This window comes from Fukomys damarensis, unplaced genomic scaffold, assembly GCF_012274545.1.
Source record: "Fukomys damarensis isolate Sample0158 unplaced genomic scaffold, DMR_v1.0_HiC HiC_scaffold_24, whole genome shotgun sequence".
NCBI classification, from domain to species: Eukaryota; Metazoa; Chordata; class Mammalia; order Rodentia; family Bathyergidae; genus Fukomys; species Fukomys damarensis.
Genome location: NW_022900936.1, coordinates 59,474,498 through 59,546,586, shown reverse-complemented (window position 1 = coordinate 59,546,586; position 72,089 = coordinate 59,474,498). Strand labels below are relative to the sequence as shown.

Genomic DNA, 72,089 nt, shown 5'->3' with positions numbered 1-72,089 from the left:
TATTATTTATAAACCATTAGCAGCCAAGTGGTAGCTGGGAGATGGTTGCCTTGGACCTAAAGAGGGGATCCAAGTGCTATATTACAGCACCAATATAGGCTACTCCTTGTATTCCTTGGATAAATAAGACTCATAAGGTAAATTTACCTTATCTGGGAAAAATCTCCTTCAAGTTGCCGGTTGGTCTTTTTTTGTGTGAGAAGCATAACAGAGGAAGATTAGTAGGAGGAATTCTAGCCTTTGCCAACATGTCTAGTCTTAAGACTGAATCAGACATCCGTTGTCTACTTATCTAGAACCTAGCCCAGAGTTCTGTCATGCTACTTTAGCCTCTCTGCTGGTTCAAAGTATTACCTGTCAGGGTTACCGTGTCATCCCTTAGTACCTAATCTGGTAACCACACCATACCATGGCAGCAGCACCTGTTCATTTCTTGACAAAACAAGAGAACATCAAGTGATAGTTGAACAGATGATCACCCTACAATCAAACATAGTTTTCTTGGACCTCGCCATGTAATATCAGTATGCTGTCTTTTCACTGTGCCTCCCCCACCAACCATACTGCCAAAAGCAAGTGTTAGAAACAATCTCCAGTGCAACAGTGTTGAGAGATGGGACCTACTGGGAGGTATGGATCATGAGGCTTCCACCCCCACAAGTGGTTCAAAATTAACTATAACAGGGCCTGTAAGTGTGAATTCAATAATTTTCTTGTTCTCTCACCTATACTCTTTTGCCTTCTGTTTTCTGCCATTAGGTGATGATACTACAAGTCTCTTGTCAAATGCCAGTTCCTTTATATTAGATATCTTAGACTTATACTATAAGTGTGAGAAATAAAATTGTTTTCTTTATAAATTACCCAATCTGTGGTATTCTATCACAGCAACACAAAATGGACTAATAAACAGCTGTACTTCAGAATCAATTACACCTGCCAATATTGTGTTTTCTTTCCTTGCTTGCTGGACTCTTGGCATGAAGAAACACAAGTTACCATGTATCTAGTACCCATAGCTTAAAGTTTAATGGGACTCTACTGGACCTTCTCGTAAAATAATTCTCTCTTTACAACCCGGTTTAAAACCCATAGAGCCTAATCATGCCAAGTACAAAATCCTAAAATGAATTCCCACTGAGGAACAGAACCACGAAGTGGTCTTTAATTTAGGGCATATACCAGATCCTGAAAAACAGTGACCCTCACACACAAGATATCCTCTGCAAGCCACCATCATAGCTGTTCTTCCAAAAGTCAGTTCCATTATCTCTTAGGCCTACAACTTCCAAGTACTGCAAAACTTAATAGACCCAGTGGTTACACGGCTATGTATGTACTGCTGCAATATCATTTAGTCTGATGATATTATATAATATATGGTGTGAGTAAATATTCTGTGATATTTCTGACAATCTTCTGATGGTAGCTTAAACCCTGCAGCAAGGAAAAGGAAATTGTTATATGAATATGTGCCTTTCCCACTCAAGGTGAATCACTACCATCTCTAGGATAAAAAGGTTCCTATTTTTTCAGTGTCCCACCAAGTGGCTGATTGGTATATTTCAGGGACCAAGCTGTATATGACTCGGTAATAATCTCTGTTGCTGGTAAGTTGCAGAGTTAACAGCTAACTGGAACTAGAGTAGCTAAAGTAACCTTAGTAACCCTTGGCAATTACTTAATATCATGCATCCATTATGCCAACACTGAGGTGGCCATTGCCAGAGCTGTATGACATCAACTGGATAAATCATTTTGTGTATGTGATAGTTTAATGCTTCTTCCTCGGTGGATATTCTGTAAGGTATTTCCCAATTACAACTGCAATTCACAATTTGCCAACTTTAACTTCTACCTTTTGGCACTGTTCATTCTCAAACCAGATAAACCACCTCCATTTTACAGTGAATTGCTATTGGTGCAGGTCAATCTTATTACTTGATAGATCAAATGGTTTATGATAAATAATTCTGGCTTTGGGGTCAACTGATACCACCCCTTGCATTCTATCTACCAACTCCTAGTAGCACGGCTATAGGTATCATAGATACCTACCTACTCTTAGTGCTCCTAGATCCGTGGTGGTGAACATATGGCACACCATAACAAGCTGTTTGTATCATATAAAGCTCTAAAAAGTTCATAAAAATAAATAAATAAATGAAAAGGTCACCATCACTGGCCTAGATCATATGGGTCATTCTTCAGAGCCCTATAGTGAGAATTAGCCTCTGAATCCTAGCTACAGTAACTCCTTCTTTAATAGGTTGCTGTTTAGTTGTCCAGTGGACCCCCTCCAAGTTCAGAGGCTGTGTGCCTAATGGCAGCACAACACATTTGCCTGCCACTGTGGCTAGACCATGCTTTCTGAGACTGGGGGGATTTTCTGATAAGGCTGGGACAGGGTTGGAATACACACAGCTTTTCTCAAGGCCCATTTGTTTTTTATCATGATTTTGCTGTTTTATTTAATAGACTATAAAACCAGCAAAAGGGGTTGGTTGGCAATTTCGGTAGTACTGCAATTCACAGTTTATCCACCACACTGCGAGAATACATAACAAACTCATTTACTACCCAAACTGAACTCATCTGAGTCATTATTTGGGTTGTCAATATCTATCAATTAGGAGGCCAACATTTCCTTTATATGTCTGTGGAAAATATGCACCATAAGTTTTTTCTTGCTCTGAACTTCAACGAAATTCAGTAGTCTTTTTTGTCACTTAGTGAAATAGTGTTTCAAGGCCAACAAGGCCTCTTCTGAGAGGTGGATGGATACTACACATGCATTAATCTGCCTTTTCTTTGGAAGGAATATCTTGCTATGTCACAAATGACTGTACTACTAAGAGGAGATATCTCAGATCTGCTGAATTTTTATGAGATTTATCTCCTGTCCTTTGGTATGCATACATCTTACTTACTAAGGCTTCCAAAGTACTTGCCACTTAGTCCTTATCCAGGTTAATTAATATGATATCCTTGAAAGAATAAATTGAGATAATGTTTTATAGAAGAGTCTATCTCCTTTGGTCCATATGACAGAGAGAAGGAAAGTTGACATAGCTCAGGGCAAGAACATAATATATTGCTGTTCATTCCACATGAATGCACTCTGCTTCTGATTCTTTTTCCTGAAAAGGATGGAAAATACTATCTAATTTTACAGATTGATGGCCACATATTGTGGATCTAAGGCTGTGTTAATCGGCTCTAGCAAAAACATCATGGCATAGCAGTTATGATTAGGGATACAAGTTGATTGATTTTGTAGCAGTCCACTGGCATCTGCAAAGATATACCCATTCATTATAGAAACCAGACTGCTGACTGGAGAGACTATAATACCTCTAGTGAACCGATAAGGTAGCTCCTACATACAATAGTAGTCTTGTTAGTTAGTAGAGGGAGGTTCCTGTCCAAAGTCAAAGAGCCAACTACCAAACATGAACATTTCAATTTTATATTTGAGAACCTAGAAAATTATCACCTAATGAGTCCATGGACCTAAAAGCTCACTATGAGATAGAACTGAGCCAGACCTTGATGTATTGTTTGGCCTATATATGATCCCACTGCAACTGAAGCCACAGTGATATACTAGATCCTCAGTGGTTTACTTAACCAATTACTTAACCAATCATGGGCACCTTGAGGAAGGACTGATGGAATCACTATCACATAGCTTAACATAGAGTTGCAAGTCTCTTTTTTAGATACTTTTCTCCATCATACAGTAAAATCTAAGGCTGAGAATGGATATTCCATTTCCTGAAACTGGACAATGGATTTTAACCTTGAGGCAAGTCCCCTCAACTAGCTGAATATCCATTATTGGTTCATTCAAATGCACTCATTCAACACATCTTTGTTGGTTACCCATAGGCACACAGTATTCCTTTAACCATCTCCATAGACCAATGTAGGTCAGACCTCTCTGGTCAGAATGGCTATTACAATCATTGTGACTATTTTACATCTAACAGTTAAGTGCCAGCACTGTGCCTCTCTCATTGTGGCATCAATTCACGTTTATCAACATTTCCAGATCTATGACAGCACATCTACTGGCATCCCTTGCCTACAGAGGATAGTCACCCTTAGTCTTCTTATTTATTCAGTTTCCTCTTTCACCAGTGTACTGTTTATCACTCTGGTAGCCTTTAACTGGAACATGGTCAGCAGATGGGTTTTCTGTTTCACATCTTTACATAGTATATTTGCACTAGTATGATGATTTCTCTTGAAATTTTGATTCCAAGTTTTAATCACGTGCTATGGAAGTTCTGACCATTCTAGTTAATGTGAGCCACAGATTTTTCCAAACTTCTATAAGCCATTCTAACAATACTTGAGCACTGTTCACCGGATCCTTTAGAAGATATTTAGCCTTATATCAATAGAAAGTATTTCTCTATCATAAATTCCTTCTTATCCAAATTTAAGTTTTAACCTCCAACCCCAAATATATTCTGTACTTGATCGAGCTGATACGTGTTGGCTAGGACCTGCAGCTTGTAGTATAGTTCCTTTCTTCCCCTAGTACATAAACCAAACACTTTCCTATCCAGTTATATTGTGATTTGACCCTAGTTAGTAGTCTGGTGAAGGAGAGAAGGAAGAATAAATATAAGGTGCGGGAAAGGTAAAGAGAAGTGAAGTGCATGCTAAGTTGTAGTATTCTAAGCAAAAAGGAAATAGGGAACTTTTATGGATTTGGAGAAAATTAAGGCTTTGAGATTTTCAATGCATCAACCCAGACCATTCTGCACCAAGTGTCACAGTCTCATGCCTTTCCAGTTAGGCTCAGACTGTGTGAAGTAAATTTGCAAGGGTTGACATGTCTATCTTCTCTGGAAAGATGCTACACTTAAAAAATTATGGATTCAGTCCTCAGCTTTTCTATCCCTGGGCTCTCAGGTCCTAAAATACAGAATTATCAATCATCCTTCACTGTCTTTCTCCAATGCATTAATAGCACATGGTCAAATCTGCTAGAACCCATAGGCTTTAACATTTCTAACTGCCTAGAACATTTTCTAGAATCTCTCAAATATATGAGAGTCTGCACTTCTCTATATGTTCTTTTCAATATTACATTCCCAGTGTACTACTAGGAAAATGGAAGATATAACTTTGGCCTTGCTGCACTATTTCAAGGGCCATCAAAATTTTTGGAAGACCTGTGAGGACTCCCCAATTGCACAGGTGCCTCTGCAGCCCCCCCATACTCTTGGACCTCCTGGTTGTGCTGGTAACTGGATCCACACTGCAGAGGCACAGGTGGTCATAAAGTACTGAGCTCCATAAGATAGAACAGAAATGAACAATGGCAATAAAGGTACACCAGACCTCCAGAGTTGGTAAGGTGAAGGGATCACCACCTTCCATCAGAACTTGGACTATCTTCAGGGGAAGGGCAGCTGGAACCTGCCATAGAACCTTGCAGAGTTAAATCCTGCAGGAGGTCAGGAAGCTCAACTTGAGCCTTGCAACCAGAATTCAGCCTGAATCTCAGGTATCTGCCATGAGCTAGCTGAGACTAATTGACTTAGTTATGCATATTGCTGCCCACATTGTCTATTGTGAAAGCAGATATATACCCTGAAAGAGGCTCTTCAAATTTTTTTTCTTTATTTTCCTCTTATTTTTAATTTTAATTTTTAAAATTTTATTTTTTCCATTCTTTAAATTCTTCCCTTTTCTTTCTTCTTTTTCTCAGTCTCTTGCTCCCCCACATTAGTCTTCATATCCCTTTTTATCCTGTTCCTGCCCTAATTCAGATTTCTTCTTTCTTTTTCTTTTCTTCTCTCTTTCATTTGCTCCATTATCATTAGTTTCAAAGGAAAGAGAGTACAATGCATATCTCCCTATTACTGTTAAGCGGTTCTATTCTTATCTTTGTTCTTGCTCTCTGTCTTCCCCTCTTGTCTTCAACAGTTTCCTAGAGTTTGTGTGATCATTCTGTGTGATCTGGCTTCACTTGAAACCTTCTCATATTCTTCTACCTAGTTTTTCTCTCCTTTCAACTGCTTCTAAGTCCCCATCCTGAAGGGTAAAGTTGCTATATTGAAGAGTTTATTCACTATGTACATATTTTGGGCTGGTCCTCGATATTGATTTAATTCACATGGTTGAAGGTGATAGATTAATAACAACCACAAATTGTCAATTCTAAATTGTGTTTAATGCTATTATGTTGCTGATGGTATCAATTGGGCTAAAGGTTTGTGACTAATCAGTTGTCCTTTCTGATATTATGAAAATCAGAATGTCTCTGAGTCATTAAAGACTCAAAACCTAAAGAGCAGGGTATCAGGAAGATCAAAGTACTAACCCAGGAATTAACCAATGACAGCATGAACAACAAAAAGAAAAATGAGAAAACACTTAAGCAAGGCACAAATAGACTTCCAGTTCACCAACAGCAAATTCTAAGGAAACAAGGTGCAAAAGCCTGACAATCAACCACCAGGACACCCTAAACTCATAACATAGGAAGTAACAAAACAGATGAATGAGTCTCTAGAAAAATTCAAAACAGAAATAATTTCCCAGACAACTACAGAGATGATGAGCACAATGAAAGACATGATTAGAGACACTAGAATAGAAACAGACAAAACAAAAAGATTAAGTTCAGGACCACGAGAGAAGCCAGGACTGCCCAGCATAGGAAAGAAATGGAAACCATGGAACAGATTCAAACAGATATCCAGGAGATTAAAAACTCTACTGAAAGTTTTCACAGCAGGATAAATGAATGTGAAGATAGAATTTTAGATATAGACAATAAGATTGCAGACTGTGACCATGAAAAGAGAGATCTCTTTAAAACAGTGAGGGATCATGATAAATCGATCCAACAACTCCTAGATGATACAAAGAGAATAATTTAAGACTGATAGGAATCAATGAAGTAGCAGGAAAAAGCACAAAGGACTTTAAAGAAACTGTTCACAGAATTAATGACACAAAATTCCCATAGGGGAAGAATTTGACATACACAGAAGTGAGGCATATAGGACTCCAAATGGCCATGATCAAACTAAATCTACACCTAGACATATAATAGTCACTATCCCAGAAACCCAACAGAAGAATAAAATACTGCAAGCAGTTAGAGAAAAGAAACAAATTACATGCAAAGGAACCCTATCAGAATCACAGCAGTATTTTCAGCACAAACCCTCAGGTTAGGAGAGCATGGAGTGAGGTATTTCAAGTCCTAAAATAAAACAACCTCCAACCTAGACTGATGTATCCTGCAAAATAGTTTTAAAATGGATGAGGAAATAAGATACTTTCATGACAAACAACACCTGAGAAACTCCATGAATACCAAACCAACAGCACTACAAGGAATTCTAAACAATATCCTAGAAAAAGCCAATGAAAGTCACAACACCATGAGGCCCAACAGAGCAAGTCATGACAAAAAACTAAAGGAAGGGGGTGGGGAGTAAAAAGAGCCAAGGACAAGACAATAACATGACAATGATAAGTCAACACATGTCAGTTATAACCATCAATGTTAATGGCCTCAGTTCACCAATCAAAAGAAATATACTGGCAGAATGGACTGAGAAGCAAAATCCAACAATATCCTGTGTACAAGAAACATGCCTAGTTCAAAAAGAAACTCATAGACTCAAAGTAAAAGGATGGAAGACAGTTCTCCATGTGACAAGAACCCTGAAAAAAGCAGGGGTAGCTATCTTACTTGAAGACAGAATAAATTTCAAACCAAAACTAATTAAGACAGACAAAGAAGGCCACTACCTCCTTGTAAAGGGAACAATCCAAGAGGAAGAGATGACAATCATAAACATATATGCACCAAATATAAATGGTCCCAACAATATAAAACAAATAATATATAATATGAAAAAACAAATAAGCACTAATACAATTTTTGTGGGGAATCTAAATACCCTACTATCACAAATAGACAGATCATCTAGGCAAAAAACCAACAATGAAATACTAGAACTAAACTGAGCTTTTGAACGCATGGACTTATTAGACATCTATAGAGTGTTCCACCCCACAAAATCAGAATATACATTCTTTTTGGCTGCACATGGGTTATTCTCCAAAATAGACCACATACTAGCTGATAGAACATGTTTAAATAAATGCAAAGGAACTGAAGTTATCCCATATATATTATTAGACCATAGAGCCATTAAACTTAAGATTAACAGCACAAGAAACCTTAAGAACTTCACAAACACATGGAAATTGAACAACACTCTTCTGAACAATCAATGGGTGACATAGGAAATTAAAGAAGAAATTAGACAGTTTTTACAAATAAGTGATAATGCTAATACAACATATAGGAATCTATGGGACACAATGAAAACAGTTCTATGTGGAAAATTCATAGCAGTGAATGCTCACACAAGGAAAACAGAGCGAGCTCAGATAAACAACCTAAAGATGAATCTTAAGCCCTTAGAAAAAGAAGAGCAAGAAAAACCCAAAGCTCATACAAGGAATCAAATGATAAAGAGCAGAGCAGAAATCAATGCAATGGAAACTAAGAGAATGATAAAAAAAAAAATCAATGAATTCAATAGTTGGTTGATTGAAAGAATACATAAAATTGTTAAACCCTTATCCAACCTGGTCAGAAAAAAGAAAAGGTTCAGAACCATGCAATTGGGAACAAAAAAGTGAAGTCACAACAGCAGAAATGCAGAGGATCATCAATAACTACTTTGAGAACTTATACTCAAATAAAATGGAAAACAAATAAAAAATGGAGAGATTTATAGATGCTTATTTATTACCAAAGTTGAACAAAGAAGATAAAAAATGCTAAACATCCCAATTACAAAAAATGAAATTGAAAACATAACTAAAAATTTACCAACAAAGAAAAGCGCAGGTACTGATGGCTTCACTGCTTAATTCTCAAAGACATTTAGAGAAGAACTACTGCACCTACTTTTAAATTTTTCAATGAAATGGAAAGGGAAGAAATACTTCCAAATTCACTCCTGAAAGCAAGTGTTACTTGGATTCCAAAACCAGGAAAAGACCCAACCAAAAAAGAGAAAAACAGGCCAATCTCTCTAAAGAATTTATAAAAATCCTCAACAAGATATTGGCAAACGTAATACAGAATATCATCAAGAAGATCATATAACCTGACCAAGTCAGATTTATTCCAGGGATGCAAGGATGGTTCAACATACATAAATCAATAAATGTAATATCTTATGTTAACAGAGTCAAGGACAAAAAGCAGATGATCATCTCAATAGATGCAGAAAAATCATTTAAAAAAATTCAACACACATTCATGATAAAAATCATGCAAAAATTGTAAAAGATGCTCTTTATCTCAAGTTGATAAAGGCTATCTATGAAAAATCAACAGCTAACATCATATTAAATGGCAAAAACTGAAAACCTTCATGATAATATCAAGAACAAGACAAGGATTTCCACTAGAAACCACTCCTCCTGTTCAATATAATTGTAAAAACATTAACCACAGCAATTAGATGAGAGAAATAAAGTAAAGCAATAAAAATAGGAAAGAAAGAAGTTAAACTGTCATTATTTGCTGACAATATGATACTCTACATAGAACATCCAAAAACCTCTGCCAAAACACTTCTAGATTTAATTGACACTTTCAGCAGAGTACCCGGATATAAGGACAACACTCATAAATCAGTAGCCTTCTTGTACACAAATAGCATACTCACTGAGAGAGAAATTAGGGAAACAAATTCTTTCACAATAGCATCCAAAGAAATGAAATATCTAGGAATCAATTCAATGGAGGAAGCAAAAGACCTCTACACTGAAAACTACAGCATTCTAAAAAAAATAGAGATCAAAGAGAATATAAGAAAATGTAAAGACATCCCTTGCTCCTGGATAGGAAGAATCAAAATAGTGAAAATGTCATACTATCAAAACTCCTACACAGATTCAATGCAATCCCAATTGAAATTCCAACAGTATATTTCACAGAACTAGAGAAAATAATCCAAAAATTCATTTGGAACCAGAAGAGACCAAGAATAGCAAAAGCAGTTCTAGGCAACAGAGACATGGCAGAGACATGGTATCACAATCCCCATCTTGAAACTATACTACAAAGCTAATGTGATAAAAACATCATGGTACGGGCAATGAAAAAGACCCATGGATCAGTGCAATAGACTGGAAGATACAGAAACAATTTCAGATATACTCAGCCACCTCATCTTTGAGGAAAGATAGAGGAAATATAGCCTCTTTAATAAATGGTGTTGGAAAAACTGGATTTCAACCTGCCAAAGATTAAAACTAGACCCTTATCTTTCACCATGCACTAAATTAAAATCCAAGTGGATTAAAGATCTAAATATTCAAACAGAAACACTAAACTTGCTGGAAGATAAATTACACAGAACTCTTAAAGACATTGACATACAAAAAGACTTTATGAACAAATTTTCAGTAGCATAGGATCTAGCACAAAGAATCAACAAGTGGGATCTCATCTTATTAAAAAACTTCTTCATTGAAAGACAAATCACCAACAGAGTTATGAGACAACCTACAATGTGGGAAAAAAATTTTACCAGCTGATCCTCAGACAAAGGACTATTATCGAGAATAAATAAAGAACTAAAAAAAAGTCAGACCCCCAAAATATAAAGACCCGGTTCAAAAAATGGGCATATGAAATCAATAGACATTTCTCAAAGAATAAAAGCAGCAAATAAATATCTGAAAAAATGTTCAACATCACTGGTCATTTGAGAGATGCAGATGAAAACAACACTGAGATTCCACCTCACCCCAGAAAGAATGGCTGCTATCAAGAAATCAACCAGGAACAAATGTTGGCAGGGCAATGGGGAGAAAGAAACCCTTCTTCATTGTTGGTGGGAGTGTAGACTGGTTCAACCACTATGGAAATCAATATGGAGATACCTCAAAGAAGTAGGATTAGAGGTTTCATTTGACCTAGCTATCCCTCTGCTGGGTATCTTTTCAAAAGAATGAAAAGAATCATATCCCAGCAATATATGCATACCCATGTTTATAGAGGCATAGTTTGTAATATCTAAAACTTGGAAACAGCCCAATTGCCCATCAACTGGAGATTAGGTAAAGAACATGTGTTTTTTCTATAAAATGAAGTACTATTCAGCCATAAAGAATGAGAAACTAGAGACATTTATAGCTACGTGGATACATATTAAGGCTGTACTCTTAAGTGAACTAAATAGGACACACATGTATAAATACCAAATAGTTTCTCTGGTGTGAAAAACTAAAAGAGTAACTTAAGATCTGAATTTTATAACTGATAATGTGAATTAGGAAGAAAAGGGATAAAGATGTAGGGGAAGTGGAAGGGTAGGAGAAAGGAAATAAGGGAAAAGAAAAAAATATGAGAAAAGCAAAAAAATGGAAACAAAGTCTTTGTAAATAGGGGAGGGTGAAGGGGTGAAGGAACAGCAGGAGTAGAGGGAAAAATGAGAACGAAGATCTATCATTAAAGGTACAAGAACCCAATGAGGAATGTAACTGTACTGTATACTTAAAAAGTACCAATAAGCTCAATGAAAAAAAATATTTGCCATACACTGTATACTTATCAAACTTTAGTGGTTCTTTTTTTCACTTCCTTTAGACTATGAGTCCCTGGTGAGCAGAATTTGTTTTGTCCACTTGTGTATCTGGAGCATATTTCAGTAAATACATAAACAATGAAAAATGAATTAAAAAGCAATGACTATACTGCAAGAATATAATGTAATTATAACTCAATCATATATAAAATATTTTATTTTACTCATGTGAAGATAATCCCCAATTTTGTGTGTTATGATTATGACCCCTTTCTTCATCAAAGAATAGTGGTCCTCTTATGCATTGTCTTAGTTACTTTTTGTGGAAAAAACAAGATCTCCAATACCCAAAATTTAAGAAGAAAAGGCTTAAATAACCCACAGTTTGTAGAGGTTTCAGTTTATAATTGGCTGGCTCCAACATAGGGTGGCATGGCAGAGGGAAAACTGAAAAACTGTTCATGGTGGGCAGAAGGCAGCAAAACAACAAAGTAGTTAAGAAGCAAGTGACAACAGCATCCTTCTTTCTGTTCTTTGTATCCTATCTTTATCCCTTATGGAAGATAACCTTCATGTCCAGAGATTGTCTTCCTTTTGTCTATTCCCAGAACTATATCAAACCAACCAGTGGACTGATTTAGAAATCACAAAATCTTGATCTCAGGATCACACACACTCTAGATTCAGCCAGCTGTGAAAAGGTTCACCTATGAGTGCATGAGGCTTTGAGGGGACATCTAGACACAAGTCATAACAAGCATATTGCTAAAATCTATAAGTATAGGTATCACTACTGGCCTGGTAGTTGTCTGATAAAAAACAGCAACTTAGTGGAAAATAAATTGATGCTAAACTGAAAAGCAATGTATATCATTGTGCATTTGAAATGAACAATGGCATGAAATTAGGATAAAAGTAATTCCATTGAGATTTGGGTTCCTATAGAGATGTAAACATGAAAAATAAAGTCCCAATCAAATCCTGGAGAGAGCAATTAAAAAGATAAGGCTTGGGTGGTAGACAAATAAATTGACATTTAAATAGGAAATCAAGAACCTGTATCCAGAACGTATAAAGGACAATTTACCAATAACCTGGCACTATGACTTCCATGCCTACCTCAGAGCCTGGAACTTAGTGGGTGTTACAGGACTATTCACTGCTTAATGAATATATCACTAGGGGCCTGGGACTTAGCTCAGGGGTTCCACCACCTGCCTCGCAAGTGCAATGTCCCAAGTTTGATCCCCAGTACCAAAAATAATAATAATAGTAATAAAAATCACTACGTGACTGCATATTCCTCTTTAGAAAAGACTATTTTGAACAGTTTTAAGTTTACATCAAAATTAGATGAAGGTACAGTATAGGGATATTCCATCTATCCTCTGCCTCTACTCATGCACAGCTCCCATGAATATCAGCCAACATGAATATTATTTTCCTCACTTCTTTATTTGGCATAGATTAAGCCCACAGTTTCCTAACTATGTGGTAAAGTTCTCTAGGGAACATAGCAAATTCACATTAGCATTGAGGAATATGTTATCTTTTCAAAATTATAGCTGTGCAAACCTAGGTTAAGAAAATCAAGTTTCATTTGAAAAACATTAACAACTTGACAAATGAACAACCTAGCAAATGAACAACATGAATTCCAGGACTGCAAACTATCCCAATGTCCAACAGAGTTGCACTTCCCATTGGTAAGTAATTGTGATTATTTAAATATGAAATAAAAATCTTTCTTTCCATTTATGTATATTACATTTTTAAATAGCCATTGAGTTCTCAGTAAAGAAATGCTTTTTAAGTTGTTTGTATCTAGTCACTAACTAAACACAACTATTTCTTTTGATAAAGGGGATCATGAAAAATGTACTGAGACACAAGAGAATTTGAGAACTCTGGATTAAGTTATTTATCTGACACTATATTCAAAACAAAGCTCCTCAATAAATAAGGCTATAAAGGCAATTTGAAAGGATTTTAATGGAGAGATACCTTATTGATTAATGTTTCTAGTAAAAAGTACAAAAAAGAGGATCTTCATTTTACCTCTTTATAGCCAGATCTCCAAACTGGAATTAACTGTTTTCCCTCTTGGCAATCATCTTTATCTTTTCATAATTTTCTACTCTATATTGAAACTATTTTGGGGACTATATTGTTATTCTCATGGTTAGAATTTTGTTTTATTCACCTGAACATTTACTTGTCACTCAGCAAATGGGGAAAAACCAAGAGATAGCAACAATGATCTGTGGCCTATGAGGTAGATATTTATTCCAGCAATTGTGAACAACTGACCTTCCTTCATTATGAGCACAGACCAAGAGAACTGATGTAAAGTGGTTGACTAAAAGACTGGTCAAGATAAAACAATTTTCTTTCTGCTAGATTTGTTTACTAGGGAAGATTTGATAGTCTTCTTTTCTAGAAACTTTTGAAAAATGCATGAATCCTAGGCTGTTTTGAATGGTTTCAAGAGGGCACTGCCTCCTACTGGTAACAAGAAGATCAGATGTGCATAAGATCTGCACTTTGAAAATTTTAAACCTTTCTATAACATACTAAGTAATTCCAGCAGTGTTCTCAGGTCTGAACCAAATTAGTTCAGAACAGACAAAACTAATACCCCTATTTATCCTTTACAAATACCCATGAGATAAAAGTGTGTGTGTTGAGAAGGAGTTTTTATTATGTTACTGTTTGTCTTTCATTGCTAAAAAATTTGAAGGCAGAACTATTAAGATTCTCAGCAGAGACCCCACAGCAACATGAGTCTGCTCATTGAATTCAGACACTTCAATTGTTTATGCCACTGGGCTCTGTAGCCACCAAACTCATTACTTACTGGGAAAAGAAAAAGATCCTGATGTAATAAGAATAATCCTGTAACAGATAAAGGGAACGTCAGCATCATCTTTCAGAGAGCACTGCTCAGGGATCAGGCCCCAGGTGTTGAGAAGAGTAGACATTACAAGGTTTATGGAGAAGAATCTGACAGGATTCCATATTAGGTAGCAAGTTGATAGGACTGCGCCTGGGGTCTGAGGTCAGCCTTGGGGTTAAGGTGTTTGAGTCTATGCTGGGGGTGGAGAATTTTTAGTCACTTCTCAATAAGAGCTAATGAGCTTCCCATCACATGTAGCAGGCTCCTTCTCTTAGATCTGATCAGTTCCTTAAATTTTCTTCCTGTGTTTGGCCCATTTTATATAAATGTCATTCAAGAAGGATGGGGAAGCAGCTCTGCAAATCCCAGCTGTTAGTCATGTTCAAAATGAAGCTACAGCTCTGACACAGATGAGAAAGAGGATATTTAACTAGTACAGTGGGTAAAGGGATAGATATACCAAAAAAGCCATAGTTTTGCTGGAGGAAGAAAGGCAGAAGAAGGGAAAAAGGAGAGGTATGATTGGCAGCAAACAACAAACAGGAAGATTCAGTCTGTGTAGTCAGAATGGAGAAAGGATACAAAATGAAAACTGAAGAAAGGGCATGGATAAGGGGAAAAAATGAGAACCAAGACCTGTCATGTAAAGGTACAAGATCCAATGATGAATGTAACTGTACTGTATACCTACAATGTACCAATAAACTCAATGAGGAAAAAAAAAAAAAGAAAGAAAACTGAGCCTGTTAAATATAAGTGCTGGCTGCAAGCTTGAACTACAAAGCAGTGAAAATACTCCTTAATAAAAAACAGGATAATAGCCATCAAATTCTCCTTTACCACCATCAGGGACTCTCTCTCTCTCTCTCCCTCCCTCCCTTTCTTTCTCCCTCTCTCTCCCTCTCTCTCTCTCTCTCTCCTCTCTCCTCTTTCTCTCCCTCCCTCCTCCCCCCACTCTTAATTTCTCTATCTAGAGTAAAGGAGGAGAGTTGATAAACACTGCTAGTCAAGGCTTCCCTACTCTCTACTAAAGTCCTGGCGGTTGAATACTTAGAAACATACTGCTAAAAATCCTCTAGATTGGTTACTGAATGTTCAGATCTAATTCAATAGGCCCATAGAAGGATCTGGGAATAAACATTTTCAGCTCACTTCCTGTATGTTGCTATGTGAGTGCTCTGGTGATTGCACTCAGAGAAGCACCATTCTTTACAGGAATTGTTCATCTTGACTTTAACCTAGCATTTAGGAGGCATCCAGAATAAATGGAATTCTTTTCGCTGATCCAAATAAGAAACAGGATAATAGAGTATTCTCAGTACAGACACTTTCTTTCTCTTGATGGTTTCTTCTAAATAGGAATCTACAAAGGACAGCAAAGGAATCAAAAAGAAAATTCACACATTATAGAGTTGATGAAAAAACTTACTGGCTATAAGTTTAAACATCAATAACAACTAAGATAGGAGGTACAGCTATAATATAGCCCATATGCCCACTGCATGCATACTACTTGAGAATTCTTGAATTTTTAAAAGAAGGTATTTGGGGGCAGTGAGACAGGGCTTTGCTATGTAATCCAGGCTGGTATCAAACTCACACTGTTCCTGACATAGTCTTCCAAACTTTGACAAAACCATACTGTGCACCATTAGCATAAAAAAGGTTTCTATTTGCTGATAGAGATAAACATGAAGAGTGCTAATGTAAGGGAACCAAGTTCAGGACTGGGCGAGATAGGCAAAATGTGGACTGAGAATGGAAGAAGCTGATCTAAAGCCAGCTCTCATCTGGGTGCTTACAAAAACTACTCAGCACTTTCTCAGCTTTGCCTTTGTTCCTCACAGTCCATTTTCTATTCCTTGACCAGTTATCCTTTTAAAATGCCAGATAGATTATGTCGCTGCAGCTGGAAACACTCTTCCATCTTATCTGAAAAAACACTCAAGATTTTTATAACCTAAAGATCTCCTCACTTGGCCAATCTCCTGTCTTGCAGCCTTTCTTTTATTGATTGTACTCTTGTTTTCTTGGACTTGTGACTGTTCCTCAAGCATAATGCTATAGTTGAAATGAGCGTGCCCTTCAAAGATCCATGTGTTGGAACTTAAATCACAATATGACAATATTAAAAGGTGGTGCAATAGAGAGCTTACTACGTCAGGATATATGAGTGGCATTATAGGCTTTCCACAAAACTAGCTAGATCTTTGTGCTCTTCTACCCCTCCTACCATGCTCAGACACAGTGCTCCTCTCATCAGCAGGATACAGCAACAGGTTACCAGCTTGGGAGCAGAGACAAGAATCTCTTAGACACTGAGGTTGCCAGCATCTTTATCTTACACTTTTAGCCTCCAGAATTGTGAGAAATAAATTTCCATTAAATTTCTAATTAAGTTCTATTTCTGTGGTATTTTGTTACAGCAGCACAAACTAAGATACACAGTGAGAGCACTTCTACTTTAGGGCCTTATCAATTGCTGCTCTCTCTTCCAGGAATGTTCTCTGTAGAGAGCTACATGACTTCTTCCTTCCTTCCCTCTAGAACTCTGCTTTACAATCATCTTTTCAAAGCTGTGCACAATATCCAAGCACTCTCTGGTCCCCTACTCTAATTTTTTTCACAGTACTCATGGAATATGTAATCTGACATAGAGAGATATTTAATAAAATGAGCAAATGAATAAGTAAACAAATAAATGATATGCAGTGTGATGATAGGGAATGTGCCAGTGTGATTTATTTCCAGTGCATCATGAATATGGCTCAAACAGCAGATAATGTATGATTTTAAATAAAGAAACAAACAATAACTTCCCTCTCCTGCATCCTACCATCCTTTTTCCTAAAGCATGGCTGAGACCAGGTTGTAATTTTTAACAACACTTGGCTGAAGGCCTATGGTTAATGAAGAGCCCATGCACTTGGCCACGGAAGTTGCTAGATTTAGTGCCACACACGCAGAAGTTCGGGGTTCCTTCTGTCCAATTCCCAGTTAATCTGTATGCAATTTAACCCAGTTGACTATCTCCCAGGTATTTTCATCTCTCAAGCTTATGGCCAAATGGCTCCCTAAAAAAGAGAGGAAGTTGTCTTATCACACTATTCCAAGTCTTTTCTAAATCCTAATTCCAGTTTTAGATTAGCTTTTCCTCAGGATGTCTGAAAAAGTACATACTGATTAATTTCAGAGAACTCTTTTCTTTTAATCTAGAGATAGAATAAAACTCCATATTCACCAAAAGAAAAAAGAGAATCTGAAGAGTCCAACAACATACCTTGGTCTGGATCATTTAGTCATAGATAAAAATCATAGTTGAAGGACCAATATTATAGCCCAAATTTTATATGCCAAACACAATCCACTTTTTTCACAGTGTTCTCTCGGCGAAGGGATGACTATTCAAGTTAAGTATTGCTCTCATTTTCTTACTCTTTCAAGCAACTGTTGAGGGCATAGCACAGTTCTGTGAGAATATGAAATAACAGGCACCAGGAAGTCTGAATTTCAATTTAGAAAAGCACTAAAAATATTACTGTAAGGAAAATTATCCACAGGAATGAGTTCACTTAAATATGTTCTTACCACCTTCAATGAGTATAATCTTTATATCACAAACATGAATTGATGATGATGGCAATAATAATAATAATAAATGAAAATTCAGAAAGGGGATCTAGAAACAGTGGAAGGTAGGGTGATAGGGAGTGGAAGGGGAATAGAAAGAATCAAGTTATGTTCAATGCACTTTCTATCTAAGATGAATGTAAGCATCATGTACTCCACACACATTAATAAAAAAGGGAAAGAATTTCATTGGTTCCCAACTTTATCAGAAACTATTGATTATCTGCTTCCCTTTGTGGACTCATATTTTGAAAGGCATCTATCAAACAAAAATTTATTCCTTTTTCCTCCCTCTCATCCGGACTGTCTTGGTTGTATTATAAAATGACATGGTTCCATTTAAAATCAGTAAATAAATGATAAACAGATTATGCTGGGTGAAGCCAGTGCTTCAGTTCTCATGCACTGAATCCATATGCTTGTGACCATTACATGCTCGTGCTGCACACTGGTAGTTCTACATTTCTTGGTCACAACTGTGGCCCCAGTACCACAGCTCTGAATGCAGTTTCTGAGAAACTGTTTTTATGAGATTTTCTTTAGAAATATAGGAAGGCTGATAAAAGCTGGATTCACTTGTATAGTAAGAGTGCTGCTGTTGACTCATTATTAGCTCTGTTACATTCTGTTTAACTTTTGTTTTTGTAAAGAGCAAAATAAAATATAGGTTATAGGAAATGGGAAGATAGATCTTTTACAAATGGAAAAAGGAAGAAGAAATGGAGAGAATAGGTAGTAAGGGAAAAGAAAAAGCAGGAAAAAGAGTTAAGATGTGTTATACACAATTTCCTCACTACTACCAACTCCTGACTATCAATGCAAACATGTACTGTAGACGTATTCTGATAACATTTTTTAAAATGTTCTTCTTTGAAAAAGATGCTCATTTACTATTCTCAGAACACTTACCATCTCAATCTGACACATCTACACTCAGCTTTACCTCAGTTACACGAAATACTCACATTTGCATAAACAGAAAAGCTCTTCACAAAACAAAAGATAATCTACCTCAAAGTAATCCTCATTTTACTCTTTTTTTTTTTTTTTTTTTTTCCAGGGATCGAACTCGGGTCCTTGGACTTGCGAAGCAGGTAGGAGAACCACTGAGCTAAATCCCCAGCCCTCTCATTTCTGCTTTAAAGGCTGAAATGGCTGATGAGTTTTTTTTTTCAATACAATGTTTTATTTTCTTTACCATCAAAAATTTTTCAATTTAGTGTATACCAACTATATTAGGTCTCACCGCAGACCAATATTTGCGTTTTCTAAATTTACCTGTAGTGGCCATATCATTTTCCAAAAGAATGGAAAAAGGAAAGGATAACATAAACAGATTATTTCAGAAGAGATTGCTTATTTTGTCATCTTTTTTTTATATTTTATTTTTCTACTAAATAATAATAATGATAAGATAAACTTATTAGTGTTTAACATAATCATCCAAGGAAATTCTTCTTTTATTTGGTCACTAAAACTAATATTGCATTAGCAGTTTGGTAGGGAAAAATTGATTCAGAGTTGACCTCTTTGTAACCCAGATTTGCACGATTTAGGTAATAGCAGACCAAACATAAATATCTACTGGAGCATTCTATTGAGACTTGGATCTTTGTCTACAGTGGTTCTCAGAGAGTCCTTGTCTTTATACAGACAAGCTTTTCAAATCTGGGGCAGGCTTTCATAGGCTCATGTTAAATCATTTTATTTCATATTCAAACATGCTCCAGGATCACCTTTGGAAGAAAGGAAATCTCTTACATTGATCCCTTTTCAAATACTACAGTATTTTTTTTTCTTTCTTTTACAGCAAAGCTTTTTGAAAGAATTATCCTTCTTTCCTGTCTTTCCTTACTGTTACCTATTTAGCCTTCACCTCAATCCATCTTTTTTTATTATCATTAGTTTTCATTTGGTACCGGGGATTGAACTTGGGACCTTGTGCTTGCGAGGCAGGAAGTGGCCCCACTGAGCTAGATCCCCGGCCCCCACCTCAATCCATCTTATTTTTCAACCCCGGCCCCTTTGGATCTCCTCTTGCTAAAGTCAACAGAATGGTCAAATCCAGCATTTGCAGCTCTGCATTCATCTGATTTGACCTTTCAGCAACACTGCACAGATTATTACCCTCTTCTGTTTCACATCATACTCTGGTTTTTCTCCCAATGTATGGCTTCTCTTTATCAGATTTGTATTTGTTGGCCCCTTCTCCATTTGTGTTTCTTTAAATGTGAAGATTCTTTGGTACTCTGAACTTCTCTATCTACATTATCTCCACAAGATTCCATCCAGTCCTTTAATTACAGACCACTATAGCCTAAACTTCATAGCTGTAGCCCAGTTCCTTCCCCTACATCATAACCTAAAATATTTAAATTCTTACTTTAACATAATGTATCAGACCGACAGCCTCTCCAAATATATACCCACATTGTGTCTCAGTACGATTCCCCAATTCACCTAGCTTCTTAACTCTAACAGCTAATTCATATCTTCCACTCTGAGCTAATTTAATTCAGATCCTCCATTCTTCTCCCTTTTATCACTTCCCATATCCAGTTGTTCAACCCTTCTGCTACCCCTAATTCAAGCTACCTGTGCCTCTCAACTCTGCTCCTGCAATAACTTTTCACTAGATCACTTTGCTTATAACCATTCCTTATAAACCATTCTCCATTAGTGAAGTGACTATTTAAAATTAGGTGGTGATCTCTTTATTTGCACTGAATTCCGAGCTCCTTTTCATAATCTCCAAGGCACTGTGTTATTTTTGTCCTTTCAATATCCCTGTCCTTCCTTTGCTTTAGTCACAATGGTTCTTTTAATTTTCCCTTCTCAAGCTCATTCACTATCTTAAGATTTTTTTTTTTTTTTTTTTTTTTTTTGGTACCAGAGATTGAACTTGGGTCCTTGCACTTGCAAGGCAGGCCACGGAACCACTGAGCTAAATCCCCGGCCCTCATTCACTATCTTAAGGTTTTGAAACTTTGTTTATTCTGTACAAAATAACCTCCACCTATCCCTTTACATAATTGGCTTCTTCTCGTCATTTGGATTTTAGTTCTGTTGTGACTTCCTCCTAAGATAGAGGTTAGACATCCTAGATACTCTCTGCCATATCATTCTGCTTTGTTTTCTGTGTAGCATGCATCATGATCTAAAATCTTTTTTATGATCTATCTACTTTTTCCCTATTAGTTTTAAGCTTCATAAATGTAGAAAGCAGTATTTACTTACATAATTGCTGGTAGATAATAAAGGCATAAGATATTGTTATGAATTTTAGGATGGCTATGCAAAGCACATAGTAGAATCAAAGCCAAAGAATGTTAGCAAGCAATGATTCCTTTAGAACTTCTTTTATTTTACCAGTAGTGGTGGATCATGGTTGACCGCTACCTGAAACTCACCTACATCTGAATGACTACAGTATGTTGAGGGATGGAGTGCATCTCGGTTTCTGTTTCTTGATTTGTTTTGTTTCTTGAAGGCAGTTTTTGAAATGAGAGTTTGTGAGAAAATCTGAAGAATTTAAGAGCAGATAGAGAGTGGAAAGTAACACTGTGAAATATTTAACATTGTTTCTTAGTCTAATCCCAAGCACAAGGAAAAAGTCTATATGGAAGGAAGAAGCAACCATTAAAGCCATGCCCACATAGAACAGTGACACACCATTGGAAAAGAGGCATTTCAGAACTTCTATATACCTCTGGCTCCAGTACAGTGCAGAGTACATGTAAGGATAGTCCCCACTATATCTTAAGGGTCTGCAGCTTTGAAGGACCTTGGAAATAGTTTTTTGGGTAGAAGATCAGTGCTTTGGGCTCTATTACTTAGGATCAGCTCTTGCCTCAGGCCACAATGCTCACAAATAGCTATAGCAGAACCAAAGACACTCTCTCTCATTCACATCCAATGGGAAGAGAGGGAGAAAGTGAGTTTCTTGTTGGGAATCTTAAAAAACATTCCCACTCTACTTCACTGTCTCTGACTCAATCATAGACCACCCTTGAATTAATCACCATGGTGAAGGGAGGTGCTCTGATAATAAACTGTGTCCTGGGTGCTCCATGCCTAGAGGTCAGAGCTGGGCACCCCAAACTAAGGTCGAAAACAGTGGGGGGCTGGGGATTTACCTAAGTGGTGTGCTGCCTGCCTCAAAAGCAAAGGGTCAGAGTTCGATCCCTGGTACCCAAAAAAAAGAAGAAGAAAAAGAAAACAGTGGGATGACTATTGTCCAATTGCCCAGAAAGTTGAAGTGTTTTTGTTTTTATAAATTCATTCGTCCACACTTGCTGAGCAGCCACCATATTTGTGGTGCTCTTCTAAGTGCTAGAGATAGCACAGTGAACAAACATACATTATCCCTCAAATTTGGCAAAATGCCCAAAATTTCAAAGCTACATAATTGTTTTATTGCTCAATCTTGGATAACATATCTGTTTCCTGGGCATAGATGCAACCAGACTCACTCTTTCACACCACAAAAGAGAGAAGCCATTCAGCAGAGCTGCCAGTTCCCTTTATTTGTTATTCCTGCATGATATGTCTTTCCTGACACAAGAGATACAACCACCCAGAGCAATCGTAACCTTTTCCTGAACCAAGAGGATGTCATCTGCTTAAACTGTTCATCTTCGTCCAATATCCAAGCGTATACATGGAAACCGTGAGGGCAGTGGTGTGGATGACAGGGTCATGGCTTCCCCTAGACACCAGAGAAACTTCTCCCTTGCCTTCCTGACAGAAGAGGATTCACTGCATTTTAATATAGTGTTTTTCTTTGCATAATTTTTTTTAGGCTACAGTAGAAAAATAAGGCATAACAAAAAGAACACTGATGGGAATTGGGAGAGAGAAAGAGCTAATAAACATTTTCCTTCCAGGGCAAGATGAAAACAGCCACATTAAAGATAAGTAGCTTGCTCGAGAAAACTCAAAATCAAAATGGAGTATGAATTTTTTTATTTTAGCAAGTCAGAAATTAACATTCTAACTTTAACTTTAGTGCTATCTAAATTTTATGATAACTCAATATCCTCTTTCGTGATGGTCTGCCCTTCAGATGTCAGCCAGTACTTTCCTTTTGTATGCCTTTCTCTTTCTCACACACTCCCTTTTTATTTTCTCTCCTTGACTTTCATTCTTTCCTTCCTGTTCTTATTCTTTTACTCTCTTGCCTCATTTTTTCCCTCCTTTTTGTGTTAGTTTGTATCCTAGCAACAACCATTTCAATTAGAAGAGATTGGAAGGGCTACCAGTGTTGCCAAGGTTACCAGTATTTCTTGCTGCCAGTGGAGAAAGTAACCTAAGAGTTGATCATAATGTAATCATATGTTATCACAGATATTTTTCTAGGCTGTGCATTAAGTACCCAACTTATGAACATGTGCATTGTGGACTTTCACAGATACCAATGAACTTCTCATTATGAACATTCATAGATGTGAAAAAATGTCAGAAGGAGCTCATGTATCTACTGGACAGGTATCTATTGTCACAGTTGTGCTGCTGTGTGCTTACTGTACAGTGTGATAGGGTACAGTAGTACAGTGCTCAGTCAGAGCCAAGATGCCTAGAACCAAGAGGAAAAGCAGTGGTAATGTGGAGGGACTGCTGGAAAGCACAAAGCAATTCACTTCGTTGGACTTACCAATGAATCTTACTTATGAACCTTCTCTTGGAACAGAGCTCATTCATAATGGAGGACTCACTGTACTACCTTACTCCTAACCATCCAGAGATAATAGGTCTTCCACAACAAAAGGTTTACTAAATTGTCTCATGGTGCTGTAGATGTTACGGATAAGTAAGAAATTATTCCATACCCAGATATTTATGGAAAAAATGAGAGACATACAAAATGGCGATAATGACAACAATTCAATTCTGACATCACTTCAGAGAGCTACGCTTCTATGCTTTTTGAGATATGGTGGATTTCAAATAACAATAGATAACAGTGATAATATTTGGCCAACGGAACCCACACTGTCATACTTGTCTTTCCTTACTTCATTCCCACATTGGCTTTGTAAGCATGTATTTCCCACATTTTACAGATACTCTAAAAACCAGGGGGTTGAGTGACACGCAGCAGAGGGCTGACTCCTCTTCATTCCTAGCTTATTGCGTGTCAGTTTCCTTCCATCAGGAGCAGATGTAAGGTTATCTCACTGTGGCTTCTTTCCATTCCCTGCTTCCCTCACTTCCGTGCCTGAGAGCGTGTCCTAAGTTAGACCATCTACACATGAATGTTTCTCTCAGCCTTCGTGTCTGGACCTATGAGGGACTATAGCTCCTGTCAGGGTGCTCTTTCTCCCTGGCTCCAGATTTCACTATTTCTTTCCTTAACCTTCCATGCCTGCTATTGGTGCCAACTCCTATTGTTCTAGCTTTCCATGCTTTAGTAGTAACCCTGCTCACGCTTACTTGGTACGCCATTTTCCCCCCTCCTTGAGTTTACTGGTACATTTTAGGTATAAGTACAGTTACATTCATCATTGGGATCTTGTACCTTACATGACAGGTATGCCATCTTTAATTAAAGTTTTGAGTCTATTTCTCTTTCGCATAGATGTCATGACTGACAGAGCCTGATCAGAGATGTGCTTAACTTCACCCTTACTTCCCTTCCATCCATTCTGCATACAGTGGCTGATGTGATATTTTGAAAAATCAAAATTAAATCAAATCATTCCCCAAAGGAAGATAAACACAGATAATGTCTGTATTCTCTGATATAAGTCTTGCCTGCCCCAGTATCAATTCTGACCAATTCCCAACACACTTATACTTCAGCAATAGTAAACTATATGAAATTCCCAATACTGACCAGACTGCATTTTACCCCTCTGCTTTAGCTCACTTCACCCTGCTCCCCAAACGTAGCATCCACACTGGCCCTCCCACATGGGACTAAATAAACCATCTTCCAATTCAAAGGAATGTCAAGTCTGCAGGAAGACTGTGAGTTCCTGGGGGCTTGTTCACTTTTAATTGTTACATTCTCAGTTTCAGCCTCACACAGAACAGAAAACTTGTTGAATGAATGACCTCTCAAGGAGTGAAAGTAGCCACTATTATGTGGAAAACATTTTGACAAACACTACTTATTGTTGACAGTCTCTTTGAAAAGTAAACCAGTTGTGTTAATAACCGTGTTTTACTTGTGCCAATTCTGTTCCAGATACTTAATGCTTATTAGAGGTGATTATTTAATATTTGCAATAAAACAGTAATTATTATATTTTTAAGGGATGAGGAAAAATAAGTTAAAAAAATTTTAAAATGTCCAAGGGACAGACAGTTAATAAAAGGTACATATGGAATTTGAAGAGAGTCACATTGAGTTCACATTACATTCACAAAAACTCAGCAGCATAATCAGTATTTTATTTGCACATTATTTCCAGCTCTTTAAGGAAAAGGCATGTGGTTTGGGGTACCTAATCTGAAGAGATGGTAAAACTAGAGACTGTCAGGTACTTACACAAGGCAAATACAGTCTTAATATATACTAAGGTATATACAATAAAATACTCATGGACCACTGGCTCCCTGTAAGAGCTGCTACTACAGTCTGCATTCCTGTGAGTGTCTTCACCAGTTCTCTTTAGAACTCAGCAAGGCTCTGATCTCATGCGGATCACACACACAGAGCCAGATTCAGATAATTAACATCATGATTTGTTTTTCTACCACCAGAACTTGGTAACTCAATGGTAGCAATAGTTAATGTGGCATTTTATAAGCAACAATGAATTACCCAGGATTAGTGACTAATAATAAATTGGTACAGTTATACCCACTACAAAAAAATAAAAAGGTCTACACAAATAGGAATTCCTCCACAGAATGAAAAGAGAAAGTTTGAAGAAGGTTATACAAAACAATGGAATGGAATGGACCAATCAGGAAGACAGATCTTTCTTTTTTTCACTCTTCCTCAGCTCTGTAGCTTGGTTCCAGAGTCTCTTTTCCCACTGGACAATGTGGCTTCCATTGCAGCAATATAGCTCTCTTCTGTACCCTCCCACTCCAATTAAAGGAGCAACTTGTCCTGATTCTGCCTTATCTTTCCTGATTTTAGTACCAAAAAGCCTGCATCCTGCACTTAGGCTTCCCTTTATTCTAATTTTGCTGAGCAACATAAAGGGTCTCCTAAGGTCTGCATCCCTAGCCCCAGAATCTGTGAATATTTTACCTTAAGTAGCAAAAGAGACTTTGCAAACACAATTGAGTTAAGGATCCTGAGATGAGTTAAAGATCTTTATGTCGCGAGCCGGCGACGCAGAGCACTGTCCAGCAGTGTCTCAAACCTGAAAGAGCAGCGGGGTGGAGATGGGGCAGAGAGAAAGGAAGGACGCCAAGACAAGAGTCTGATCAAGGCGGCGTTTATTGCCGGCAAGCACCGGCCTTTTAAAGCAAAAAACCACAAACTATTATGGGATGGGTTTACCATAGTAACTGAAAGGTCACACAGGAAAAGAGCAAGCAGGTTCACCAAAACAACCCACTGTGAGTAGTAGTAACCCGGACAACCACACATCTAAAGGTCAGAGACAAGAAACTGTAACTTTTAGGAATTCCACAAAGGAAACACTCTACCTGCTAAACTGGAGAAACTTAACACATATGGGGTTACTAGAGTTAACAATACTTACAACCAATACTCATGATCCCCACATCTTTAGGTATAACCTAAAGATTAAACTGGATTTTCCAGGTGCACCCTATCAAATTACACAGTTTCTTATAATTGGAGAGCCTTTCCTGGCTGTGGTCAGAGGGACATGGGCCTATGAAAGACAGTCCACAGAGATGTTGCCACTGCTCGCTTTAAAGATGGAGGATAATGGCCTTCAGAAACTGGAAAGGCAAAGAAATAGGTACTCTCCTATAGTATGCAGAAAGCACCACATTCTCACTGACCCTTTAATTTTAGCTTAGGGAGATCTGAATTGGATTTTTGACCTATAGAACTGTAAGATCACAAATACTGCATGTTGTTTTGATCTATGCAATTTATGGCAATTTACCATTATACCAATAGAAAACTAGTCCAATAACTAACTCATTCTGATTTTTTTTTCCAGGACTGTTCTAACCCTTAAACTGTACACTCATATCTGGCCAAACACTGTAGACAGGTCAGGACTATTGGTCACCCTACCCCTAGTTCTTATTTTCTAGCATGGGCTGTAGAATTTTCCATTGGTATCCAGCTATACGTCAGCTGAAACAACTTGGCTACTCAATTTCCTAAAGGTTGGTTCTCTAGGCTTTGGAATCATCTGAATCCCCTGGAAGTCTTGTTAAAATATTGGTAGGTCTACTCCAAAACTTCTGATTCAAAAGATCAGAAAATAACCCTGAAAGCTGGTCTAGGAACCATACTTTTGAACTGAGATAAAAACCTCTGGCACCTTGAATAGAATTGTATTTGTCCATATACATCCCGAGCATAGATAGAAATAAGGTGGGTTTTGGGCCAAGTGACAATTATGAGACCTTATGTATTAACACAACTCTGAAGTTTTCATCCTGATGTACTAGAGCACTTGAAAGAAAACACTGTGAGGTACCAGTAAATGTTCTGATTCCATTCCTGCCTTTTATAAACTTCTGGACCTTGAGTAAGCAACTTATTATTTCAAGTCTCAGAACTGAAGCTAATGCATATAAAATAGCATGGTGTTTGGCATATGACATATGCTCAATAAGTGATAGCTATGCAAGAAGAGTTTCTACAATATCATTCACAGAGCTCATACAACCTGAGAATATAGATGGGAAAGGTGAACATCTGCCTTCCAACCTTGGTATAAGAATTAAAGTCTTGGTTATATTACTCAAGATCAGCTCTAGTCCCACCATATTTCAACAGTATTGATTTCTTGAATTGCCTTGATGTTTTAAAAATATAAACAATTTTTAAGCATATCTCTTGTACAAATGGTAACAAATTCTATAGTTCCTTCTATTTTGTATTCATTCATTCAATTATTTATTCAACAAATGCATATTAAGGTCCTACACAGTGATCTAGACATCATTATATGATTTGGCATTAGAGCAGAAAAGAAAACAGAAAAGATCCTTGTTTTCATAAAATTTACATTCTAGAGAAGAAGATGAAAAGAGGAAAGAGGAAACTGAAAAATTTAGTAGTTATAAGCATTAAGACAAAACACTGATGGGGGTTGCTTTATAATGCATATGTGGTCAGAGATATACTCTCTAATAAATTGAGATGAGTTAAGATCTAAATAACCAGGGAAAGTAGAATGTCCAAGGCCCTGGATTTGACACAGGGCCACAAACTACCACCACCACCTCCACCACCACCACCACCATCACCATCATCATCATCATCATCATCATCAAAAAACGAATTGAAAATTCTTCCCAGGATTTTTCTCTTTGAAATTTATAGGAAAGACCTCATGTTTTTCACAAGTGATAAAACTTTAAAGATGAAATTCTAAAGCAGCCTCATAAAAAGAGTAAGACTCAATTAGAGGGAAAAAGGAAGAAGTGCGATGAGAAGAAATCAAGGGTGGAGAGGCAAATAGATACTTGAGACTCTAGTTTCCCTAGATCAAGGACTTGTGGATCAACTCTGTGTCAACATTTTCATTCACCGAACAACAAAACCCACATGGTTGACATAGCTTTAGCTGGACTTTTGTCATTTCACACAGAGTTCTGTTACATGACCCATGGCTCCATCTGAAACCTGGGTGTTTCCCCATTTCTTAGCTTCCTTTTTGGTTCTTGCCTACAGTCTCCTCAGACAGCTAACTCTGGAGTCTACTATTAGGAGCAATGACAAGATAATATATACAAAGCATTTGATTTCCTTGGAAGACAGGTAGGAGCAAAATACAAAGTAGGATTAATTATTGATTATCTGTGGAAATGAGAAATGGAGAAGCAAAGATGCATAGTTTTCCTCTGGCACATTTTACATCTGCCTCATATTATAGTAATTTTCTCAATCAGACTATAACCTCCTCACAAAGACGGGGTTTGCCTTGTGAACTATTACAGCACCAGTAATCCCTGGCAAACAGGAGGCTTTCAAAAGATGTTGAGTAAGTGAATGTTAAATGAATTATTGGAATCCATGGCTAATTACAGATCAACATTTACCTCTGTGTGGAATAAAGAATGAGGAAGAATGCAGACAGTGTGATTTTATGAAATGAGAATAGGATTTGGGCTCCAATATGAGTACTTCCATCAATTAGTTTTGTAAACTTAGGTCGAGACTAATGTATTCGATACACTTTTTAGTATAAATAACAGGAACCTCCATATCCACTTGATACTGTTGTGTCAAGAATTTAGTGTAATAATGCCTGGAGCTGCTGAACAAGTGAAAATACAGTTATTAGTAGAATACTAAAGCTTGAAGTCATGCCCTCGGTAACTCTGTTTGTTTCCCCGTAGTGGATCGGGTTACTTCTCTGAACTGTCTGGATCAAATACTTCCCCTTAAGCATTTTGGAATAAACTGCCTTAAAAGCAGAAAATATATTGCTTCATACAGTGTTTTCCTTTATTTTTAAAAAACTACCATTAAAGAAACATAGTAGGCCAAATAAGAAAAAAAGACTTCACACTTACTGTACTGCAAGTGGGCATATCTCCTGTCTGATCAGGCATTGAAGATGCCTGCTGCTTTCCTTCGCTATTCTTTGCAAGGAATTTTTCTGAAAATAAGTTGGTGTTATTGTGGTTGCTGTTTTCCATCAAAGACCCTTGATGCAACATGGCAAACATTTTTAAAATATATTGCTCAGATAAAAAAATGCATAGGAACAAATTAATTTGTAGGTCTAACTAAAAAAATGGGAGTGACAGCACGAATAATTTAGCCATAAATTCCTCACTATGCCCAGCAAATTTCAAGCCATCCAGCTTTTTGCTTCCCTCTGTCTTCAGTGATGAATGCTCCTTACAACTGTCAAATCACATAAATTTTTACCTGGTTTAATTTCTAGGAACTCTTGATAGTTCTTAGGTGGAAACTTCATGACCTCGGTAGGTAAGTGGGTAAGGGATGGAGGGCTTCCAGTAGCCAGGTATGGAGGGATAGCTCCTGAAAAATAATCATGTGTCAGTGGAAGTTAGCATTTCCAACAAAGCATTTTTCCTCTACCCCATTATGGTAAAAAGAATTCACTGTTGTGGTACATAAGATCCTAATGGCATAATTGACAATGCGAAATAGGAAGAAAAGGACTAAAGGTGTAGGGAAAGTGGGAAGGGTAGAGGAAAGGAAATAAGAGAAAAGAAAAAAAAATGAGAAAATGAAAAAATGGAAACGAAGTGTTTGTAAAGGGGGAGAGGAGGAGGGGGTGAAGGGAGGGCAGGGACAAGGGGAAAAATGAGAACCGAGACCTGTCATGTAAAGGTACAAAATCCCAACAATGAATGCAACTGTACTGTATACCTAAAATGTACCAATAAACTCAATGAGAGAAAAAAAAAAGAATTTACTGTTTTCAGCCTTGAATTGGCACAGAAAGCCTCCTAATACACTCTTAGTGCCCCAGTACTAGTAGGCTTCAGGAGAGGAAGGAACAAACACTTTCATAGATTTATTCCGGATGAAATTGGAAAGAAGTCTTTGGTTCCTACTTCTAGGTCAAGTCTCCAAAAGTCCATGTCCCATGAATGAACAAAAACAGTTTCCTTGCTGCCTAGTTTTCCTTTTGTCTTCATAACAATTTTTTATGAAATGTGCCATTTATCTCAAGCCTAGTTCCCTTCCGTGCTGCAGATACAGACATAATTACTTGAAAGAGTTTATGAGCTACAGCAGTGAAGAAGAGCCTTTCTCACAGTAGGCAGTTTTATGACCCAAGCCACCATTTGGCGCAAGGATTATGGCACAAGTGGTTCAATCTTACCAAAAGGGGCTTATCCATAGTGCAGTGGGTGGACACCATTCCCTTGCAGTTTTGTGGCTTACACTTCACAGGCTCCCACAGCTCTATTGCTGTCTTCTGGATACCCAGTCACCAAGTGTCTACTTGCCTGCTATAATCTGCCCACTTGCTTAGGTTACTTACCCCTTCAAATCCTTTTTCTTATTTCTTCTGTTCCCTGGGCCCCACTATTTTCTAAGATAAAGGCAATTGAACTTATAAATCAAGGCTATTACTCCTCTAGAGGGGGCATATTCATATTTTAATGAGTAGATTATGGGGAATTAGCTTCTGAATACAAAATTATAAATAGTTCCTTTTTTAACAAGTTTGCACTACATCATGTTTACATTTCTTGTGTGGAGTTTGTACATGTACATAACATCTCAATTTATTCTTTCATCTCCTTTCCCTTTGAAAAAAGAAGAGGATCAAGAGATGGGGGGAGAATAGGGAAGGGAGGGAAATGAGATGAAAAAAGAAAATGAGATGTCTTATGTACATATCCCAAAAGTAATAAAAACAGTATGTACTACACATATGTACTAATAAAATAAAAAATTTAAATTATAAATAGTGCATTTAATAGACACTAGGTACAAGAGCACTTTATAGTCTTTATTTCTATTCTATATTATAATCATATAAAGGATGTATCATATTTGTCATTTTACAGGATGGGAAAAGTGTAGCAATTTTCCTAAGGTCCTACATCTGTTAATAACAAACCTAGAATATGACTCTGGGTTTATCTGCTTCAATCTGACTGTTTTTAATGTCTTTATAAAAACTCAACAATTTGATCTCCTATAAATAACAAATAACAATCATAGAGTACTTTCAATGCTCTAAAGAAAAGCCACTTATGGGTGTTAGAAAAACTGGATCTCAACCTGCCAAAGATTAAAACTAGACCCTTATCTTTCACCATGCACTAAATTAAAATCCAAGTGGATTAAAAATCTAAATATTAAAACAGAAACACTAAACTTGCTGGAAGATAAGTTAAGCAGAACTCTTGAAGACACTGGCATAGGAAAAGATTTTATGAACAAATCCTCAGTAGCATGGAAACTAGCAGAAAAAATCAACAACTGGGATCTCTTCTTATTAAAAAAGCTTCTGCACTGCAAAAGAAACCATCAACAGAACTAAGAGACAACCTACAATGTGGGAAAAAATTTTTACCAGCTGCTCTTCAGACAAAGGACTATTATCTAGAATATATAAAGAATTCAAAACAATCAGCTCCCCCAAATATAAAGACCCGATTCAAAAATGGGCATCTGAAATGAACACACATTTCTCAGATAAAGAAGTAAAAACAGCAAGTAAATATATGAAAAAATGTTCCACATCACTGGTCATTCGAGAGATGCAGATGAAAACAACACTGAGATTCCACCTCACCCCACAAAGAATGGCTTCTATCAAGAAATCACACAATAACAAATGTTGGTGGGGTTGTGGGGAGAAAGGAACCCTTCTCCATTGTTGGTGGGAGTGCAGACTGGTGCAACTACTATGGATATCAATATGGAGATACCTCAAGGAGCTGGGACTAGAGGTTCCATTGACCCAGGCATCCCTCTGCTAGGTATCTTTCCAAAGGAATTAAAAGAATCATATCACAGTGATATATGTGCACCTATGTTTATAGCAGCACAGTTTGTAATAGCTAAAACTTGGAAACAGCCCATTTGCGTATCATTGGAAACTGGATAAAGAAGATGTGATTTTTCTATAAAATGGAATACTACTCAGCCATAAAGAATGAGAAATTAGATTCATTTGTAGGAAAATGGATACATATTGAGGATATACTCCTAAGTGAAATAAATAAGTCACACATGTGTAAATACCAAATAGTTTCTCTGGTGTGAATAAACTAAAATAGTACATAAGATCCTAATGATTTATTGGACTATGTGAAATAGGAAGAAAGGGGCTAAAGGTGTAGGGAAAGTGGGAAGGGTAGGGGAAAGCAAATAAGGGAAAAGAAAAAAATATGAGAAAATGAAAAAATGGAAAGGAAGTGTTTGTAAAGGGGGAGGGAGGTGGGGTGAGGGAGGGCAGGAACAAGGGGAAATAATGAGAACCAAGACCTGTCATGTAAAAGATACAAGATCCCAATAATGAATGAAACTGTACTGTATGCCTAAAATGTACCAAACTCAATGAGGAAAAAAAATGCCATTTATGGACAACAGGACTCAATATCCTTCACACAACACCAGGTCACATTTTCCCTTCTTTCAATCCTCGGATAGGCAGATCTAAAGGGGCCTCTTGATTTTAGTTCTTTTCAGATCTTCAACCTAAGGTTTTTCTGCTTTCTCCAGTTCAGGAGTAGGTATCTGAAAGGACAATTCATAAAAACAAAAAAGTGCCCTGGGAAGGAGATAAGGAGAGTTCCATTAAAGCTGATGGGCCAAAGGTATATGACCATAGTAATGGCTATGGAGCCCCCCCAAAATCCCAACTTGTTCTACTAAGAAAAGCAGGATAAGACTCTTAGAATATAGACTCAGTAAATAATCAGGAGAATGGGGTGAACCAAGGAAAGTAGGGCAGTGTTTTCAGAAATGATTAGTCTTTAAGTCATGATTAAAGCTGAACAAAGTTGGAAGTTGTCTATTTGGGCAACTGTATATCTTTTTATTGTGAACGTAGATTCTTATTTTCCTAGTAAAATGGAGTTTATTTTACCCCATATAACAAATACAAAGGTTGATAATATATTCTGAAGACAATATTATCCAGAAAAATTATAGGGTAAGAAGAGGATTGTATCCCAAAGGCAAAGCTATACAAAAACCCCAAATACCTTGGATCGTTATATTAATATGGTTAAATAAGAGGCACATCCTGACTAGTCCCCTTCTATCTTCTCATCCTACATACACACACACACACACACACACACACACACACACACACACACACTCCTCTTAATCTCACCCTCAAGTGGAATTCCTTTTCCATGTAAATTCCTTTGTTTGATAGCCATAAGGATACCCTAAAAAACACAGCCTTTGTTCTTTAAGAGGCTTTGGCTGGCCAAATTTCCTAGTCCTGCAGAATCGGAGAGCTGAAAGTAAAAAAGACTTTCAGTTGAACTGCATTTAAATTATTTTGAATTCTTGCAAGTCTTTCAAAATCAAATCTTTTAAAATCCTGGGTCCCCTAGCAATCTGTGCAGCTAAAATTAGTCACTAACATTCTGGGACCAGATGTACTATTGACCATCTAAAATATAGTATATAGTTTAAACAGTGAGTCTCACAGAGAGATATTATTATTCTTGTTTTAGAATGGGTCAACTGTGGCCTTGAAAAATTAACCCATGGGAAGGGTGGTATAAAGTCTGGCTTCAAACTCAATACCAATATCCATTCCTTTTTATTGCTTTACATGAGAATCTGGTATCTGAATTAGCTTTGTACCACAGTACAAAGCAAACACCCTGTACTTCCCCTAAAACAACAGAGGGTAGAAGCATGACATAGCAACTTGTGTCTTTTCTATACCATCTCTCAATCAACCTGGGAGATTCTGGTCTTTGATAAGTCAAATAAAATGATAACAAGAAGGGCATGAGTGGATGGGGCCTATTTTCTATGGACAATTATAAAAATAGATCTCTGACGCAGGTAGAGATGTCACGTGGAAGATAGTAGCAGATCACTTTTGGAGAGCGAGCACAGTGTTATGGGAGGCAAAAGAAAACCATCTATTGAGTCTTAATTTTGCAATTGATTAAATGTGTGACCTTAGATAAACCATACTCTCTGGTCTCAGCATGTCATCTTTGAAATTGCCCTTGCAGTGCCTAGCTCAAGCCTTATTGTAGGAGTCAATCGAATAACAAATGCAAATCAGTCAGAAAGCCACAAGTGCTCTTGCAAAACGGGCTAATCTAAATCTTAAATTATTCCTAGTTTCATGGAGATGTCCTTTAAGTGAAATTACACATCCCTGTTCTGTCTTCCTTGTTTCACACACTGTGCCATTTTCTCAGAAAGAAAGTCAGTTTCCTGTGGTCAAAGGTTAAATATGATTTTTTTTTGTGATAAATCAGTCAAACAAATGGGCTTAAAAAGTTTCATGGACAAGAAAATAGGATACTGAAGTCCACGGCTAGTGGAGTCTGTGACAGAGTAGCATCTTCTCACTATGCCTTCAGGGATCCTGAGCAGGAATGGCAAGCACATCCTAATATCTCCACCTAGTTTTCATCTCTGCAGGCTGGCACTGAGGGAAAAGAAACTCCTTTCCCATTTGCCTGAGGGGGGGATGCCTAATTACCATGCTTCTGATTCCCTCTGGAATCCTGGCACCAAGTCCTGAGCTCAGCCTTCCCTCCCCAAGTCTCCAGAGACACATGCTCTTGAAAGCCTCAGCCCTCCCCCACTACACACACACACACACACACACACACACACACACACACACACACAGGAACACAGACAGACAATGGATGTCAGCACCAATACTACCCTACCCAACACCCCCACTCTGAGACTAGAATGGAGGCAGGAAGACAGCAGATCGACTGGCAGAAGCACTTGCTCTGTCACAGAATATCTCACACCTCAGGAGGTCGTGGCTGAGCCTGTTTTATATTTTCCATTCACATGTATATTCCACCACTGCACTGACCGTTCCTTGGTGAGTGGACCAGATTTTCATGTCTACTCACTGCTTGTAGAGAGCTTGCTTGCCATGTAGGAAACAAAAACCCTCCCCCGCCCCTGCCTGGTATTATTCTCAAGAACATTCTAAGGCTGTAGCCTCTATTCGCTGCCCCCTCTTCTATTGCTTGGAGAAGTCATACCGTGAAAACTCAGAAAATATTACATACCCCTTAGAAAAAAGCAATTTGAATGTTTTAGCAGGGAAATCACTTCAAAAGCATCTGTTTCCACCCACCATCTCCACCAGCCTAAGAAGCCAGGAAATGAAATGGTATTCTACAGTACCGACATCATTAAGGAGTAAACTAACACCCAGGGACAGTGCTGAGGGCCATTCTTTTGTATAAAAATCCAGCCACAGTCCAATAAATGCAGCTGGCTTAACAAGATCACGGGACTTTCCTCTGGGCTTTTGACACCCAGCCCCCGGACCCCTTACTCTGGGTGCCTGTCTGTAATGTTTTACTTTCTGATGTCTGCAGATTTCATCTACACATGATTTTTTCTTTTTTTTCACAAAGTGGGTAATATTGATTCTGCTTAATAAGAAGCTCCAAACCAGTGTTCGACATGTGTGAGTAGTGTCACATATACATACAGTTTGGCTGGTTTTGACCATGTGTTACATTGTTTATTAGATTTTCTTTTTTATCTATCTTGTTCTCTTATTCCCTTCTTCCCTTCTTTGTCACCCTCCTTCCTTCCTTTCTTCTTTAGAAAGGGTGGAATTTGGGAAGATGTACAAGAGACAAGAAACTGCCCACCATAGTGCAGTTATGACCTATTTCTTTCAGATCATTGCCTCCAATCAGCCTTAAAAGCAAAGACCAATCTTAAGTTCCCTTTGTTAAAAAAAATGTGGATTCCTGTCACTGGTGGAGAGGAGATCTGATCCATAGTCAGCAGGGTCGGTCAACCCACCTGGCCACTCCTTGAAGTGAAGAATCTTAGGACCCACTGTAGACTTAGAACCAGTAAACCAGAGCCTGCATTTTAACAAAATTTCCAGGAGATTCAAATGCAAATTATGGTTTGACAAGCAGCAGGACATTTCTTTTTTACCATACTCCCCACTAAGTCACAGAGAGCAGTCTTTGCTGCTCTGTACATAAAATTACCAACTTCAGTGGGTCAACTGAGAGCACATACACAGGATTATGCAAGGCTCAGTAAGCTACATGAGGGCTGAAATGCAGAGAAATAAAGCAATGGGAGAAGCGCTCATGGATCCCTGCTCCTGGAAGTCAGTGCTGCTCAGCTCCAGCTGAGAAAAGACTCTAGGAATACAGGCTACCTCATGTCTAGTTCCTGAGAGTTCATGAGACCCTGCTGACTGTAACACTATGGAAAGAACCCTGGACCAGAAATTAGCATAAAAGAATTTAAAGTCTACCTTTCATTTCATGGTTTCATGACTGAATAAGTTACTAAACTAATTTTAAGGTTCTTCATTTCTACAATGAGACTATTTATATCAACTCAGCCTACCACATAAGCTAGTTGAGACAATTAAATAAATGCTTAAGACACCACACAAGGCACAGAGCTGCATTCAATTGCTATTCATTATTATTAATTAGTATATAATTATAAAATAAAAGTAGTTGTTTGGAAGAAAATTAATAAATTCAATCACTTGCCTTAAACAGGGATTGCTTTTTACTAATATAAGAAATGACCAGTTCAGTTCTATGACCTTTGAAAAGAAAAAAAAAGCAGTGGTAATAAAAACATGAGTGAAAAGATGAGTGGATGGATGACTGGATGGATGGGTGGATGCATGAATGGGCAGATGCACAGATGGATGGGTGGGTGGACAAATGAACATTTACTGATTCGCTGTTAGGTGTTTTCATATATATATTCCACTGATACAGTGTGAGAGCACATGAGCTTCCAGTGATGTGCCTCATATCACCTCAAAATAAAGAAGGGCTCACTCTTCCAGCTGTGGGAAAACTACTTAAAACCATAGTTATTTGCCCCCTTTGGGGACTACTTCAGTTAAAGAGAGCAGTTTCATTCCAGATGGCATCCAAAGACTGCTCAGCAAAGGCACCAGTGCCCAGCACACTTTCCAATCCTGTGTTTTTCCTTAGGATTTTGTCACAGCTACTTGTCCTTCTGCTCAATCTTACCTTAATCCCTTCCCTTCCAGAGTACATTTTTATAAGCTACCTCCTTGACAATCCCTATCTCATAGCCTCCTTCACAGAGAATCTAAACAGTGATACATTTCCATATTTTGTTCTCACACACTGACTCTATCTTGGCTACCACAGGCACTCTCTGAAAACCCTCAGGGTAACTCACAGGGAAAATAGACTCTCAGAGATGGAAGAAAATTTGGGAAGTCACTTCATTTGACAGACAAATTCTCGGTTCAAGTAATTTAACTGAATTCACCTTGCTAGTTAATGGAACAACTGAAACCAAACTCCAGGCCTCTTGACTAATGAGCCAGTATTTTTTCTATTATAAAATGACATTGTACTGTAAAAATGAATGGCCTGCGTCTACACCTAAGGATGAATGTAGCACTCCATATTAATTTACAAAGAACCAGGGTAATAAATCATTCAATAATAAACTCTCCTATCATGATTTTTGGCTTTTTTTCAAAAGCTGATACAATTACTATTTTAAAATATTACTAGTTTTCTACTCCCTAAGATAAGTAACCAGATACTTTGGTTTGGCTTAGTCAATCTTCATTTTTGATGACATATTTAGGTGGAAAATATCTTAGGACAGATTTAACAGGCTCTGTTCTAGGGTTCTGTAATGCCCATGGTAGTTAAACAAAACTTTGAAGTGCCTCAGATAATTCTGGTAAATTATCATACCACTAGAAGGTAAAGTGATCATAATTTAGATACTGTTTGAAGGCACAGAGAATAGCTAGAAAGTTTCACGGTGAAGGCTCCAAGAGAGAAAGAAAAGTGGAGAAATCCATTGTTTTTCATAGGCTGTGCATAACACATATTTTCCGCAACAGATCTTATGGTATCTCCTTATGGTATAAGAATTATGACCTTATGCTATAAAATAAATAATTGGTCTGGGCTAATTGCTTAAAAGGAATAAAATCCAAAGCTTTAGCAGCCATAATTGAATCACTTTCTATAGGTAAGGATTCTTAGCTCTTTCTTATGTTTTATGACTCCCCAATCAAAACCTGCAAATATCCCTTCTGGTCTGAACCTCATGGTCAAACTGGAGAAACAGATCCCCAAGTTTCATAAATGGGCCCCCATCTGCAGAATAAGGACCTTCACACATTGACCTTTCTGCTTATGTAAAATGGGATAGAGTGCAGCTGTGATGACGACCTCAAGACTCATTAAACAGCAAGCTAATCTGATCAGAGGCTTGGTTTAACTGAGGCTGACTACATTTCCTCAGGGTTTTTGCTGTCCCTGAGGAGGAGGGGAGCGAAGATGCAGATCAGAAATATAAGTGCTTTCACTGAGGCATGCCTGGATTTGCAATTCAATTCAGTAAGAAAAGGGGAAAAAAAAAAGATAGAATGGGCTACTGGGCTGCAGCTATATGTCACCAGGTCACTGGGTTCCTTAGCAGCAGTGATTGTTCAAAGGGATAGGGGGTCATGGATGTAGGGCACAGTAAAGAAGCATCAAATGTATTCTCTGTCACTATGGAGAGAGAGGGGCCTTCTGGGAAATGGGGAAGATTGCATCACCGATTTGATTAGCAGAAAGACCTAGCCTAGGACTAGCTGAGGTAATCCTGGCCACTGAGATTGTTTTTCAAACACCACCTTTTTCTGCTGCGGTTGCTCCTACTTTTTATTAAACAATCCATCAAATGCAATCCAGGAGGCAGTGAATAATCATATAAGTGCCATCAACATTGTTACTGTTTTTACTTTTGTAATATTACCATGTTCCAAAAATCTGATTTGCATTACAATATTTTTATTATTAGAATTAACAACACAGTTCTGAGGAGTTTAAAAGATAATGCCAGCACAGAATTAACAATGGGTCACTGAAAGTGAGGCTCAAAACACAGGTGACCTTGGACTACAGCAGAAGTCAGGCATCTTATGGGACATGGAGCCCTCAGCATTAGAAAATGAGGAATTGAGAAAGTAGAAGATGAGAGCCTAGTACAAAAGTATCAGAAGCGATTTTTGCATAAAATTAATGCAAGAAAATATTTAGAGATGATTTGTATCCAATTTTAATTTAATAAAGAATCAAGTATTAAATCCAGTAGGTGCAACATTTTATATACCAGATCAAATGTATACCTGATCATAAAACCAGAACTGCTAATGTAAAAATCTCTCTGAATGGAATACCCTAAAGCTGTAAGGCATATCTTACCTATATTTATACAATAGAGCTCAAATGCCATAAATTTCCAATCTCACTCAGGTTACAAGACCAAAATATCCAGACTATCCATCGATCTACCACAAAGAGCGTACACTAAATTTAATTATGCCTAAAATTTGAGTAGCCCTTTTTTTTTCATGGGCCTCTTGGCTTTCTACAATAACTATAAAGGTAAATATAGTGATAGTATTATGTTCATTTTGCCATCTTATCTCTTTTCTCTTGCTGTCATATTAATTAGTGGGAAAAGTAAATATGAAAGTTTAGGACAAAAATGTAGTAATTATTTCTGAGGAGGTACTGATTTCATTATGACAAAAATTATAACATTCTATTTTAGTCATGTGTTTTTGGCATCCAAACCAGAGCCTACACACAATAGAGTGTTTGTCCACCACGACAGCTCATCTTGGGCAATGAGGACTCTCCGGACATCTGCCTCCTGTCACTATCGATCAGTTTGAGCAGATCACTGCAATTAAATACAGCCAAAGGAACTGAAGAGGACCATTAGTGTTCCAGTGCAGAAGTTACAATACAACCACCAGGTAATTCGAACCATGGTGAAGCAGTCAAAATGGAGCCTTCTGCACAACCAAATGACAGGTTCTGATGAAAAGATAGGAACACACAGATAGGAGAACAAAGGTGCTCTGCCTTATTTCCATTTCCTGTGCCACTGGATAGAACAGAGATTTAGAAAAATCAATTTAAAGGCTCATCAGTCTCTGGACCACCCTGTGACTCTTGCTACCTTTAGAAAGTTGTCTAAAACTCTTCTATAAAGCAACCTTCCTTTGATCTTTAGCACAAGAGAAAAAGCATAATGCTAAAATAAATCATACTCAGAAGACTAAATATTACATGGTTTTTATATGAGAAACCTAAAATATAAATAACTTAATGAGCAAAATAAAAGAGATGGTAGGGGGCCAGAGATTTAGCTCAATGGTTCTATGACCTGCCTTGCAAGCACAAGAACCCGAGTTCAATCCCTGGTACAAAAAAAAAAAAAAAAAAGAGAGAGAGAGATAGTAGGAAACAGGGAGGGAAAGGGATCTGGGGATGGTCAGAGCAGAGGACTGGGTGCTAAGATGCAGTGTGTACACACACCAATTCCCCAAGATGAATGCAATCATTATGTATCACAGACATTAACATATCCATAAATATATGCCAAATATAGTCAATATTGACTGTATCTACAGAGTACCCTTATGGGAGCACTTTTCCTTTTTAACATGTTACATGATTTATAGTCTTTCAACTTTTAAGGAATACATATAATCTGGTAATCAGAAAATATCAGTAAAGACTACAGAAGAGAAATACCAGCTAGGTGCTTGGTTGACACTATCATTTTAGAATTAAAACCCAAAGCCAGAGAGATAATCAAAATTTACATGGCTAGCTTTTGGCAAAATCGAAGTGTCTGGTTGACCAGAAAAAGTGTAGCTTTTCCCCAGTTGTCTGCATAGTTAAGAAACTCCAAAGCTCCTTCTTGCTGTATAAGTTTATGGTTTTGAGGATTGGGAAGATGCTCTGAAAATATTGTTCTCAACAGGATGATGATATTATTTATTGCCCAAAGTAATACATCTTTGTGGGTGAAGATGAGTGCCTTTGATAATTATTCCCAGACACCAGGTATAAACCAATATTCTAGGGACACTGTGTTGTCTGTTAATCTTGTCCTTAATAGAAAATAGATTTCCAGACCTTCATTTCACTCTTCTACCTTTTTTATCCAGCTGCCAATATCTCTGAGAGCAAAAAACAGGTTACACAAAAGGAAATAACTTAGTTATTCCAGCCTGTTAGTATCACTAGATTTTTGAACATTTTTTTGAGATGTTATGAAGCAGAGGAACAAAACTGAAGCAGTTTGGTCTTTCTCTTAAATGGCTAATTGAGGCTAGAATTAAAGTAAATACTAAATGAGTTCTAAAATATCATAAAATGAAGTTAAAAGCAGCCAATAGTAGAGAAATCCTGGGTTAAATAAAAGGTTAGAGAACTGACCTATGATGGATGAGCTATCTAGTAACATGACCTATCAGAAGTAGTATTTAAATTAACAAAAATAAGATTCCAGGAAACAGAGAAAGCAAATTAAAGTGATAAATATCAAAATAAGCACCGTTCCTCACCATGGCAAGAGAAATACTGAAATACAAGGATTTTTAATAAATATCACTTACATATTTCCTGGCTTTCAGGCTGTTAAATTCCCAGCCATGATTATGCATATTAATGTGAAAGTTAAATAAATATAATTCATAGGAAAATGGATACATATTGAGGATATACTCCTAAGTGAAATATATAAGTCACACATGTATAAATATCGAATAGGTTCTCTGGTGTGAAAAACTATAACGGTACATAAGATCCTAATGATATAATTGACAATGTGAAATAGGAAGAAAAGGGCTAAAGGTATAGAGAAAGTGGGAAGGGTAGGGGAAAGGTAATAAGGGAAAAGAAAAAAATGAGAAAATGAAAAAATGGAAACAAAATATTTGTAAATAGGGAAGGGAGGAGGGGGTGAAAGGAGGGCAGGGACAAGGGGAAAAAACGAGAACCAAGACCTGTCATGTAAAGGTACAAGATCCCAATGATGAATGTAACTGTACTGTATACCTAAAATGTACCAATAAACTCAATGTGAAAAAAAAGTATATATATATATAACACACACACACACACACATACATATATGATTTCAGCAAGCCAACTCTGTGGCATGCTTTCTCTAATGGATGGATAGCTAACTGCAATGCTTACTCATTTTGGAAATAAGTCATTGATCATAACATAAGAAGACTTATAAAGCTTCTAAATATCACTTATACAGAGGGAAGCACTATACAGAAACAATCAGCCTATGTCATGTGGTCCTCCTCACAGCCCTGAGAGGCACAAATGATATGTTTGGTCTCAGTTTTAAATTTGAGATGACTGCATGCCAAGGTAATTATGTGGTTTGCTTTCTGTTTTATTTTTAATGATGAAATTAGAACCGGAACTCCTCCTGACCTCTCAACCCAGTACTATACTCATGGGCTTGCATGCCTAGAAAAGAGTTGACCTTGAGAGAACTGTGACATTCGTGACTTCTGCGCACCCAGTTTACCCAAAGTCCGTCTCTTTGGTGTTACATACCGTGGCAGTCATCCATCTCACTCAACCCCCCACTCCATTCACCATCCAACCTGGCGTGCTCGCTGAAAATGGCAGTTGTGTTTCACCTTCCCAGTAACCAGGTTCAATTGCAGTTTCTGCCTTTGTGTTTCCTCAGCCTTTTTTCCTGCACAAACTGATAGTGACAGCAGTGATACCAATTCAATTACATAGCGTCTTCTGGTTCCCAGTAATGATTCTGAGTAGGTCAACAGGGACCAGTGAAGAACGGGATAACAGTGAATTAAAAAGAAAGGATAAGGAACCAAACCCTGAATTAGAAATCCATTTTCACTTAGTGGGAAAATTTAAGCCAGCTTTTTTCTTATAACAAGCAGGGAAAAATCATTGAAAGGGAAAGGGAAAGAGCAGATTGGTCAATTTATGAAAGATTCCTAAACAGATTTGTGTGCTCTATTATTGTGTTTTCCAGGTGAGCACAACTTGAAGAGTACAAAATAAGCTTCCAAACAACTGGGTTTAGTAACAAACATGTGAGACAAGAGTCCCATTTTAATTTTTGGCATTTTAGTTCACTGTATTTATGTACTGAGCTACTAACATGCAACAGGCTGTACTAGGTTAGAGTGGTGATGCTGCAAAACAAAATAATAAAGTTCCTACCCCTGTAGTGGTTACATTCCAGGGAAGAACACAGATAGATATTGTAAATGCTATGAAGAAAAACAAACAAAAAACCACAGGGATTGTTAGTAATATGACAGGTACATACTCTTTAGGACTGTTACAAGGATGCCTTATGGGAGATAACATTTTAAAACACTGAATGAATTGAGGAAAAGACATGTAATTCATTGTAAATTTATTGAAAACCAAATAGCAAGGAATTATTTAGTCATTGTATATAGGTAATACTAGCACAAACTTTAAAGATTTCTACTTTTATAATTGTAGCTTACCCTGGAAATGACTTCAGAAGGCCAAAGAAATAATTGCTTTCTCTCCAGTGCTCAACTGAGTCCTCTATAAAATGAAGCTAGTTTACCAAATCAAGCAAGGCTTTATTTTATTCTATTTTAAATATATTGCTTTCATGACAATCATTGACAAAACCAAGTCCCAAATAACCTCTCACAGAAGAGTGTACCTGATCATCCAATCTTTGTTAGCTGCTCACTGACCATTTCAGAGGTGAGAGTTGGGTCATGGGGAGGAAAGCAGAACACTGAAAGAACTGTATTAAAAAAAACACTAACAACCAAAAAACAAGAATCAAAGCCCAGGATCTTAGGAGGGTAGAATGTGTGATCTAAAAATATAGTGAATGCTCTTTTTAAAAAATTACAATAAAAGACACACTGCCATTAGTAACTCTCAAAACAGTCCCCCTGGCTTCAAACCCACTAGGTTGCATCATTGTTGCTGCTTTCTGAAGTAGTTCTGGGGGTTCTACTTCACCAGTATCTTTTCATGCCTGCCTTGATGTCCTGAGTTGATTTAAAACATTTACCTTTCGTGGTCATTTTGACTTTAGGAAAGAATAAGAAGTCACATGCAGCAGATCTGATGAATAAGGTGAATAAGAACACACCTTAATGTTTTTACAAGCCTGCACTTGGCCAGAAGAATTCACTGTTGTATTTTTTTAAATCACAACTCATAGACCTTCACAAAAGAAGACTTTCAGGACTGCTTCACAAAATGGAATAAGTGATGGGACAAAGTGTGGTTGAAATGAGTGCTTTAAGGAGGATTAATGGTAATGTGTCTTTTACTATAATAATCTCTTTAAATTTTAACATTCACATATATTTTGATCATTCTTTAAATTTTTATTGAGATTTTTATTAGTCTGTATAACTACTTTTTGTTTTTCCATATAGAGAAATTTAAACAAACAATAATTTGCTGCTTCTTCATCTAAATCAGATTTTTAGTTTGCTTTTAATAAAAACAGATTACACTACAGATTTAAATCAATTCAAAAATACTTATGATGCAATGGTTAGTAAGATAAAATGTTAAGCACCAATGGGAAGAAAGCTGAGTAAAATATCACCCTTGCTCTTAGACAATATACAGTGTAGTATAGTGGACAAGCACATACATAACTATTATATAGAGAAGAATCAGATTTCTCACTTAAAGAAAAAATTCTTAAAGTTGGGAGAGGTATAGATGACTAACAGTGATTTCAGAGAGGCAGAGATTTGACATGAGCCTCAAAAGAACACAGGATTTCAAATTAGAAGCAGAATCAAAAAGCATTTCAAACCAAAGGGATACTGTAAAAACATAAATAAGCAGAAGGAGGTAAGGTATGTTTGGAGAAGAGCAGGTACAGCACTCCAGGTTAAAATGCAGGTCATTGGTAGAAAAGAATGATAAACAAGATGATGAAAAATAAGCTTGTATCCATCTCATAATATCTCAATAAATTTAGTATTAAATATTTATACAAGTTTTTTTTTTCCTGAAGTGTGTGTGATATGCTATAGAGAGAGACTCACACAGCTGCTTGATGTTTCCAGTGGTCTGTTCATCAAAACAATGCAACAGCTTGGTTTAGGTCTATTTTAAATGATGTTAGTATTAATACTTTTCTTCACTGAACTTACAACACATGACATTTTATTTGCACTATTATTTGCTTGTTCATTTCCTGCACCACACCCCAATAAAATATTACCTCACCTAACCTATAACTGTGATTGAGCCTCCAGCACCTAGAACACAGACTGATATAGAACAGAATTCACAAAACACTGTTTGAATCAACCTATCAATCAACACCACCCAAACAAAAGAGACTAGTGATAAAAAAATGAATTAGATGCAGTTCCTACTTAAAGAGTCTTAGGAACTAAAGGAGAAATAGGTCGATAAATGTTATATTACTAGCACTTGGGAGGCAGAGGCAAGAGGACTGCCAGAAGTTCAAGGCCAGCCTTAGCTACATAATGAGTTCAGGGCCTGCCTGCCTGAACTATAAAGTGAGAACCTGTCTCAAAAACAACAACAACAAAAATTATATTACTGTAGGACAAAAAAGAAATTATGATCAATTCTTTAATGGGGATCATCAGAGAAGACATAACATATTACAATAATTGGTTTCTCAAATTTAGTACTTTTACCCCAGGAGACACAAGCCAGACCATGAGAATCAAAATAAAACTTGAAAACCTGTAATTTTTAAAATTTCTGCTTTTGTATAATTTTTAAATATACATATGCAATATACATACAGTAGTATAAGTATGTAATTTTGAATAAATTATTGTATCTAAATTTCAGTTGCATTCCCTAATTTTTGGCTGAAGTGAACACTACTAAATTATTTACTCACAATGCAGATAGTTGATTAGAGCCTTAAATTATCTTGGAGGATAAGGAAAGATGAGCCTTCCATGTAGAAGTAACACAGAAAATTCCAGCATGAAGGTAGCAGAGTGGATCACTAACATCCTGAGGAAGCCTGGAAACCTAAGACACTTCATATAATTTGGTAGTATAATGAGTACACAGAATTAATGTGAAATAAACTGGGAAGCTATTCTTTGGGAAAAGGGAGATTATCAAGTCAGAAGCAAAGTAATAGCAACACATGATTTTCATTTAATTGGATTATTCAAATCAACATAAAATGATTTTGTAGAGTGTAGAACTGGAGATTTGAACACCAGAAGGACCTGAGTCAGAGATGAACAGAGTCTAAGTGCTGTGTTAGACAGTAAGGAGCAAGGAGATAGATTTGGATGCATTAAATTGAATTAAGTTTGACCTAAAGCTGCCTCTATATGCATTTTTTGGCTTATATATTTCCCTGTACATAATGAGCTGCAACTTAAATTGATATGTTAACAGACTGTAACCTACTCTTGTGACAAGTAGCCCAGATTCAGCCAATCATAGCAGCAAGCTTCGATCAATCACAGGCAGCCAATTGTTCAAACCAGGCTCAAACAGAGGCAAGTCTCCGACTTTAGCCAGTGGAACAATATATGTACCAAACTTTCATTTCCTGTATGTCACTTCCTTTTTTTCTGGTTATAAATAAAAACTGTTCATGTGGTTCGGCAGAGCATTTTTGTTTTATCCACTGCCTGATTCTCAAATCTCAATTTTAAAAAAAGCCAATTAAAACCTGCAACTCTAGTTTTGTTGCAATGTTCTCTTTTAACAGAACATAGTAGATCTTGTTGATAATTAGACATGGTTTTATATCACTTAGCACAAGCTCAGCTATGAGAGTAGAAGACCTGAAAAAATAATTACAAGAAGAAAGTTCACTTTTCTCACACATAATGGAATTTAAATCCAGGACAAGGTTTGCTCTCATTCCAGTTCCTTCCACCTCTCCAGTCTGATATCTTTGGTGTGTGTCTTATTCCTCGTGATTAAACATAGCTGCTAGAGCCAGAATTGTGACTGCTACGTTTCAGGCTGAAAAATAAAGGAAGGGCAAAAATGGCGCATACTTCCTAGAATTTAGAGAAGATATCCTGGAAGATTTCTCCTTACATTTCAGTTACCAAAACTGAGAAACATAGCTATGCCTAAGTGAAAGATAGGCTGGAATGGACAATGTGAAATAGGAAGAAAAGGGCTAAAGGTATAGGGAATGCGGGAAGGGTAGGGGAAAGGGAATAAGGGAAAAGAAAAAAATGAAAAAATGGAAATAAAGTGTTTGTAAATGGGGAGGGGAGGAGGGGGTGAAGGGAGGGCAGAGACAAGGGGAAAAAATGAGAACCAAGACCTGTCATATAAAGGTACAAGATCCCAGTGATGAATGTAACTGTACTGTATACCTAAAATGTACCAATAAACTCAATGAGGAAAAAAAAAAAGAAAGGTAGGCTGTAGGCTGGGAAATGCAAGGTTTATTACAAATCTCAGAATAAACGTTTTGATTTATAGTAAAGAAGAAGAGAATACATATCGGGCAGCAACTAGCACTTACTAATTGAGAGTAAAGAAAAATAAGAATCAGGTATAAATGCTAAGTTCCTAGTGTGTGCAATTTGGTAAAGGGTGGTGCCACTAACAGAATGAAAGACCATGAAAACAGGAAGAAATTTTGGTGAAACAATGAGTTCGATTTTCTCTTAGTATTGAGTAGGAAGCACCTGAAAGACATGGTAGTTAGACACCAGAGAGTGGCCTAGATTTAGATGTTCAGAGCTATAAGCTAAGAACAGAAACTTGGGCCAGGGAGAAGGAAGTTACTTATGTTCACAGGCTTAAAATGAATTATGACTTTGAAGCAATAATCAAAGCTTTTATGAAAATATGCTATGCCTTTCCAAAGTAGGGAATGAGCAGTCATGTGAAACGCAGTAGAGAGGTGCAATCAAATATAAGAATTTACATAACAATAGCCACTGAGTGTGATAATTAGAGTGCAATGGTAACAGTATTGACAGCACTTCATGGAGCCAGAGGGGCAACAAGTAGATGGTGTGTAACTCAATCCTGAGAAAGGGCAATAGTGACTATAGACCAGTATTTCAAAATCTTTAATGTGAATGCTCATCTCCTGGGGACCTGGTTAAAGATACAATTTACAATCCCAGCACTCTCCCAGGGAGAGAGGATCACCAGGCTGAGGCAGAAGGACTGCGAGTTTGAACCCAGCCTTGGCAATTTAATAACTTGGGAAGAACCTGTCTCAAAGTTAAAAAAAGAAAGAATGAAAAAGAAAAACAGGACTTCTACACTGTCTATCTAAGTGCAAAGGCCTTGAGTTCAATCCCAGTACCACAAAAATAAAATAAAAGACTGTGACAAGCCGCTCAAAATCCTTTATTTCTTACAATTATTAATGATTTTCTTTCTTACAGTTCTTGTAGGTTCTCATGCTGCTATTCTGCAGAGCATACTCTTTGCGGGCTGTAGACCAATAGTTCTCAAATATTACTGTTCATTAGGATCATCTGGAGGACTTCCTAAACCAGATTTCTGGACCCCACCCTCAGACTGTGTGAGTCAGTAGGTCTGAAGAGGGGCCTAGGAATTTGCATTCAGAAAAGATCTCATCTGGTACCAGGGACAAGACCACACACAGAACGGCACACACAGAACAGACTTCTTGCTTTGACAGTGGGCGAGAGAGAAACTGGATCACTAGGGAGACATGTTACAAAGAGAGATAAGGGTTTTATTGATATTTCTACCTTCATATTATTGTTGGTAATGCTGTGTCAATGCAATCACACTTTTATTAGGTGAAATAGAAACGCCCACTATAGGCGGGTCTGACGTACGCTCTCCACAGTAGCCTGCATCATAGACATTCTGCAATATTATTCTGCCAACCATCTGTACCTAGTTTCACAGTCTGTGAGTAAAATCAATATATAATACAAAGAAATCAAAATCTCTTAGTATGTCTAGCCAGAGTAGTCTCACCATTGTAAAAGGATGTTTGTTTCCGAGTTGGAAAAATCAACCTACTCCACTCAATTTCTTGTTTGTTTTTTACATCAAAATTATTGGATTGGCTACTGATTACCAGACTTGGCCAATTAGTCTGATTAGTTCATCATGTAGTTTTAACTTCTCCAGCTGTGAGAATTACTTTTTATGTTGACTCACTCAACAAAGAACTCCTGCAGCTGAGACGAAAGCTAGGAAAGTGATACCACTCACAAGCAATGCAACCTGAATGGTTATTTAGAGCAGTGTAAGTAGTATAACTGAGTAATGAGTTACATCAGAATTACACACAGAATTGTGGTACTGTGTTTTAAGGCTCTGAGGAAGTCCATAGCTCCTGGCATATATAAGTGAAATTTATGCTATTTTCAAATTGAATATATCCCACAAGAGTAATAAGATTCAATTTTAAATTAGCACCAACTTCATATCTATGAATGAGATTAGTTTTGGAAAATGCAAAGTGTCAACTTTAAACAAAAATTTATTGGTTTCGTTCATGGGATGGAGCAGATGAGAACAAACTAGCAAAGAAGCAATATACAAAGATAAGACAAGGCCCCTGAACAAGAATCTGAAATCTAACACTGTATCTCATTCCTATTTTTTCAGGGAGAGACAGAAACATAGATGAGGTGTTTGTGTTTTTAAATGCACAGTGAGAAATGGGATAAAGAATATATCAAAAAACTCTCACAGTTCCAGTTTCTTCTATATGTTCTTGAGGTCTTTAATGCATAAAGTGGTTGTGCTCCAAAACCTGCTATTATTTTATTGTCCTATTTAAAAAAGACACCTTAGAAGTTACATGGAAAAAGAATATTCTTGAGATGTATTGGAAAGTTAACAGTATCTTTATCTCTGAGACCATGCCCATATTAACAAGACAGTTGGCAACCACCCTATGTCTTGTTCAAAGTCTGCTTTCTCTCCAGGCCTCCAACCTGTCCCCTCCAGCCTTCTCTCTGATTAGTGAGATTCTCTATGTCTTTATGTAAAGGTCATGAAATCCTGACAGCTCCAAAACATACCGAAGGGGGATTAACTAGCTTGATTCCATTCTACTTGGTGAAATACATGACTCAGAATGAAAATCTCAGATTAGTGGTACAGATCATCATCCCAGATACTAGGAAATTCAGACGTGCCTATAACCTATCCTGGAAAATGAGCTATTGATATCATTTTCTCATACTTCCTGGGAAGAATAAATAAACAGTGGTGAAATGCCCAAAATTCCCTTATGGAAGTGTTCGATTTCAGCCATGAGATTTCTAAAGACAGAAAGACCCAGAATCTATTCAGCAATATCATGTTTCTTAATTTTCTGCCAAATACAGCTAAGATCAGTGTAGGAAGAGACGGAGTGTAGACAAAAGAAAGAAAACCACACAAGACGGCTTTCTAAATTAACTGATTAACTGTGATAAACACATGAACTGCAGCTTCTATCCAGTCATTTGAGAAAGTTTGTGAACATATTTGGATCGGCAATTTCATGTGTGGTGTAGATGTGAGGAGTTTGGGCACATCACCATGTTTGTTTGTGCCTAAATAGAAACACAGATAGCTAGTCCAAGCAAGAACTTCCTCCACAGAGAGAGAGACTATGAATAACCCAGCTCCTGGCTGCCAACTAAAGCTTATTTTAGAAAGAGTAAGTAGGAACAGGCTGCCTAGTCAAGCCAGGAGAATTTGGAGGTGCTCTTCCCACACACCAGGCACTCATTAGCATGTCTACTCAGTTTCTCAACTGTACAACAGCTGCAAACAGACAATAGTGGGAAACTGTCAGAGAGAAGACAGGAAAGTATTAGAAAAAGGCTGTTAATTAAGAAAAGATGGAGAGGGATGATTTCTTTAGAAAGAAATGTAACTCTTGGACAGAAGAAAAATTTCATAATGGTTTCAAAGAAAATGACTCGAAAGAAATTTAGGAAAATATATCATTCTGCTCATAAAGTTAAAACCATAGTCAAGCATTTATGAAGTACTTGTTGAGTACAAGGTATTGATTGTGCTGAATTCTATCAAGAGAATAGAAATGTAACCAGACAATCCCTACCCTTAGACAACCGGCATTTATAAAACATTTATACAAATAACTGCTGTGCAAAATCATGAGTTGCAGCCTCTTTAGAAATGGAATGCATCAGGTTCAAAATTGCTGCCTTACATGAACATATTTCCAGGTTAACTTAAAAAGAAGACAAGATGATTTTCGAAGGAAAAGTGAGGTGGACAGTAGAATCAGAATGATTGTCTTCTTTCATTTTGCTTTCCTGAAAACCTTATCAGATCAGGAAAGTGGCTCTCAATTTATTAGGAGCTCACTCCTATCACCAAATATATGTCATTCACACACAAGGCGAGTTCAAAGACACTGTCTGGCACTGCAACATTGGGAAAATTAAAGGAGTGAAACTTGAAAACAGCCAAATAAGCCAATTTAAAGCAAATAAAACCAAACAAAGCAAGACAAATAAAACCAGGACTCTCGGGACATGAAATGAAAAACAAATTTTATTTAACACAATGAATCAATACACAAATATGGAATTAAAAATCAGATCGCATTTACTGAGAAATGGACAAATAAAACCTATCTACAGTTTAAAATTATGGGTGCCAATCCCACTCCTATAAAGAGGCAATTATAGTATCTTTATAGAGAAATAATTGAAACACAAACAGCTTGAAAAATTCATTATAAAGTAGAAAGATAGCAAATTCCATACCAGTGATCTCCCCACTTTGCAAAACGAACTTCCACCATACTTGAACCTGCAAATAGACAGTGGGAGTGGATCCGTGGATCTGTCCTATGCCCATGTTTCTTACTATCACAGATCTGGGCTTGAACCATGTGCATCAAGCTTCCATAGGCAAACAATATGGCACAGAATCTCACTGAATGACCTGTTCAGTGGACAGCATCCACACTGCTATTCACCATTACTTTCTTGCCCAATTCCATTACATCCCCCCACTGGGAGTGTCGTCCTAGATCCTTTGTTTTTCTGGGTTAGGCTAATATGACTTGAAAAAAATGAACTCAGCAACTGCAGGCAATGCCCTGATGCACAGAAAACCAGTCTCACACCTTCAAGAAGAAACAGCTGTTTTAGCATAGCTTGCCCAAAGCTACCTGACACTGTGGTCTCTGCACGAAAGCCATGGAGTCATGCAGGCCCTCAATTCATGTGAACAAGAATTCAGGAGGTCAGGATAAGAGTTCCACACTGAGTTAGGCAGAGGGTTCAATGACTAACTCCAACCAGCTAAGAAAATGAAGTTTGTGCCTTGAGTAAAAACCATGATAACAAATATCCTAGTTTCCTACATTTCTTATGAATGGCTCTAAAATGGATTTTCTTAGCATGTGAATGTGCATAAATGTTAATTGTTTGCAAAGGGCAACTCCTGTAACCACCACTCAGTTTATCATCCCATTATTGTTTATAACAATCTCTTTGCTAAAATTGTCTTCTAACACACCCAAGGAGTGCATGCAAGCATGAGGCCAAGAATGAGAGTACCAAAGGAGCAAAGATGTACAGATGCCATTAATAAATCACTGATAGTTAAGATATAGATTGGATGATGAGCGGCAGATGGGAAGAAGGTACATCAAATTGCTTTTCTCATATAGATTATTGGATTAACAAGGAAGCAGCTTGCAAGTGGCAAACTAGTGTAACAAATTGCTATCATAAAAAATGAACTTATCCCAGACAATAATAAGGGTCTGTTGGCCATTAGCCCTCTGGAGATGTGCTTGAAGCAGGGATATCCCTCTGAGATGGTAATATAGAGAACGCTCTCCACCCCACCCCCATCTCCTCTGCTATTGTACTGCATTTCCTGGTGAGAAGTAGGTTATGGGATAAAGCTCCACTGTAGAGTGGTTAAGTAATGAATGAATGTGCCAATTGCAAGGCTCATTTTCAACCCAGTAAGTGATAAGTGAAGGTGTCTTTCCTACCATTCTGGTAACCACAATGTTTGCCAATGACACTACCTTCTTTGATTTTGTACCTACACACACATGCACAAGTGAGCGCGCACACACACACACACACAGACACACACACGCGCACACACACTTTTTACTTTGAAAAATTCAAACATGCAGAAAATTCAAACATTCACTAGTTAAAACATAAACACCTGATAAAATTTACCTAGACTCATCAATTGTTAATATTTGCTTTTTTCAATTTTCTCTCTCTTTTTGGAGAAGTGGCAGGCATCAAACTGTTTCACATCTAAATAAGTTATTCTTTTCAATAAAATTTAACCTTAATATGTACTATGACATGCAGTTCATGATCAAATTTCTCAAATTTAATTAATGATATTATTTATAACTTTGTTTAAAATCTAGAGTCAGTCAAGAATTACATGTTACATTTAGTTTTCCTGTCTCTTTAGTGACTTTTAATTTGTAACAATGCCTTAGCCTTTTCATTATTTTTTATAACTTAAGACACTGATATTTTTGAAGTGTCAAGACCATTTGTTATATGGATTATTTCTCAATTTGGATTTGATTGCTTCATTTGACTAAAGTTAAACATTTTCAGCAGGGTGTTATGTCCTTCCCAGTACAGCACATCAGGAGACATATGTTGTCATTTTGTCAAACTTGGTAATAATAAGTTTGATAATTTGCTTAAAATGGTGCTGCCAAATTTTTCCATTGTAAATGTTCATTATTCTTTCTAATTAATTGGCGATTCTGAAACTGGATGATTATAAAGGTTAATATTTTATATAGTAGTTTTAGCATGACTTATTTTTGTTTAAATCTATCCTTAAAATTATTTTTTATTTGTTACCAGTACAACGTTCCAGTATAAAATAATTCTATTTCACATAGGGAGTTGGTACATATATGTAACACATCTTAATTATTTTTAATTATTATAATTCTGATTGACAGCCTGATTGAAAGCCTTAGAAAATCATCATTTTGTATTATATCTACATCTCTATATTCTTTCATGAAGATGAACTTTATTTTCTTCTTTCTATCCATATCCACTGTTGTTGGTAGCATTTTTGATCTTCCACAGTTTTAAAAGTAAGTCTGTCATTATCTATTCTTGTCATTATTTATTTTGCTATTCCAGCTGTTCCAAATTGGGCCAGTAGAAGTCCCTTCAAACTAGCTTCTATTTTTTTCACATTTTTATTAGTGTATGAGTATTTCTTTACTCTCTGGTACAATTTACTGCTCAAGCTCATCTTGTGTTTCATTGCCCTAGACTTAAGATCAAGCAGTTTTTCAGGGAGCCACTATTTCTTTGAATGGAAAATAGGAATCAAACATCAGGATGGTATGCACATTTAGTGCTACTAATATATAATTATTTTATTTTCCCTTTATCTCCCTTCCCTCTCCCTTTCCTTTATCTTTTGGTCCCCTTCCCATCTGCAAAATATTTATCTCCCTGTTTCTTATTATTGTCTTTTATTTTCTTCTAAATGCATTTATGATTTGTATCTGACATTGAGATTTATCTGCCAATATCTCACTCAATATATTTTGAAGTGTGGCTCAAATGACTTCAATTCTGAATCAGGGTGTACATTAAAAATTTTATTTTAAGGTCCCACTCCTTACCTTCTGTGCAGCATTCTGTGGACTCTGCATTTTAAATTCCCAGAGGATGTTCAAAACAATTTAGGCTGCAATGAGTGGAATAATAACTGGGAAAACCACATGAGTAACTTATTATTACAAGAAATTCTTTTAACCAAAGTGCCTGATGCTTGAGAGAATAGTTGTTTTTGTTTTTGTAATGAAAATTTGGTTATTTTCGGCAAACATTTTGAGCCTATTGGTAGGGTAAGTCAGGTGGACATTTGGACCTGTAAAGTGAATCAAGGAGATTGCAGTCTCTCCTGGGTGTGGTGGCACACTCCTGTAATCCCAGCACATGGGAGGCTGAGGCAGGAGGATTTCTGTGAGCTTGAGACCAACCTGGGCTACACAGTGAGCTCCAGGTCAACCTCAGCTACATAGTGAGACCCTGTCTCCAAAAAAATTAAATAAATAAAAGAATGATCCAGTCTCTTCCCTGACCTACAAATTGTAAGGCATGGTTTCCATGAAACCCAATGGTCTCCCAAGTGTTCAGGTTCTGATTTTTGCCATATTTCAGCCCATAGAAACTCAAGCCAACTTGAGGAAAGTAGGCAGCTGGGTGGTACCTTTAAGGATCACAAAATCATAACATTTTCATTGCCCTCATCTTTCCGAACCCTTTCATACTCTCCAAAGATGTACAAGTATTGTAATGTGAAGATGTCCAAGACACTTTGTCCCATCTAAAATTAACTGTGATATAGATAGGTAGATAGATAGATAGATAGATAGATAGATAGATAGATAGATAGATGATAGATTGTGATACGTGTATAGATTTATTTCACCTATCTCTTTCCAAGAACGTGCTCTAGCCAGTATCCTCTCATTCATCACATCTAGACAGACAGGCAGGCAGGTAGGCAGGCAGACAGATAGATATTCTTGGTTATTGTGAAGAAGGTGGGTGAAATAAATCATCTAAAGAGAAATACTGAGGATCAGAGGATGCTGACCAGAGCAACACCCCAGGCATATGACAGCCCTTCAAACACCATGAAGTAGGTAAGCCTTGCTCTTAATAATAACCTTGATTTTAACAGCCAGTGCTGTTAAGGGCCTACTGTGAGCCAATGACTTCGTTATGTTCCCTACATACTTTGGCTCATTTAATCTTTACAACTCTACGGAGCAGATACTTTTACCATCTGTCTGTTACAGATGAATAAACTGCTACTTAAAGATATTACTGCTTGCCTAATTCACATAATGAAACAAGAGCCAAATCTTTGTTTCTCTAACCAGAATTCAGGCCCTTAATTTCTATACAACTAAAAAAGGAGCTGGAAACACTATCATTGTTATTGTAACATAAGTGCTAAATGTCTCATCCTGCTGTAGGATTTCCACTTCATTCTCATTCGAATCTATTCCTTAAATTCTAAGGCAGATATTCAGGAAACTTTGTAATTCCCACGGCCAAGCCACTTTACTTTCAGAGGGATCCTTTTCCTTTTTCTGCTGACACAATAATTTTTTAAAAATTCACACACACACACACACACACACACACACACACACACACACACAGAAGCCCTTTCATTTCTGATAATCTATAAACCAAAAGCCAAATACCTGAATACCTGATTTACAGTTTTATACTTAGAATTTAAATATTTTGTTCTTTTCCCTCTTCATTTTTAAACTATTTTAATGTGCCCTTCTTTATTACCAAAGGCACTAGAATTCCAAAAGAGGGCAATATTTTGACCAAAAAAAAATAATAATTCACTAATAATAGTAGAAATTTCTAGGCCAAAGCTCCAATGATTATTGGAAAAATGCTGTGTCCTGATTATATTCTTTTTACCATTCTAAAGATGACTGTGTTCCGTGAATATACTCTGTGATGATAAGGCTGGATGAAGTGGGAATCAGGCCCACCTCTTTAAAACAGGGTTGGCAGACATGAGGTGAGAAAACAGGGCCCGCAAGCCAGCTGGCATGCATGGCAGAGGTCCCTCCCATGCATCAGAGATTCAGGGGAACCATAGAAACCATATGGGAGAAAAACCCTGGAAAAGGAGGGATAGCATGTAAGAATCCTCTCTCCATGGTAAATCCCAGTAGCTACAAAGTGATAATCATTTCCAAAACTTCTACTTCCCATATGGGGAAGCAGAAACTCCTCTGCACCCCACCATTTCATTAGACAACCCCACTATGTTTACTTTCATCTCTGCCCTGAGCCACCCCTTAGTAAAGTGCTCGGGGTTTAGGGACCCCCCTTCAACCAGAAGTACAATGACTAGCAATGACCTGTGTTTCTATTCTTCCCAAATGTAAGTTTTATGAGGATGGGATATAAATTATATGGTTATTCCTCCCAGCTCACAGCTTTTACAGGGCCAGTACTAATTATATGTTGTATCAAAGGAAGAATAAAGAATAAAGCTAAGGGTTCAAATTGGAGAAACTAAATTTATATTCCAAGTGGAATGGGTCAATGTATAGTCCTAGTGCTTTTCACTAACATTTACAATTCATTCAATCATTCCACAAGTATTTACTGAACCTTTCCTATTTACTGCCATCTTGAAGTTTTTTACACATTGGGAGAAGACAAGAAATGAACATGTAAACAAATAAAGAAGAATACTAGATAATAAAATTTGTTACAAATAAAATAACACAATCGATTAGAGAATGATTAAGATAGGGTAGAGGAAAGTTATTGCATTGATTAGCTTTCCTGTTTCTGGAACACAATATCCAATACACACAAACTCAAGGGGGAGAGGTTTCATTGGCTCATGGTTTCATAGGATTCAGTTCATAGTTATCTGCTCCAAGACAGGAACATCATGGCAGAAGGGAATGGTGGAATAAAGATGCTTAAATCATGGCAGTTAAGGAAGAAGATTAGAAGAACAATACCAGGGAAGAAGAGGCCAGGGACTAAATAACTACCCAAAATCACATCCTCATGAGCCACACAGACACACCCAGAAGTGTGCTTTATTAACACTCTAGTCATCTCTGAAGCTAATAAAGTTGAATTAAGCTTAACCAGCACAGAACTATAGGTAGAAGAATCAGGGAAGATCTCTGAACAGATGAAGAGCTAAATAATTCTGAGCACACTAGACATGACCTCTGAATAGAGGAAGCTCAGTAATGCTTGGAAACTACTTCTGATTTCATCAACTACTTTTGATGGTGGTTATAGAAGTAATACCTGCATTCCCTAATATAGCTTTTATATTATGCTAAGATAGTACTATTCAAGGTAATGTCACCCATTTTTCCTAAATATTTCTGTGTATTTATATATACATAAATGCGCATATATACATATATATGTATCTTACTATGCAAATGGAATTATATTAGCATACTCTTTTGAGCTACTCAGAATTGCCTTCAAGAAAGTATCCCTTGCTCTGTTACATGGGGTAGAATGAGATGACAGCCTCCAATTTTTTAATGTTTTCCCCAGCTTTTGAGTCAAGGGCAAATCCAACAAATGACAGAACCAAGCTACGGTAAAAATGTCCTAGTATTCCTATACAACTGAGACTTCCCTAATTAGGCTTATTTAGTTTACATCTGTTTTCCTTCATTTTGCTCTGATGTACTCTTAAAAAAAACAAGACAGCATCTTTAAACATTTATCTTCGTGCATGAGTTTCTCTTCTTCTCCATCCTCTAATACTTCTTAACATCAAACTTTCAATCTGTGCCAATCTGGTACAAGAAAATGTGCATTTCACTAACATTTTAATTTGTAATTCACTAATGATAAGTATACTCAGAATTCTTTTATATTTTTACTACTCACCATTTGTACTTATCTGTGAACTTCTTGCCTGTGTTTTTTCCTACCACATTGTTGCAGTTTTTCCTATTAATTTTCTGGATCATTTTATGAAGGAAATAAACTCTTTTCTATAAAGATTGCAAATATGTGTCTCTGTTTGTGATTTTTTATTTCAATACATTTCCTACTCAACAGCTTTAATTTGTGTGTAGTCAAATTTATCCATCTATTCCAATGTAGCTTCTGGCCTTCATTTCATGATTATTAAATTTGTAACTCTAATGATATTTTAAAATAAATTTTTCTTATTCTAATACCACTAGCTTTGTGTTTTTTTGAAACATGTACTCCATCTGCAATTTATGTTGCTACAATAAAAACAGCAGGAACTAAACTCTCACTAACTCTTTTTATATCATCTTCTCTCTTTGGTATCTTGCTGGCTATCTAGTCATGTTTATTACCAATATTGCCTTTTATTCAGAATTTTCCACAAATATCTTTTGCTTTGGAATGAATAGTCCACAACTTTTTGCCTCACAATACACTTGTCTCATTCACAGTTTTTGTAGACCCACAAGCTAACTCAAAATGAGTAAGAAACAAACATCACTGGAAAGCTTCTTTGAAAAGGGGGAAGAGGCCCAATGGCAAGATGGCAGAAGACTCTGATTGCCTACAAAAAGAAGGCTGTATTTAAAATAAAATACCAAGGGTCCTGCTTAAATTGTGGGCTCATTGTACAGGTGATTCACATTACCAAAGCCTGCTTTGTATAGCATATGGTATATACTATGTTATACAGTATAAGGTAACATTAGCACCCTACATTAAAAGAAAACCCTTTAAAGTTTTTCAAAACAGAAAAAAACATGAATACAAAAACCAGAAGCAATTATTGAAAGTCATCTCTTCATCAAATGTGTCTGTACTCAGAGCATCATTCTTAGTAGCCAACCACATTGCTAAAACTAAGAAGCCCTTTACTCTTGGTTAAGAGTTAATCCTGACTATTGCTAAGGAAATTCTTTGTGTTCTTTCTGGAGAGGCTGCAGTTCAAAAGATGGCATGGATTCCTTTTTATGGTTAGCACTATAACTAGAAAATTGATGAAATAGAGGATATTGGGGCACAATTGTTAGAGTGGATTAATGAATCACCATGGTATGGAATCTAGGTTGACAAATCTTCTGATATTTTTTATTGGTACATTTATTGGTACATATTAGGTATGCAATACATTTACATTCATCACTGGGATCGTGCACCTTTACATGATTTATCTTGGTTATTTTCTCCCCATTCCCCTGGCCACCCTTCCCAATTTACAAAGACTTTGTTTCCATTTTTTTCCTATTCTCACATTTTTTTCTTTTCCCTTCTTACCTTTCCCCTACCCCTACCATTTCCTCTACACCTTTAGACTATTTTTCCTATTACACAATATCAGTTATACATCTTGATCCTTATTTTACACTTTCAATTTTTCACACCAGAGAAAACTATTTGGTATTTACACGTGTGTCCTATTTATTTCACTTGAGTATATCCTCAATGGGCACCCACTTAGCTATAAATGTCTCTAGTTTCTTGTTATTTATGGCTGAGTACTACTCCATTTTATTAAAAAGCCACATCTTCTTTATCCAGTTTTCAATGATGGGCAATTAGACTGTTTCCAAGCTTTAGTCATTACAAACTGTGCTGTCATAAACATGGGTGAGCATGTATCACTGTCATATGATTCTTTTAATACTTTTGGAAAGATAACCAGCAGAGGAATAGCTTGGTCAGATGGGACTTCTCTAATCGCAGTTGTTTAATGTATCTCCATATTGGTTTCCATAGTGGTTGCACCAGTCTGCACTCTCACAAACAATGGAGAAGGGTTCCTTTCTCCCCACAACCCCACCAACATTTGTTATTGGTTCATTTCTTGACAGTAGTCATTTTTTCTGGGGTGAGGTGGAATCTCAGGGTTGTTTTCATCTGCATCTCTTGAATGACCAGTGATGTTGAACATTTTTTTCATATATTTATTTGCTGCTTTTACTTCTTTGTTTGAGAAATGTCTGTTCATTTCAGATGCCCATTTTTTAATTATTTTGGGGCCTGATTTTTTTTAGTTCTTTATATAGTCCAGATAGTAGACCTTTGCCTGAGGAATGCTGGTAAAAAATTTTTCCCACATTGTAGGCTTTCTCAGCTCTGTTGGTGGTTTCTCTTGCAGTGCAGAAGTTTTTTAAAAAGATAAGATCCCAGTTGTTTATTTTTTGTGTTAGTTCCTGTGCTACTGATGATTTGTTCATAAAGTCCTTTCCTATGTCAATGTCTTCAAGAGTTCTACCTAACTTATCTTCCAACAAGTTTAATATTTCTGTTTTAATATTTAGATTTTTAATCCACTTGTATTTTAGTTTAGTATATGGTGAAAGACACAGATCTAGTTTTAATCTTTGACAAATTGAAATCCATTTTTTTCCAACACCATTTATTAAAGAAGCTATCTTTCCTCCACTGAAGATGGTTGGCTTCTTTGTCAAAGATGAGGTAGCTGAGTATGTCTGGGGTTACAAGTCTACTGATATTGACATCAAAGCCAGAACGATTTTTATGTGCAATATTTTTTTTAAGATGTGCATATGAAAACTTTTGTTGCAAAATAATGCCATGGCTGTAGAACTTTGTGTGTGTGTGTGTGTCTGTGTGTGTGTGTCTGTGTGTGTGTGCAGTACCAGGGATCAGACTCAGGACTTTGTACTTACCAGGCAGGTGCAGCACCAGTGAGCTACCCCTGGCCCTGTAGAACCATTTAAATCATTCAATAATTACATATCAGGAAAACTTAACTGGTCATTTTTTTGCTAGTATGTGTATAGATGAAGGGACTCCCATTTATCAATGACTTTCTGATTATGGGGGGGTTCTTTGTTCATTGCTTTGTTTTGCTTTTGGTACAGGAGCTCAAACTCGGGATCTTGTGCTTGGGAGACAAACAGAGGCATCACTGAGCTAAACCCCTGGCCTTGGTTTTCTTTTTTTTTCTTTTTTTTTTTTTTTGGTTTTTGGAGACAGGGTCTCACTATGTTGTTAAGACTGATCTGGAACTCACTATGTGGTTTCAGGCTGGTTTCAAACTCACAGTGATCCTCCTGCCTCAGCCTCCCGAGTGCTGGGATTACAGGACTGCACCACCATACCTGGCTGCCTGGTTTTCATTTTTAATAAATTTGATTTTATTTTATCCCTTTCCTGCCCTCAAGTTCCCTCCCTTCCCCATGTAAAACAGCTTTTTTTCCATTTTTTTCTTCTATTTTCACTTTTTTTCTTGAATGACTTTTTGGTTTTGCTACTTGGGTCAGAGAGGTTGCTTGTGCATATGAATCTATTTGTCTTATCATTCAGACACATGCTGACTAGCTGAAAAATGTCACCTAAACTTAACAACCTTGGCAGAGGGTGATTAAAGTTAACCACATTAAAGTGCATGCCCTTAACTCATGTCTATTCATGTATCTCTGTGAGAAGATGAACACAAAGTACATGTGCCTTTTCTTGTACAGAAGTGAGATGGTTTTCTAAGAGTGAATCACTGGACAGAGCTTTTGAGTTATGCTGGTCATTCCAGAGATTTCTTGAAGAAAAACAGACACCACTGGCACCACATTTCAGTGACACAGAGTGGAACAAATCTTGTTCACCATTGTGACATATTCAGCCTGCTCATTGAACTCAATCTGTCACTTCAAGGGAGAATGACAACAGTGCTCAAATTGGCAGATAAAGTGGCTGCATTCAAAGCCAAACTGGAACTAAAGGTTAACTAGTAAACATTGGAATTTTTTACTTGTTTCAGAAACATTAGCAGAGATTTTAAAAGAGAATGAGCCAGGGCCTTCTTTTTCTAACTGGTGTGTAATTGCCTTCCTCTGCTTTCAAAAGAGTTTAACTGTTACTTCCCAATACAAAAGACCTCTGGCCTGGGAAGGAATGAATCTGCAACCAATTTGTGAATAACCCAGGTAAATTGATTTTGTCCATGCTACAAGAGGATCAGCTGCTTGAGGTCACAAATGGGCATGGTTTTAAAAATATGTTTGAGACAACATCAAATTTCTAAAATCTGTATTGGAGTCAAGCTGAAACATCATGAGATTGCCACAAAAGCACTGAAAAGCTTGCTTCCATTTCCAACATTCTATCATTGTTAAGGTGATTGTTACAATGGTGGTAAAACAAGATTATGGAGTAGACTGGGCATAAGTAATGCATTTCAAGTGTCACTGTCCCCAATAGCTCCTAGATGAGACTCTCTGGTTGCAGGAAAACAAGCTCAGTGCTCCCATTGATTCTGCACTGAGTTGTATAATTGTTTCATTTTGTATTACAATTAATAATAGAAATAAGTGGAATTTGTCTGAATGATCCCAAAGTCTTCTTCCTATCCTCCACCATCAGTACAAAAATTGTCTTCCACCAAAGTGGCCCCTAGTGCCAAAAAGGCTGGGAACCACTGATCTGAAGATCCCAGATATAATATCAAAGAATTAATCTTAGAAGGGTAAGTTTGAAAAAATACCTTAATAAGCAATGCTCTATTTCACTTTAATTTTGTAATTCAATCAGAAATTCTTCTTACTATTGTCTTCAGCTAGAAGACAAGTTTGGTTCAGTTTCAATAATCATATCTATTCATGCATTCATTGAACTAACAATGGAATTGTTAAGAAATAGCTAAATGTAAAAAAAAAAAAATCTTGATCCTAGGGCTTTTTTGCTAGTATCTAGTATTAAAAAGCAATGAGGCTGAAATAAGTAATTTTTTACTACTAGAAGAAATCACAGGTCCAGGAATTTAGCTCAGTGGTTTTGGTGCCCGCCTTGCAAGTGCAAGGGCCTGAGTTCAATCCTTGGTACAAAAAAAAAAAAAAAAATGGACAGGAAAAAAAGAAAAAAATCATAAAGATCATCCAGTCCTATCCTTTCTATGACATAAGAATGCTAGATCAAATGACAAGGACTTTGTACCTAATCTGTAGTTTGTTCATATTATCATTCTGCCAAAACCTGCTTCCATCAATCACATTTTATCATTCAGTAAATACGTGAGTAAATGTTAAGCATTGTGTTGTTCCCTGAACATAGAGCTCTTATCTTTAGAAGTATTAAAATCTATCAAGTAGATAGAAGACAACTAGTAGATTGGAATATTATTTTAGGTTTTCTGCAGAAATGAAACAAACAAGGAGAAGGGCATTTAACCCAAACAAAAAGTGGAGTTTGAGTTGAATCCTGATGGAAGAATGAGAAACAGATATTTGAGAGGAGCAAGCAGAAACAAAATGAAGGCAACTGGAAGACATTTGTTTGTGTGAGCAATGACTAAATAAAAGATACAGGCTTAGAAAATATAAGGGTGGACCTATGACACATCTAATGCTTTTCCCAGCTGACTTTTCCTCAGGTTCCACTTGTGAGGATTACACTTTGACCCACTGTATCAACTATAAAGGTGCAGAAAGGAGTAGAAAGACAGCTGCAGATTCATCTTCCAAATTAATAGATCAATAAATCATGCCTAAAACTAAAACAAATTTTTAAAAATTTAAAAGGTAGCAGCAACTTAGTCATGTTAGCGATTTAGAGGTTACCTCTGCAAAGCAGAAATTGGGGGCTGCAGAGCACTGCCACATTTTTATATAAAAGCCTTTGACTCCTTAAACAAAGTTTATATTTAACTTTGATTTAAGAATTAAATTTAAAATTGTATGTGGAAACTAACATGCATGCCAACTTACACAATTTGTCTACTTTACGCCTTCAGATGCTGTGGGTGGCCCTTGAAAACATCTGAGTGTGGATAGAAAGAGCAGAGTGTGAGAACATTACTAGAGCAGTGGATACCTTGTAGTAGTTAACAGATGCTTAGAAATAAATAAAAAGAGGGGAAGAACAGAAAGGGAGCTAAGGAAAGACAATTTTTGGAATAGAAAATCCTGACCAGCTTTTCTCCCCTATCACTCACCCCACAGCCCTGAGTTGCAGTGGAAAGCAACAATAATACCAGAATCCACCTGGGCCTTGTAAGTTTAGAGACATTATTATGAAACACTTTTGATGTAGTTACAATAAGGACAATAAGGACAAGAAGAGACACTTTGGCTTGATTTAATTTTTTCTTCCTCTTCTTGATTACAGGAGGATGAAATTAAATAATGGTATCATGCTAGCATTTTAAATGTCAAGGTTGTGCTAGGCACATAAAGAGCTCCTCTGATAAATCCTTATGGTCCTAGGCAACAAAACAACAACCATTCTTTCCAGACATTATTTATTTAGTCCTCCTTTAAATGCTGCTACATAAACTCAGTAAACATTGAGTGAAATTTAGGAAAGATGACAATTCTCTCTGTTGAACAGAAAATAACCAATGAATATCTGAATTAAATATTCTGGAATATGATCTCTTTTTTTTCTCATTGAGTTTATTGGTACATTTTAGGTATACAGTACAGTTACATTCATCATTGGGATCTTGTACCTTTACATGACAGGTCTTGGTTCTCATGTTTTTCCCTTATCCCTGCCCTCCCTTCACAATATGATCTCTTTTGATGTAAAATGTTCAATTCTGTCTTTGTGTCCCTAGTCCTTACTATAATGCCTTGCATGTAGGACATACTTAATTATTGTTGAAATGAGTTAAACTGCATTGAATAGTGGGACTTATTTTTCATGCTTGCCAGTTATTCTAGCCTACATTTATTCTTGCCTTTATTTTTCACTTACACTTGTGGGTAGACTCAAAAAAAATGTAATCCCCTATTGCAAAACTCATTAGTGAAGAAGGAGCAAAGAAAGCAAAGGGGCAGTAGACAATGGGGAGGGGAGAAAGAGAAAAATGAGTAAGGGAGAAGAGTAGAGGAGACTAAACCTTTAAATCGGGCCCCTGCAGAAGAATGGAGGTAAGAAACAATAAATCAAGGGTGATTTAAATTGCCCTCTCAACATTACTCAGTCTGTGCTATATTGCACCAGGCTGTCTCATTTCTCTTACAGCTTCTCAATATATTCAATTTCCCTACTTTTCTCATATTTGTTTTCAAATATTTTCCCTACAATGAGATTTTTAACTAAAGACATTCAATCTCCAATTGTCTTCCTTAAAATGAAATATCTCCACCCTAAACATTCTTCATTAATCATTTTTCTTCTTAACAATTTTAGTACTAAAAAAGTGGGTTTACATGCCATGGAAAATAAGTCTAACTAACTAGGTTACAAAGCTGTCTTCAACGTAATCTAACTATAATTCAGCAGTTGGATGTGTGAATCAAACAATACTAAGCTTTAGAAGACCAAAGCATAGAATATTGGATTGAATTTCAACTTTCTTCTTTCTTTCTTTCTTTCTTTCTTTCTTTCTTTCTTTCTTTCTTTCTTTCTTTCTTTCTTTCTTTCTTTCTTTCTTTCTTTCTTTCTTTCTTCTTTCTTTCTTTCTTTCTTTCTTTATCTTTCACAGTACTGAGGATTGAACCCAAGAGCTTCTCATTGAGCTATACCCCCAGTCCTTTGTTTTACTTTGTTAAATTTTCAGAAAGGGTCTCACTAAGTTACTAAATTGCCTAAACTAAGCCCAAGCTTTCATCTTCCTACCTCAGGCCTCCAGAGAGCTTGGATCACAGGTGTGTGCCACCACACCTAACTTGAGCCTGCTTTGTATTTTTAATATGTCAGTCATTAGTGGAAGAACTGTTCCAATTTTGAAGAAGATAGGTGGGGTCCTTAGAGAAATTTCTGATAATAGAAATAAAAATGATTCTGTAATAGTGGAAAGAATACCAGTATATAATTTCAAAAGAATTGAGATTGTGCACCTTGAAGAAGAAAAAAATGCAGGAAGATATAATAATTAGTCTTTCAGATATTATTCAGTAAAATAGCGTTGATGGTGGGTAGTTATTGTCTGTTATGTCCTTTGTACTATCTCCTGACTTCTCATTGCTCCTGATCAATTTTATGTTATCCTTCTTTGCATCATCTAGCACCTGTTGAATTGGTTTTTCATGGTCCCTTGTTATTTTTAAGAAGTCTTTCTTTTCATGATCACTAACAATGAACTGTCTTCTAGATATGATATTCTGCACTCACATTGGTTAATTCTGCTGGGTATACTTTCAATAGAGTGTTTAATTTCCTGGATATCTGTTTGAATCTATTTCATAGATTCCATTTCTTTCCTATGTTGAGAATTCAAGATTTCTATCATTTTCTGTTGATGCTTGTAATTGCTTATGATAGCTTTATTACTAGGATTGAGAACTCCTTAAGAAATGAGTACTTTTCAGAGGGGGCTTCTAGATATAACTGGATTTTACCTTTTGAGTCTGTCACAGGTCCTACCTCTTTAATTCACTAGGGATGAGAAGTTGTTGCCTATTTGGCCTAGCCCCTAGTTCAGTAGGACTGGCCTGTAGTATTATTTAAGACATTCAGATGATCTTGGTCTTGGTATACTAGGAAGAAGAACTGATTAGAATAACTATGTCACATTGGCTAAAGTAGTACAATCAGTAATAACTATAGGATCAAGCACAACCTAGAAAATGACAAACTGTGGTAACTATTGAGTTACTACCTTTAATCATATGAACAAGATATACAGCTTTATAACAAAATCTAAAACAAACTAGGAATTTATATACAGCAAATAGTCCCTCAATTGAGCCATTTTAGCCCCTGGGGAGATCTAAAAGAGATAGAAGGGAAATAGAGAAATAGAAGATTAATATTAGAAAAAGATTAGAAGCAAGGTTGAAGGACAAAAGAAGATTACTTAAACTTTTGGAGTCTGGAGAAGAAGGAAGAAACAAAAACAAAAACTAAACTAAACCAAAAAAATGTAAAAACAATGTTCACAACCATGAAAACATTCAATTAAAAAAGGAGAAAGAGGGAGGGAGAGAGAGGGGGAGGGAGGGAGATTCCTCTGTGATTTCAAGCCTATGGCTATCTTCTGGGGTCAACAGTTATGTGGTAGGATCGTCTTCAAGGTGTGTCTCTGCTGTGCTGGTAGAGAGAGCCCAGATTAGTAGTGTACGATCCCAGAAAGCCTGTAGTAGCGTTAGGGCAAGGTGCTGCGTAATCCCAGCAAGTCTGTAGTAGGAATAGAGTGGGGTGCCTATTCAACTTTGCAAAACTTCAGGCTGATTCTGGTCTCTGGCTGTCAGCCTATGGGCCTATGGCCCAAATTGTTCATCCCACAAATCTGTGGGTGTTTCTTGCCAGATTGACCTGAGCTCCCCAATCCTGGGTGTCTCCCATGGATGTGCCTCACCCATACACTGGGAGCCTGGGAGCTTCTCCCAGTCCCAAGTTCAGCTGGCCCCACTCCAAAATGGCATCCAGTCAATCACACTCTCCTGGAGACATTTAGAGAAGAGTCACTCACCAGCCAATGTATCCACTGCTCCACTCCACTGGTGCATTTCTCTGTGGAAGCTTCCGGGGTCTCTGGCCATCACAGCACTTCTGTAGGCTCAAGACTCCTCTCTCACACTGAAATCTGGGAATAAAAAAGAATGCACAGTTTACCAACAATCTGGGGATCAAGGAGAAAGCACAGTTTGCTACTTCCCTCTTCTGCAATGAAGTCCATTACCTTGCTCTCCCCATGGGCTCCAGTTCTCCCTTCAGAACTTTTCTGAGGCCCCAGGATCCACCTCTCTCCTTCATCTCTTCCTCAAATTGCTATATTCCAGTGTCTGCTCTCTCAATCTCAGAGATTTGCTGCTGCTCATGGCTCCATCATCATCTTCCCAGAAGTCCTGTTTTCTATTATTGTTAAAGAAAGAACAAGTGAAAAAAGGTTTACTACCAGTCAAAATTATATAAATTAGAAAATAGTCTTATCACTATAATGTTAGTGAAATCCTAGATTGTATTTTCATACCAAAACCATTCAACTCAATCTTAAAGTAAGGGATACTTTTTGGTGAATTTTACCACAGGTATCCAAGAAAACATTTAATTTTGGATCATAACTCTCTCTCTCATATACCATAAACTTTCAGGTAGTATTTCATTCAGTACATGGTTTTCTAATTTATCCATGTTTTATAGAAATCTGCCTTTCTAAAGAATGAAGAATATTCTCTAGGTACATTATCCAGGGTATCCAGCTAAGTCATTATATTCAGCTTTAAAATAATTAATTTAAAACAATGAATGTCTTGTTACTTTCTTTTTGCTGAGACAAAATACCCAATACCCACAAGTTAAGGGAAGAAAGGTTTATTTGGTTTATAGTTTGTAAGAGGTTTCAGTCCATAGCTGGGTAACTCTAAGGCAGTGTGGCACATGGCAGAGGGGCAACTGTTGATGGTGGGCAGAGACAGGAAAAGCAACAAGAGACCTTAAATATATCTTCCTACACCTTTTATCTTATGCAGACTACTTAGAGCAGAGAGCATGCACAACCTTAATGCTAAAGCCTTTGCACTTTGCATTGCACCACGAATCAATCACACACTCTAAATTTAGCCACCTCTGAAAAAGCACCACCTAGGAATGAATGAGGCTTTTGAGGGACATCTAGACCCAACTACAGCAGTGAATCTTACAAATCCAACTCTTATTCTCAGGCTAGTTAGCCAACTTGTAGTTTGAGTTCTCTGTGCTACTCCATCTTACTAAGTACCAAGCATATATAATTCGGGTCTCCACTGATATCTAAATGTTGAGTTACACATGCCTCTGACTTTCCTACATCAATTTTTTAAACTTCCCTTCAGTCAGTTTTTTTTAACTTAAATTTTCCATTACATTCATTATTTTCCTACTCACACATACAGATTATCATTATATTCAGCCACCTTTTTTGTGTGTTCTAATGCTAATCAAAGTTATCATGAAACTCACATTTAGAAACCCACAGTTTAATCAGCACAATTCAATGGGCAATAGAACTGCTGACAACTAATAGAACAGTTCCTCAGAGTGGCTGGTATTCTTCACATCTACATCTTGGACTTCCTATTGTCTTTGGCTGTGCTGTTTGTTTATTTTTTTGTTTGGTACTTGTTCTTTGCAATATTTAATAAAATATAATTTTAAAATAAAATTGTATATATTTAAGGTATACACCATGGAGGTTTGATACAGTATATGTACACATTATGAAATAGTTATCACAATCCAGTCAGTTAACACATGCATTAGCTCATATAGTCACCAATTTTTTGTGTATATGATGAAAATGTTCTAAGTTCTGGCTTCAGCAAATTTCAAGAATACAAGTTTTGTTCTGGCTATTGATTGAGTTATATGAATTCCTCAAATTTTCTTATATATTAGCACCTATCAGAAATATTGCCTCCTTTATTTTGTTGATGATTTCTTGTACCTTGCAAAGCTTTTTTGTCTCCTGTGGTCCTGCTTATTTTTTTATTTTGTTGTCAGTGCTTTTGTTGTCATAGCCAAAAAATTACTGCCGAGACAATGTTAAGAAGTTATCCTCTATGCTTGTCTCTGTAGTTTTCTTTATGGTTTCAGATCTTTCAATTAAGCTTTCACATTATTTTCAGTTAATTTTTGTGAGTGGTATAATATAAGGATTCAGTTTCATTCTTTTATTTACAGATATCCAGTTTTTTCAACACCATTTATTGAAAAGACTATTCTCTCTTGACAGTGTATTCTTGGAGTCTTCACCAAATATTAGTTGACCATATAATCACAGATTTAGTTCTGAGATCTCAGATCTGTTCTATTGGTTTGTGTATCTGATTTTAGATCCATGTCATAATGTTTTTATTACTACAGCTTTGTAATATAGCTTAAAAATATGGATTGTGAGCCTCCAGATGTGTTCTTTTTCAAAATTTCTTTGGTTATTGGGATTTTATATGAAATTTAAGGTTATTTTTCTATTTCTGTGGGAATGCTATTAAGTGATGAATGTCATTATATTATATACCTTAAATTTACCAATAAAATTAATTTTAAAATATTATTATATGGGCCGGAGATTTAGCTCAGCAGTTTGGTGGCCTGCCTTGCAAGTGCAAAGACCCGAGTTCAATCCCCAGTACCAAAATTTATAGCTAACTTTATAATATGGACATTTTAACAATATTCTGTCTTTCATTATTTGAACATAAGTCACCTACCATTTATTTGTCTTTTTAAATTTTTTTCATTGTTACTTTTCAAGGCATACATCTTTTATCAACTTGATTAAATTTACTACCAAAGTGCTCTATTATTTTTTATAATGTCAATAAAATTTTTTATTTCCTTTTCAGAGAGTTTCTTGTTTAGATTTTTGGGTGTTGACTTTGTATCCTGCAAATCTATGAATTGGTTTATTAATCCTTAGAGTTTTTATAGAGTTTTCAGAATTTTCTAGATATAAAATCATATCATCTGAAAACAGACAATTTTACTTATTCTTTTTTAAATTTGGATGCTTTTTCCCCTTTTCCTTGCCTAGTTCCTTTGTTTAGGATTTCTAGTATTATGTTGAACAGAAGGAGTAATCAACATAGGCACCCTTGTTATGTCCCTGATGTTAGAGGAAAAGACTTCATCAATGAGTACATTAGCTGTGGATTTGTCACATGTATCTGTTACATTTAGGTACATCCTTTTTAGCCTAATTCATTTGGATTTATTATTATTATTATTATTATTATGCTATGTTGAATTTTGTCCAAAGCTTTTTCTGAATCTATTGAGAATATCAGTTTTGCTCTGCCTTCTGTTAATGTGATACATTAATTTGCAAGCATGCATATCAAATCATCATGGGAAACAAACCATTTGATTATGGTATTTTATTTCTTTGCTACTATTTTATTGATCTATAATTCCTTTTCTGATAGTGTCCTCATCTGGCTTTGGTATGAGAGTATCACAAGCCTTATAGAATGAATTTAGAAATGTGCTCTTCTCTTTAAGTTTTTGGAA

The 72,089-nt window shown here is 36.8% G+C and overlaps 1 long non-coding RNA gene across 1 annotated transcript; it reads right to left on the bottom strand.

Annotated features, from left to right (window-relative positions):
* Window positions 1-30,126: 30,126 nt before the first annotated feature.
* LOC104866214 lies at window positions 30,127-68,930 on the bottom strand. The gene is made up of 3 exons (XR_781382.2): window positions 68,782-68,930; window positions 68,572-68,685; window positions 30,127-30,232 (listed from the first exon to the last, which is right to left on the bottom strand). It is a non-coding gene; the product is annotated as an uncharacterized LOC104866214 (long non-coding RNA).
* Window positions 68,931-72,089: the final 3,159 nt, after the last annotated feature.